The 67,827-nt window shown below is 39.7% G+C and overlaps 3 protein-coding genes across 4 annotated transcripts; 2 read left to right on the top strand and 1 right to left on the bottom strand.

Annotated features, from left to right (window-relative positions):
• Positions 1–7,489: 7,489 nt before the first annotated feature.
• ZNF414 (zinc finger protein 414) lies at positions 7,490–19,947 on the top strand. Its single transcript, XM_053462305.1, has 7 exons — positions 7,490–7,623; positions 10,620–10,746; positions 14,379–14,486; positions 14,752–14,857; positions 15,840–16,345; positions 18,572–18,727; positions 19,652–19,947. Exons 1-7 carry the CDS (start codon positions 7,621–7,623, stop codon positions 19,726–19,728), a joined length of 1,083 nt encoding a protein of 360 aa, XP_053318280.1. The 5' UTR covers positions 7,490–7,620; the 3' UTR covers positions 19,729–19,947.
• Positions 19,948–30,059: 10,112 nt separating this feature from the next.
• On the bottom strand, positions 30,060–37,609 carry LOC128490455 (acidic leucine-rich nuclear phosphoprotein 32 family member B-like). The gene is made up of 7 exons (XM_053462336.1): positions 37,455–37,609; positions 34,174–34,323; positions 33,892–34,014; positions 33,311–33,488; positions 32,595–32,677; positions 31,838–31,886; positions 30,060–30,744 (listed from the first exon to the last, which is right to left on the bottom strand). Exons 1-7 carry the CDS (start codon positions 37,506–37,508, stop codon positions 30,653–30,655), a joined length of 729 nt encoding a protein of 242 aa, XP_053318311.1. The 5' UTR covers positions 37,509–37,609; the 3' UTR covers positions 30,060–30,652.
• Positions 37,610–46,654: 9,045 nt separating this feature from the next.
• On the top strand, positions 46,655–59,183 carry ACER1 (alkaline ceramidase 1). Of its 2 annotated transcripts, XM_053462325.1 has the most exons (8): positions 46,686–46,793; positions 47,779–47,875; positions 50,552–50,656; positions 53,629–53,743; positions 54,061–54,199; positions 55,637–55,774; positions 56,439–56,576; positions 58,905–59,183. In XM_053462325.1, the coding sequence occupies exons 4-8, from the start codon at positions 53,665–53,667 to the stop codon at positions 59,080–59,082; spliced, it is 672 nt and encodes a 223-aa protein (XP_053318300.1). In that variant the 5' UTR covers positions 46,686–46,793; positions 47,779–47,875; positions 50,552–50,656; positions 53,629–53,664; the 3' UTR covers positions 59,083–59,183. The 2 variants fall into 2 exon arrangements, with proteins under 2 accessions (XP_053318292.1, XP_053318300.1); XM_053462317.1 differs by lacking the exon at positions 50,552–50,656 and having other exon boundaries at positions 46,655–46,793.
• Positions 59,184–67,827: the final 8,644 nt, after the last annotated feature.

The following is a 67,827-nucleotide window of genomic DNA, read 5'->3' as shown; positions in this document are numbered from 1 at the left end:
CCGCTTTGCAAATATCCTCCGGTGAAGCGGAAGCCTTCTCAGCCCACGAGGCAGACACAGCCCTGGTGGAGTGAGCCATGACAGGATAAAATAGAGGTAGGTAGATCAGATACTTGGTAGCCCATACGAATAGTTTCTGTGATCCATCATGACAGGGTAGCCTTGGGGGCAGCCTTCTGAAAACTTCACCATTTCTTGAGAGGAAATTTCGGAATCTTGATCTTCCGGTAAACATTCTTCCAAGGCCTGTATCCAACAACTTTGAGCTCTAGAGACTGCTCCACTAGCCACAGCCGTTCTGCAGTGCGCACCTGACGCCTGAAATATACGCCTGCAGGAAGTCTCAGCCCTCCTATCCATTGAGTCTTTAAGGCCGGAGACGCCTCCAATGGGAATTGTCGTTTTTCTCGACAGCTGAGCTATGTGGACGTCAACCTTGGGGGCTCATCCCAACGCTCTTCACTTTGGGGCCGGAACAGATGTTTAAAATGTCTGAAGAGAAAAGAACCTACTCCCCCAGGTATTTCCATTCTCTTTCCATAAAATGCTTCAGCTTGGGAAGAACAGGAAATCCCTTGATTTTATCAACCTCTTCATCCGATAAAATTTGAGTCACCTCTTAGTGAATTTGCAAAGCTCCTGGGGAGGAAAAACCGCTTCATCCTCAGAACTGAACGATGTTGTAGAAGATTGCGAGATTCCACCTGATGATAGATCTGATCTGGAAGATGACCGGGATCTCTTGCGTTTGTTGGAAGATTTCCCTGAAGCCCCGGACTGGGCTTGAGCCACAGAGACCTGAAAGGTCTGTGCTAGGTTTTCCTGGAACCATCCCAGAAAGGATTGCAAGTCTTTTTGTTTGTCTTTAGAGAGTTGCTCTGCCGAGCAGGCATTACACATCTTTTTCCTGCATCCATCAGGAAGAGGGGAAGCACACTAAGAGCAAGCCACATGCTTTGATTTAAAAGTGGCCTTCTAGGAATGGAAGCAGGTTTCTTGTCTTTATCCACCGGAGAAACTGGAGTAGACATCTGGTAAAAGACACAATACTGATAAGTGTTTTTTTTTATAATCTGGAGGAAGAGAAAAATGAAGGACAAGATAAAAAAATCTTTCCTCCAAATCCTCTTAACTGTGTGTGGGGGGGGCTGGTAACATGGTGTCCCGTGCTGAAAAATGCCCATGCAGACAGACAGGACTTATCAAAACCTTTAAAGGTTTGAATTTGGCGCCTTCCAGAAGATCCGATTCGCGCATGCTCAGTAGCACGATCGGATCTTCGGTGGAACGCAATGCCACCTGGGCGTGCGTTCCATCTACTGCGTATGCTCCCAAACGGTCCGGAAATAAAGGAACCGCCGACAAACCCCTCCGTAACGACCACCGTTACGGAGGGGACCTCACTCTGCTTTCCACCCGGGAGCAATCGGAGGCTTAACACCCCCAGGCAACAACCCGTGTGCCTTACCAGACTTTGGATCTTTGCCAGCAGAAGCGCACATCCGTCCCTGTACGGGACAAGAAGAAAACTGGAGCGTTTCTGGGTAAGCGGGGTTTTATGGGTAAGGAGGAGGAGTTCGCTCCTATTTAACCCTTTAAATCCCTTAGCGTCTTCCTGTCCACAAAGAAGGAACACTACCCACTCGTACTGCCACTGTATGGCAGGAAAAGATTAGCCTGGCAGATGTATTGAGCACAGATTGAAGAGGGGATAGTCGGGAGAGAGGGAGGCCGGTAAATAGGTTGTTGCAGTAGTCTAGACGGGAGATTACGAGGGAGTGGATTAGTTGTTTTGTGGTGCTGGCAGTCAGGAAAGAACAAATTTTGGAAATGTTTCCCAGTTGGAAGTGGCAAGATTTAGAGAGTGATTTGATGTGAGGGATAAAAGATAGGTTAGAGTCTAGGGTCACTCCGAGGCAGCGGAGAGATAGTGGCACCGTCAACAGTGATAGAAAGGTCAGAGAGGGGAATAGCGTTAGAAGCAGGGATTAGAAGTAGCTCAGTCTTAGACATATTTATCTTGAGGTGGTGAGAGGCCATCCAGGAAGAATTGCCAGATAGGCAGAAGGATCTGTTGGAAAGGTATGAGTTAATCCATGAGAGAGCACTGTCATGGACACCAATAGAGCTGAGAGTCTGTAGGAGGAGGGGGTAGCCGACTGTGTCGAAGGCAGCAGAGAGGTCAAGTAAGATTAAGATAGAGTAGTGGCCAGATTGCAGGGGGTCCAGCAGGGATTTTGAGGACAGAAAGTGGGTTAAACAGTCGTAGATTAGTTTTTCTATAAATCCAATAGCCCCGCACTCAGCCTCTATTAGTACAAGATAATCCACATGCCTGGTTGCTGTTCAGTCAATATACAAATATTCCAAGAAATTAAAATATACTCACAGTGCTCCCAAGTAAAGAAAAACAAACTTCTTCATTACTTGGGAGTCCTGTGAGTGTGTTTAATTAATATAATTAATACATCTACAGGGTAGATTTACACATTTACTTTCACCTTGTTGAACAGGTCTGCTTATTGTACATTGTGTGTGTTGTTTGCCAAATGCGCTTTGGCACACTATATTTCTAGGCCATTTGGCTTGGCCTACCCCTAAAAGTTGTTGAATTTTCCTTATTAATGATTTTTAGAAAACCCTAATCATCTCTTAGATGTAAGTGTTGTGGTGTTTTGGAAAGAAACTTCTAAAACAGAAACTACCAAACAGACAACTCAAAAACTCTGTATTTGCATTAAATCTTGTATTTTTGACAAATATTGTATTCAATTGCTTACTCAATAATTGCAATCAGACAGCAGGGGGAGCAATAGGAGAGCCCAGCACTTTCTAGAAGACCCTACTGATGCTCCCCTGTCCTCAAGTGAACTTGCAGTGGGTATCAGCAGTGACACCTACTGGAAGGGAATGTCCAATCACAAGATCAAGTACTCCTTGAATAAAAGTGTACCGGTACTCCACGATCAATTGCAATGCTGGCTTTTGCCGACAGGGGAGAGTCCAGGCTGTCAATAGACAGCCTGATCTCCCGTGCCGCAGGGAGATGTTGGGCGTACATAAGATGTACAGTTATGTCATAAGGGGACTGAATTGGTCAATCTAGTGGAAAAGAGTAGCATTCTAGTTGTTTAAAGGGACAACTCAGCTATCATATGCACTTCAAGCAACCAGTCAGTGACAAGGATCATCAGACCACGGAGGAAGAGGGCAGCTGCAGGGCTGCAGCTTCTTGCTCAGGTAAGTGTAATGTAATGTACTGTAATTCACAGTACTTCAATATGCATTCTTCTCTGTCGGCTTGTCAGAGACATTAAACTATGCTACGTCATTGTATTCTTTGTAATGTTTAACCTGGGCTTTTTTGCTCTATAGGACTGGTGCAATTTTCCTGTTTTTGCTATATCTTTCTTCAATAGTTATTTCTCACTTAGTATATTCATACAAAGTATAAACCATATTTATTTAAGATTATTTTTTTATTATTATTTATTTAGCTAGCATAAATATTTTAAAAAATATATTCCTATTTAATTTTATTTTTTTTGCTTACCAATACACATAAAAACATTACAGCCCTTAGGATTAAGTTGAAATAAAAAAAATACTATATATATATATAAGTGCAGGGAATGTGCTAAATGCTGACTGCTTTTGTCATAGAGCGGTTACCTACAGCAGTGATCGTGCAATAAACATGACATGGGGCTAGTTTTTAACCCATGACGTACCAGGTACATCATTGGTCCTCTAGGGACCTCTTTTAATGATTTACCTGGTACATCACAGGTCGCTAAGTGGTTAATCACATAAGAAATGATTTGTTGTAGTGTTTATTGTTTAATCACATAAAAACAAGCATGTTGCACTCAGTGGCGACTCTAGAAACAATATATAGGGGGGCACACAAGATACCACAGTCAAACTGGGGGGGCATTAATAATTTCCACCATTAAATCATACCACTGAAAACACACACACACATATATATATATATATATATATATATATATATATATATAGTCAAAAGTAATGTGCTATGGAATGATACTTTTGTTATTGGACAATACAATACTTGATCATTCAACATGGGAAGCCTGAAGCCACAATTTAGTACGACTAATCATTGAAATCCTTTAAACAACACAATACCTTAACTTTTGCACTAAATGATTTCAGGGCCTAATATTAGATCCTGCTGCTGATATATATATATTAGCCCCTGCTGCCCATATATATTAATATTAGCACCAGTTGCCGATATATATAAATATTAGACCCTGCTGCCGATAGCAGGTATAGATCAACACATTAACACACAAACCCAGCTTTGCATGTATAGATCAATTGAAATTCACTTGTAATCTCAGCACTGAAGGTATATATCAAATAAACAGAATCAGACATACAAATCCTGTATTTGCAGGTATACAATAATAATATATGAAACGTAGCATCGCAGGTATAGATCAAATAAATACATGGAAACAGCATTGCAGGTATTAATCAACTGAACAAGACATACAAACCCTGTATTTGCAGGTATACATAAATAATGTATGGAAACATAGCATAGCAGATATGGATCTACAGAATAACACAGAAACCCAGCTTTGCAGGTACAGATCAATTGGAATTCACATAAAAACACGGCATTAAAGGTATATTTAAAACCCCCTAAATTACAGGGATAGATCACAGGTTGCACACCCCAAAGCCAGCCCTGGCATCCACACTGCCCACATAGAACCTGGCCAGCACCCAGATAACACATACGATTTGCCATCTTTGTCCATATACACCCAGCCTGTGCCATCTCGGTCCCCAAGGCTCAAACATCCTGCTAGTGCCATATGTGCCCTTCCACAATTATACATCTATGATACACACAATCACATTAACTCATGCTCTCCCTCATTCAGACAAATCATCCACATATTAACTCATGCTCTCCCTCATTTAGACAATTCATCCACATATTAACTCCTGCTCTCCCTCATTCAGATAATTCATCAATTTTAAGAAACTGCCCCCCTTGGAGCTTCAAATGAGAGGCTACATGTATTTCTAGGACAAAAGTTGAGTGCACAAATAATGATGGAATATGTCGCTTTTGGCTAGAAATGTTCATTTGTGTCTTGCGCACACCAGGTTTGTACTAGAAACACATACAGCCCCTCATTTGATGCGCCAAGGGGTGTAGTTCTTGCAAATGTGTACTTTTTGTGCCATAATTTAACTTCCTACATGAGCAGTAATGCCACGTCAAGGCTTCAACCCTAATTACTGATCATTCACACGCCTTTCATATCTCCATTCACTCGCAGAAGCACACACCATACTTTCCATAGATTCACTCGCAGAAGCACACACACCATTCTTTCCCCTTACAATCCCAAAGAAATGATGGTAAAGGGAGAAAAAAAAATCACTTTTACAGCAAAAATAAGTTTTGCAGTAAAAATGCAAGGGATGAGATGGTTACTCACGTACCGCACAGGCTAAATGGCTGATTTTAATAATATTTGCAGTTCATCAGGATTTCAAAAATTGCCTCCCTCTACCGTTGGCTAAATTTAACCCCATGATCAAAGGGATCATGGGATTAAAAATTAGTATCGGCCATTTTTAAAAAGGGAATGTGACTTTTTATAGCTATATGATCGCTGTGGTAACATTGGCTATCACAGTGATCATTTAGCTAGAATACTTATACTTTTTTTTTTTTTAAAGTTTAACTACTTTATGTTTAAATCATTTTTTTATTTTTTTTTAAACTTAATATTGTTTATTATTATTATTGTTTTACAATCTATATACCGTTGGAAAGGTGAGGCGATTACCTTTCCAACGGTATATGTTGGGGGTCTGTAGCTGCTTAGATGCCTGAGATACAGGCATCTAAGCAGCATGCCCCCATACCGCTTTAACTGACAATTGTCAGTTATTAATAAAGTTGCGCGGTGACGTCATCGCGCCATTGCGCGTGCCGTCACCGGCCGGATCGGGTGGGCCCAGTGATGCCCTTCAGCGTGAGGGGCAGATCGCCAGGGTAGGTGGTGATGGAGGTCCACCGACCTCCATCAAGGTAAGATAGTGCTAGCGACGGCATGGTCCCGTCATTAGCACCCGACTGGGACTGCTAGCGACGGCACCATGCCGTCATTAGCAGTCAAGGGGACTGTCCTGGGTGGCTCTAAATTCGGCGGGGGGGCAACAGGGGGGGCAAGGAATATCCTAGGGGGGGCAATTGCCCCCCCTTGCCCCCCTGTAGCGACGCCACTGGTTGCACTTTTTCAGTTTCCATAGCAACTACCCATTATTTGCTTTTATGTCACATGGCAATTAAGTGTTCCCAGCAAATTATGAACGAGGTAAAATTTTATACATTTGCTAGACATTTTATAGTTGCAGGATAAGGAGACAACAGTGACATTACATTGTTTTAATTCTTCCCCTTCTTACAGAGTTGCTGTAGCCTAGATGGCCTTTTGGAGTTTGTTACTTGCATTAGGTTGTAAACTTTTAGGGCAACTTAGGTCTCTTCTTCAGGCAAGTAGTCTTGAAAGCTTACAATCTAATGCAATTAATTTCGGCAAATAATGAGATCTTTACCAAAATTGTTACCTTTTTCTTTTTATGGCAAACACGGTACATTTGAACACCTTTTGGGCCTATAATTCAAACCTTGAAGACCTCCCAAAACTTGAATTGTTCCAAAAAAGGACACTCTATCCTAGAGGTGTGGGTAAGACTTTACCAAAAATGTTTGTGATTTTGACCTTTAGGTTTTTTTTTTTTTACTAAGGCAGCTGGAAAAATTTATTTTGTTTACACAATTAAATTTATAACACATTTCTTGGTGATTCTGTAGAAGGGCTGTAGAACACCACAACACAATCATACTCACCAAACATTTTAATAGAAAAGAGGGACTGTTCCTCCTAACAAGACACCTCTGCTCCACACACCTGTGTTTATAACCCCTGGTTTTGTATTGATGTATTTCCCATATCTCACAGGAAAATAACGATTTATAAGTTAAATTGTTGCAAATATTTAGTATTTTTCATAAATGACTATACTCTTTAGTCCTTTTTTAGCACCTACATAGCAAGCGGTGCACAATCTGTGTCTCTAAACCCTTTTTTGGCGGTTGGTGACTGCACACAGCGTCTGTGTTTATCAGGCATCGTGAATGGAATCTCCCGCGTCTATTTTCATCAAACATTCCACAGCTGACCGATAACGAACACTGTGGGGCCCTGACTAATACAATCTATCGCTTACGCCATCACTTTTCATATTATACTCCGACTACTCCTATATTTTTTAAAGACTTACAAGACTTCCTACTGAATCTTGCTTTGCTTTCTATACACAGCAACTGAATGCCTTTAGTTGCTGTGATAACGCACTGAATATTATCCTTTTGTGTAGCAATTACCCCCTCCCCGCTCTCCCGAACGCAACACTTCCTCTCCCCCCCTCCTCTACACTATGAAGTCTCGCGTTGTCTTAACACCCAAAATGGCTACAAAGTAATAATAATAATAAAAAAACTGTAGGGTTCGACTTCCTGTGGCTGACATTCAATCCTGCGCATCGTGAGCCATTTAAATGGTAGGTAGGAATTGTTTTGAGGATCGCACCTCGGAGTAACACTGCCAGGCCCTTTATTCGCGCGTTATTTTTTTTTTACGTAATTTTCATATAATAATCTTTTTATATAATTATTAATTTAAATATCATAGGTTTACTGTGCTCAATAACCAATGATGATCCTTGTGTAGTCAAGGAAGCATGTTCTGTGTATAGACCTGTTCTGTTTTGCTGTAAATGTATGTTTGCCATCTAGAGAAGATCAGCTATTCTAACAGTACATGGAATATTTAACCATTTCATAACTGCCCCTTATTGTGGAGGACCAGGTTGATGTGCTGGGTATTCACTGGTGGAGGAGTTCTTTATTCATAATGTCTTAAAAACAGTACCTACTGATTGGTGGCCTGACATAAGGATATAATATTTAATTCTTTTTTGAGTACGCAATTGTTTGCTATTTGCTTTACTTTGTAGCGAATTTAGAAGACACATTCTATGTTATTTTATATCATTTAATTTATAAACCCATTTTCTGCTGTTTATATAGATGTTATTAAGAATTCTAGTGATGAGAACGTTGGCACCAAGCGATCTTTAATTATCCTGCTTTAGTAAGAACACTTCTGCTCTGCCCCTCTTTCTTTCCAGTGTTCAGTTTTTCCAGGTGATCAGTATTGTATAGAAATGTATCTAAGTAGAAAATGGCTTTGCGCAATATACAAACAACATACAAATAATACTGAAAAGGAAAAGCCCAGGAGCACCACCTGTGTAATTCAAATATATAAATAAAATATTTATATATATCAATACAATGATATACTTAATGATATGACCGTGTAATGGTATCCAAATAATGTATAATTCTTCCAGATAAATGTATTTTTCTTAATAAAGTGCAGTCTGTGTATATGTACAAAAAAAAAGAAAACACAAAAACAATATGTATATATATATATATATATATTTAATATAATACATATTAATTATCAAATACTATATTTATTTTAACAGAAATAAATTAAATAAAAATATTAATATTTAATCTGAAATATGTATTTATTGTGCACAAACAAAAGTCCTATAAAAAAAATACATACAGTTATAGAAAGGAGACTATAACCTATAAAATAATTTAAAAAATTAATTGGTTAATTATAAAATAATTCAACAGACCAAAATCAATATTAAACTCTTGAGACTTAATCTCTCTAAATTAAAGACCCAACTCATTCCAATTAGTCCCACTTGTCAACACCTCACCAGGATTAAACTACTTTATCTATAGCTAAAAAAATATAAAAGTTTTAGATTGCAATCATGAACTTCAGCGAAATGTGCTGAAACACCATGTTATTAGAAGTCATTCTTAATATTTTTAATGTGTTCCCCCAAACGTATGTATAATTTCCTGGATGTTCGCCCAGCATACTGGTATCCACTGAGACGCAGAAGGATGTAAATAAGGTATCTTTAATTTTATGTATAACATTCTCATAATATTGAAATTTACAGGGGCGGCAAGGTAGAAATTTGCTGCATCTGTAAAATACTTTTTCCATGTCGAAAATGTTTCTATTTTTGTTCTTTTCATAGCTTTTTGTTAAAGTTGATTTTAAACTAAGTGCACCTCTGAACATTCTCAAAGGTTTGCCCGACAGAATCTTTTTCATATCATCATTCTGTTGAAGGAGGTCCCAATTACCATTTAATATCTTTAATAGCAGAAAATTGCCTCCCCTATTCAAATATAGTTTTTGTTGTAACCTTTTTTTTCTATATACCTTTCTGTACATTTTTTGTGCAGTGCATATACCTCATTTATTTGTTTTTGTACATTTTACATTTAATTATGACAAAAGACTACCTTTCAGAAGGAATCACGTTTTTTTTTTTTTTATTAATGAACGAATTGATTTTTTGTATGTATAATTTGTCAGTATTTTTATCTATATATGGTTTGTTTCAGCATTTATTTTGAAATATCCATGATGTTAATTTAGTTAAGGTGTTTAAGTTACTTGATATGCTAATGGTGTTAATTGACTTAATGGAGGTGGTTAATATAAATACGGTACCTTTGATTAGAAACTTCAACATATGCACTTTTGAAAGTGGAGTGAAACACGTTGTGCATTTTGTTTTATTGACCTCTCACAAATTGCCCTGGCCTATGACTGGTGGTGGAGGGGAAATGTTTCAGTTTACCAGCTATAAGCTGAGGCCAGTATATGGCACTCACAAGTGTTTTTTTCAGTTTCGGAATGAGTTAAGCACCATTGGGTCACTGAATGTCACAGTGGAACTGAGTCACTGAAGACTCTAACAGTTTTGGAGGGGGGAGTGGATTGTGCCTTTTGGCCACCACTTCCCCTTGAAGACTTCAGTGTATTTCCTCTCGAGGAGAATCTAGAAGATCCTCCCCTCCCTACGCTTAGATCTGGGAGGGAAGGAAAAGGTTGCGTATCCACTTGTTGGAGTGCGACTTCAGAAGACAAAGATTGGAGACTTGGTATCCACAGAGAAACATGTTACGCTGATAAGCTGACCGCCAAAGAGAGATTTATACAGCACTATATTGTACTGTTTATATCTCGATTTCTCCATCACGCTATATGTGCTTCACACATTTATTCTAGCAATCCTTTTATCTTTTTGTTACAATAAATGTTTTTTTTATTTTTTTTATTTACGTTCACAAATCCTCCTTCTTGAGTACTTGGCTGTACTTGAGTACTTGTGAGGCTTCACATTTAAGAAGTGTGTGTGTGTGTGACTCTGTAAGTACTATATATTAGTGTGTAAAAGTATGTAAGTACTGTACAGTGTGTAGACTGTATATTATTTATAAGAAATATATAAGAAGATACCTTTTTAAAGAGAAATGCAACTTTAAAGAACAAACCTACAATGAGAATTTACTGTAACAAAGTGCCGTTTGTATTTTTAGGGAATGTTGTGCTATCACTCTCTTTCTCAATTTTTTTTATTTCTTGTTTTACTTTTATCAACAGGATGAACCAAAGACAGATGCAGAACCAAAGGCAGAGGCAAAACCAGAGGATGGTGTCCCGAGAGCTGTAAAATCTGCTAGAGCGGTCAAAACAGAAAGGGGGAGAAAACGAAACCTCCACCCATCAAGTATGTATACTGTGTATATGTATGTATATATAGTCCGCTTCCACAATTTGCTTTTATGTAGGGCTGCAGCAACTAATCAATAAAATCGATAATGAAAATCGTTGCCAATTAATTTCATTATCGATTAGTTGAATCGATTTTTATCGATTATAAAATGAGGGTTTTTTCAGAGCAAACGCTCTGAAAAATACCCCTCATTATATAATCAGTTTCAGTGACTCACAGCAGTTCCTACTTACCAGTCCCTCCCTGTAATCACTGTGACAACTGGCCCCGCCCCTTCCTTCTCCCATAACCACATGGCTGTGACACTCATCTAACTGTAAGTATAAAATTTATATTTGGGCTGCTGAAAGTTAGGGGAGGTGGGGGTTAATTTAGGGGCAGTTATGGTTAATGGGGTGTTTAGGGTTAATTTAGGGGCAGTTATGATTAATGGGGTGTTTAGGGTTAATTTAGGGGCAGTTATGATTAATGGGGTGTTTAGGGTTAATTTAGGGGCAGCTATGGTTAATGGGGTGTTTAGGGCTAATTTAGGGGCAGTTGTGGTTAATGGGGTGTTTAGGGTTAATTTAGGGGCAGTTGTGGTTAATGGGATGTTTAGGGTTAATTTGGGGCAGTTGTGGTTAATGGTGTGTTTAGGGTTAATTTAGGGGCAGTTGTGGTTGATGGGGTCTTTAGGGTTAATTTAGAGGATGCTGTGGTTAATGGGGTGTTTAGGGTTAGTTTACGGGCAGTTATGGTTAATGGGGTGTTTAGGATTAATATAGGGGCAGTTGTGGTTGGTGGGGTGTTTAGGGTTAATTTAGGGTAGTTGTGGTTGATGGGGTATTTAGGGTTAATTTAGGGGTAGTTATGGTTAATGGGGTGTTTAGGGTTAATTTAATGATGAGGACTGAGGGTTAATTTAATAAAGTTAACTTAAGGTGCAGTTAGAGGTAAAGGGGGCAAATTGAGGGGAATCTTAATCCTGAGGGCAGTGAAGATTAATCCAGTACTTATTTATAAAAGTATGGTGTCAGTGTGATGCGAACGGGTCTGTGACTCTATGAGGGGACTATGAGATATCTGGGGAGGACGGAGTGACATATCTGGGGGTATAAGGCCAGGAGGCCAGGGCCGGCCCAAGATTTACTGCCGCCTGGGGCGAAGTTTAAAATGCCGCCGACGCCCCCCCCGCCGGGGGGGCAGCATTTTAAACTTCGCCGACGCCATTATCTACCCAACCTCCCTCCCCCCCCGTTTAAAAGTACTTACGTTTAAACAGTCCTGCGGCGAGTCTCCCTGTTCTGCCACGGTCCCGGCTTGTAATGCCGAGCGCCGGAAATTGACGCCACTTCCGGCGCTCAGCATTACAAGCCGGCACCAAGACCGAACAGGGAGACTCGCCGCGGAGGAGAGAGAGAGGGGCGCCGAGCGGGTAAGCGAAAACCACTCGGCGCCCCTCTCTCTCCTCCGCTTAAAAAAAAAAGCGCTTGGGGCGGCAAAGTGCCGCCCCTTCAAAAGTGCCGCCTGGGGCAATTGCCCCAGTCGGCTCCATTGTAGGGCCGGCCCTGTATAAGGCATACGTGGGGAGGGCAGTGTGGCATGTCTGGGGAGGACAGAGTGGTGTATCAGGGTGTATAAGGCATATCTGGGGCCACAGTGGCATATCTGGGGGTAGAGTGGAGTGGCATATCTGGGGGTAGAGTGGAGTGGCATATGTGGGGAGGGCAGCGTGACATGTCTGGGAGGCAGTGTGGCATGTCTGGGGTCAAATGTGCATAAATTGGGGGGGCTGGTTGGGAAATAAAGACAAGAAATGCATTTTATCAAAGTTTTTTTTATTCTGCTGTTTGTATTTAACATCATTTGTTTATTAAATTATTTTAAATAAATGAAAAATTTACATTCATTTTTTTTTATCCGATTAATCGAAAAAATTATCCACCAACTAATCGATTATGAAAATAATCGTTAGTTGCAGCCCTACTTTTATGTCTGCATTTCGTTATAAAACATACAGCATTTCTCAAACAAAAATACATAATTTCTCTATTTAGTATGACCACCATTTTTAACCCTGGCATTGTTTGTGCAGAATTTTTCTGTTCACATTATTCCCGCACTCCTTTAGAGCACTCTAGAGGTGTCACAGTGCATGTTGCTTTTTCCTCTTTTCAATTGTGCCCAAAGATATTCAATTGTGGTGGGAAAGCCCTGCAAATTAACACCGTTTGCTCTTCGTTGTCCTGCATGAAGATTAATCAATTGAAAAGTGGAACTTTTTCAAGTCACCAACTTCAGCATAGGCAAAGGCATACCCACACCTGCATCAAATTTAATTGTACCCACTGTGGTGTTAGCCCAGAGACGTATCTTGGCTGGCCACTGCCCTGGGCCTGACCTATCCAGCCCTTGCCACTTACCTCCATAGCGCCAGGATATGAAGTCAAGAATTGCCACCCTATGCCTAGTTGGCCTAGGTGAGAATGCATCCCTGTGTTAGCCTCTTATAGTCATCTCGTCAAATAAGCTATGATTACTGACTAAAATCTGACATTTTTGGTTGCAAACATGATATTTTCCAGTCTTCCACTGTGAAATTACTGTATTGTTTTACCCATGCTAAATGTTTACAATTGATTTGGAGACCGTTACTTTCCAAGAAAGGCCGCACTTTCATCTTATGTGCTTTTGCCTACTGGAGTAGGATATACCTGATTCTGTTTGGCTTGAATTGCAGATGTAAATGCTGATTTGTTCCAAAATAAGATTGCCTTGATATACTGGCCTTCTGATGGTATGGTCCCTTTAGGTCTCCCTGGTCTTGCTTTTGGTGGAAATTACTGGCTTCCAAAAAATCTCTTCACTGTACATTGTACTGCTCCATTGTATTCAACTTCGCTACAATTTGGCACCGGGAAAGTTTTTAGGCACTCTGAAGAACAATTTCTCTTCTTACTGCTTCACTCTGTGCCTTTGGCATGATTACAAATTATATTGAACTGATATCCTTATTCAAAGGCCCTAACAAAAAACACCTTACATGCTTACTGTCAAGACCATATTAATAGAAATAATATTGGGTACTAATCATTAAATGACTACTTACATGAATTCTGGGATGTTACCCTTTGAATTAAATATATGTATTTGCTCGATTATAAGACGAGGTTTTTTTCAGAGCAAATGCTCTGAAAAATACCCCTCGTCTTATAATCGGGGTCGTCTTATAATCAGACCTCAAATAGGTCTGACTATGAGACGACTAAGATCCAGATCCCCCGCAGCTGCAGGGGACCTGGATCCTCCTGTCTGTCCCCCAAGTCCCACTTACCGGTGCTTCTGAGTCCGCCGTGCAGCAATTCGCGTAGACAACTTACGCTGCAGCCGGAAGGAGGTGTGGCTAGCAGCGGGCTTTGTCTGCGTCCATTGCACAGACCTTCCCCGGCTGTCAGAGATCAGAGTTCCCTGCACCGGTGAATTTGTTTGCATTTTAATAACATATACAATCCTTTTACATTTGTAAGCTTCTACCCATTGATGCCAGCCATTCTACTTGCAAATGCCCTTGCAGGGTGGACAACGGAGCATAGCAAATTGTTGCTTTAAACTCTTTAAATTCTTTTTTTTGCTTTTCCCTGCCACAGAGCGAGGTCACCGGTGTTCTACGTACGGCTGTAACCGATCATTTCTGAAAATGCAAGAGTTAATTAATCATGTAACTGTGCACGTCAAGCCCACAGAATTCTTGAAAGGTATGTAGTTATTGGACATAACGTGATGTCTTCCACCATTTTCTGTGTCCAAGTTCTTCATCCCTCCCCATACTTTTGTTCACTTTTCAAACTGTTTCTTTTTTCTGTTAGTGTGCTCTTCGGTTTTTGACCTTTTTTTCAAAAGACCTTCACCCACATAATTTTATTGTTTTGATTATTTAAATCTATCCTACTCATATACCTTCATAAAACAAGCTTTATTGTTACAGTTACTTTTAGATAATCTCTATTTTGGATTTTCTAGATAAAAAATTTCTTTGTTCAATGACTGGCTGTGAAGAGGCATTGAACAGCATGCAGGAGCTAATGAATCATCTCAAAACCCATTACAAGCCTAACCGCTATTTCAAGTAAGTGTCATTTGTCATACAGTTCTGTATTGGTCTGTTTTATATGTTTTGGGGTTTTTTTTGCGTTATTTTGTGATTAAAATAAGCAATGCCTCTGACTAACTGCATCTAGGCGACTTGAGCCTTATACCTGACTCAGAGCAATAGGGAAAAAGTGCATGCTTGAGCTGAAGTTGGACAGTGTGTATGGAGTGCCCGTTCACTCTTTCTTAACTCTCGTGTCATTAAGTGGATGTATAAAGAAAGTGTTTTTATTCTGCTATACTACAAAAAAAATCTAAAGCCATCATGCCCGGTAAATACAGCACTGTAGAATCCAAAACTACTGTATGAATAAACAGTGTTAGTGTTGGTTCAATTATATCTTTGATGTGCAATTAGAAGGGATTATTGGGCTGTCTAATTTTTCTATTAACAGGGAATTGATTTAAATTTTATTGGGTTGTTATCTCTTCAGGAGACTGGATGGCTTGATTGTACAGATGAATGCAGATACCTTTTTTGTAGGTTTAACCCAGTAAAGCACAAGTCTATTCCAAACATGCAAAAAGGTCAACATTTTTGGATATCTCTGTTAAGCCCAGGCATCTGAAGTAAAAAAAAAAAAAAAAAAAAATCTTGTTATGAGGCAAGGAACTCAAGGCCTGCTTACGGCCTTCGAAGACTGGGGTTGTGCATCCCAGGTTTAACTTAGTGCTTGAACCTTGAAATGCAGTGAATGCTTGCTAAACATAAAATAAGCCAGCTCACTGACTTGCAAACTTATGCAGGATCAACTTTCACATTCATATTAATGTATTAACTATGTCTTCAAATGTGAGGACTTCAAATGTGATTATGTAGGGCTAACTCTGTCATTACTGCAATGTTGCTAGGTTAAACTTCCATAATACATAGTTACATTGATGATGTGAAATGTTTTGTCAAGTATACAAATTGATTTAATGAAAAGCCCTCCATATAACATGGTTTCATTGTACAGGTGTGAGAACTGTATGCAGCACTTTCGAACCCACAGATCTCTCTTCAAGCATCTACATGTGTGCTCTGACAATGGGTCAAATCCTGCACCGCTAAGTATGCCTCCACCACCTCCTTCATTTGATTCCAAGATCGCATCTCCTGTGAAACCAGTGAAGCGGCGCCAGAGTGTTATACAGTGTGCCACAAAGAAGCCTCATTTTCCTACTGCGCCCATGACAGAAGGCGCTTCCACATCTTCATCCTCCTCAATTCCAGATGACCTTCGTCCCTCCATGAGCTCCTTGGCCTCTCCAACTTCTAATCTTTTTTCTGCTCTTGACACTTCCCTATTTGCTGGTCGGCTTCCAGGTCCATCATCTTCTTCTGCTGCTGCTGGATCCTATCTTCCTTTCCTCAATCCTCCAGCCTACAACATACCTCAGACCTCTGTCCCACAGAGGCTCAGACCCTTCTTGGGGAACCAAAGCCTTCCAGCCTCCAACGCAGTGTGGAAAAAGAATCAAGGTCAGGCAGAGAGTTGAGCCTTTAATATACCTTTTAAAATTCAGCTAATCTGCATACTTCAAGCTCATAGAGCAAATTAATTCAGTAAGCAGCATTTTTACCAGTGCAGCTTATTGATCAGCTGAAGTGTTGTTTTTTTTTATAATGACAGCCATCTGTTCACCTCTATGCGCTGTTCTAGAATATTCCAACTTGTTAACTCTGCCTTAGGTTTAAAGGTGCAATCGGTGTTCAAGGAGGCAGGAGGCAATAACCTAAACTGCTGAAAGCAAAAATTGGCTTGAAAAGACCCCTTTGAAATGTGAACAGGGGTGGATGTATATTACATAATTAAGGAAATTGGTGGCACAAACGAAATTTTCTTTATACAATGTTAAGGAATTGTTCAATCGTAAATGTTGTCACTGCCATGTACTTGATCAATTGAAACCTGGTATCTTTTGATCAAATTCTAGTCTTTCTTAAAATAAAACTGCACTGCATTTTCCTATCCACCCCACTTATGTTTGAATTTTAGTTCTTTGAAACTAGTATTCCACATCTCTGCATTTATTCAGTGGTTAAATTGTCTTAAAAATAATGGTATTACAGACTAAAATGGACTGTAACAGAAAATCCTTAATTAAAAGAACATTATGAAAACATGCTGATATCTGTGATTTTCCACTTATATACACAAAGAAAACTCATACAATGGATCAAATTGCAAAAGAGCAAGAAAAATAAAATTATGTAGGAAATATTTTTGCATTTTTTTTGTATTATTTATTCTTTTATATAGCGCCATCAAATTCCGTAACACTGTACAATGGGTGGACAGGACACAGCAAGTAGCATGTAACATAACAATTTGTCTTACAGAGACAACAGGTGAGGAGAATTTACTGTCTCTAGGAGAAGCATTTTTGACATAAATCAGAGCCCAGTCTTGTCAAAAAGATCTTTTCTGTACACATACCTAAGCTGCTCAAAATTCTGACCACATTACATGTTTAAAGGGATAATATGTCTGTGGCCACTGGTATTTAAACAAAAAAAAATCTATTTCTGGTGAGCGGTTGTGCAACCCCTATGACCCTTTCTTGTTGTTTTTGTAATTAATCGACAAGTAGAGATCCTCAGCTTGTCTGCCCCAGCTTAATATAGTCTTCTACTTAGAATGGAATAGACCATTCTGAAGAACTCAATGTCTGCTTCTTTCACCTTTTCCCTACTCTTAAAGCTGTGTATCTAGTTTCAGTTATGTTTTCTCCTGTTGACTTTCACATAGTGTAAATGTTACATAGACCTGTCACCCTAGATCAGTCATATAGATGACAATAGATGAGAGATATTGGTCGTAGGATATGAGATAAACCCAGATTTAATCAGGTGCTGTGTTCTACATACGATTAGAGTTCATAGAACATAAAACTAGCATGTTTGCTTACAGGGCTATAAGGGGAGATACAGGGGAGAATTACATGATTAGAATATGAATAGCAGTAGGGTATATGACTAAACATGAACACTTCTTTATGGCTTGCTTTGGCTACTGCTTGACGTTTCCTTTATCCTAGACAGTAGTTGTTACATTTTAACAAAAACCTGTTAGGGGATCTTTTCGTTCATAGAGGTTTACGGACAATATGGCGGGTATCCTCCAAGGTTTTCGAGGAGAAGATTTTATGTTATGTCAATGGTATTTTTTGAACAGTAGAGATTCGCACTGCCAAATGAACTGGTTTTGGCATATTTAATAGAAAATTGGATGACTAGTTAATGGCATTTAGGGTTGTAACAATTTACCTTTAGATTTGGGTAATGTTGATCCAGGCACAAGTTTGATTGCCTTTGGACAAAAAAATAAAAGCATTTATTTATTTACTGTATTTATAGGGGCACTGGCCTAGGACTAACCCAAGGAAGTGCATCAAGTCGCTCCCAGACTTGCCATGCTGAGGGAGACCTCCTCTGTTTCTTCTTGCACAGCACTGGATACAATATCATATTCTAGTGCTCCACCTGCTATGGAAAAGATCCTATGGATGTTTGTTTCATATGGGGGATCTCTGATCTTCACCTATTGATATATCTAGATTTAGGCAACCCAGAGGATTATTGTTCCCCACCCATTTGCCACGCTAGGCCAGAATACACAACTGTGGGGCCATGCATAATGACATTTCTTAATCCAAGGCTTCCAGATTCCCCTCTTTATTCCTTTTCTACGATTCTCTGTTTCAGGACACGCCACAAACAGCCGTATATTGTGGGAGCACACACGAGACAGTTATAACTGCATGCAATGTACCTTTTCCACTGCTTCTCGGGACAAGATGACCAAACACATCGAGGGAGTGCACAAGAATCCTCCTGCAAACAAACTTCAGAGTGAGATGAGTAGGTACCACTGGATGGTATGACAATAACATTTGACATTGTGGTTGAAATAAGGTGTACCTTTTCAATTTGAATGTCTAGCTCTGGTTAGTTTCTTCTGGGAGAAGGGCTGAGCTGAAACGTTATAATGTATAATTCAAATGAATGAGTAGACTGAAGAAACCTCACTTTAACTATGCATTATACAGGTCGACCAAGCTCTTCCTGCAGCATAAGCTCACTAGGGTTGCACCTTCCTAATATATATATAATCAACATTTTCCTTAGAAATGTTTGTATATATTTGCCTCAGCCCCATGGCTACAAATAGGGCAACATTTCAAATTATCAGTTTGCAGGAGAGTTGAATATGTCCTCTCTCCAGTTTCTTTATGGATTATGAAAGATCAACCCTGGTGACCTTCTCTTGTTTGAAGGCCTGAGTTGGCCCTGTGTGAGGAATACATAAGCAGATAACTCAGACCAACATTAACACCCAGCCAGCTCTTTATTCCCTTAATGACAAAGCCCGTACATGTACGGGCTGAAAATGCATTGTTTTCAATGGGTTTAGGGACTGCCCATTGTCCTTAAGGGGTTATAGGAGTATAGGAGGCTCAACTGGTGTGGTCATTCATAATGTATTCCGAGATTGGTAAATTGGAATGTTTATCCAACATCACCGATTACCTGAAGATACCAGTTTTTTTTTTTCAAATTAGGTTGTCATATTTGTGGAGTATTTTTTCCCAATTTATTTTGTTATCTGACTTTAAATATATTTTAGGGACTTTTGGTGTGGTAGATTACTTTTTGTGTATTCAATCAAGATTCTTTATATCTTCCCTTTTTAATTTGTATGACCAAAATAATGTAAAAAGCAGCAAAACAAAAAGTCATTTTATTATATACCTTATACCGTGTCTTTCTCGCTTGTCTCTGCAGATTGTGATCCTGATATGCTCCCATTCTCAACCAAAGACCATTTAAAAATGGAATCTAGCCTTATTCCACAACAGTGAAATACAGAATTTATTCCTTGTGGTCAGCCTTCCTTAGCCGCACGCCACAATCTCGTCATTGGTGAAGCTCAAAATCTGTGTAGCAAGCATGATTTTTTTTTTTGTTTGCTAATGACTATTTACATAATCTCTGTTGTTAAACAAAGCCAGCTCTTGGATTTTGAATGCAGATCTCAAAGAGATGAATCTTTATTGAACAATTAATCCACTCCAGAAGCATTTGTGGACATCCTGAGGTCTTTTTTTTGGTGTTTTTGTGAAGCTCAAAATCACATACTAGGCCATCTACAACTTTATCCTCACTTATTTCCGTTAAAGTATTTCTCTCAGCTGTTTTGCATACCCGCTTATTTTCAATCATTTTACTTCAGATTAGAAGGCCGCCATAGGCCCCTGTGGAAATCATATTTTCAAGAGAACCTTAGGAAAAAGAATTGAATCAGATCGGACTAATGTGTATATCAAAATACATTCACTCATCACAAGTTTTTTTCAAGTATGAAGTAAATCTGCCAAAAAAAACCTACATATCATTTGGTAGTGCCCTAAACTACAATTTTCAGTGCCACCATTTCCAACCCCACTTAAAAAATGTTGATGTACAGAAAACATATATCTCCCAGTGTCAATTATGTTTTTTTTCTCCAGAATACACACATCCAGGAAACAGCTCATAAAATATTTAATGTTGATAATAAAATAATGCACCTGGGGGCACTGATCTATTGTTGACAACAGAATAGCGGTACCTGATCATAATTAGTTCTGAGGATTTATTGCAATAAAGGGTCAGAAAAACCAAGAAGAGCGCTGGGCTGTATACAGTGAAGTATTCTACCCTAGGCCCCTGCTGCCAAGTTGTGGAGTAGATCACCCTCTTTAGAGATCAGGCTCCCAAAGTATCGAGCCGCTCAATGGGGTGGTTTCAGGGGAAGATCTTTGATCTCTTCAACTGACCCAATTACACTATCGAGGCCGTGCCGACTGAGCAAAGTACATATAGTTTCAGTTAGGTAGCAATGTGTGCCTTTAAGACATAGAGCACAGGAATATGTCACCCATTCTCCCCAAGATACACTCATAGTGACAAATTCTCAAATGTATTTTAAAAACATCAAGGGACCCACAGTATACATTTGAAAAAAGGGAAAACATTAGAGTAGCTGCCAGACTACTAGGATGCTAGGATGTACTTCCACAGTCAAATTTTACTTTTTTTTATGTAAACATTTTTTTTACACCATTTGTTATGTACCTTCAACTGACTGAACTTTGTAAGAGTTGTAATCTCTCAGAAGATAAAATAACTATTTTTTTATTTTAATAGATTAGGGTGCTGCCAGGTACAATAACTGCTCAGTAGCTATTTATTTCTGTTTGGTTATCATTATGTGTAATCAGGTCTCCTTCACAAAGAAAACCATGTAATAAAGTGGCTCATGGGAATCTACCCTTATTTTTGTTTTACCCCGACATAAAACTAGTGCAGTGATGCCAAACTCTCTTTTTTTCTGTATTCTAGACTGTAAACTTGTTTGAGCAGGACCTCCTAACCTCTTATTTCTGTAAATTATTATTTTATGTGACGCACTATTTATTGAGTCCTGTTTAAACATTGTGCAGCACTGCAGAAAAGAAATTAAATAAATGGAAGTAATCAGAGGTTTGCAGTTTTGGTACTGATTCTTTATGATATACAGTGAAGTGGTTAAAACTGATTTGCAAACTACTGATTTAGTGAACACACCTCCTCTTTCCTTTTTATAACATTGCAGGTGGTTTGTTCGCTAAACCATGAGTTGCAGGTAAACTAAGATGAGAAAAAAACATTTTCACCTTACTGTGGTTATGGTCCTCCATGCTTCATGCATAGTGAAGCGAATAAATTCCCCTAACTTAAATATGCATTAAGCCGGATCAACTCTCCTCTCTCTTGCAGGAGTTTCATCCTGCCTTGTTTCACCTGCAACTTAAACATTAGTAAGGACTACAGCCTGAGTCGGCTGTACTAGCGCACCTAAAAGCGAGAAAATAACTTTGGCTTGTAACTCCTAAGCAAGGCTATAAATCACAAATTGATCAGCGCACACACGCAGCTTCATGTTGCCATATACCACATAATGTATACATTTGCTGTGTAGAATTATGTAAACAAGAGTTTTAGGATAAAAAAAAACTCAGCATCTTATAACCTGCTGTGAGATCCTCCTATCCCTCTTTTCCAATATCGCACAGTGTTATACAGACCTAAAAGTAATATGTATATAAATAGCAAACATGTTTGTAAATGTAATTGTTTAAATAAAATATATTCTTCTTCTTCTAAATGCCTTACCTGTTTACATTAATAACTACCTACAGCTTCCCAGCAGAAGTGGGAAAGGGTGATACACTTTAAGACAAGACAAAGGACTGATTAAGAGCGGCGTATTTACATCAGGAAAAATAAGCACAATAGATGGGTCAAATGGTTATCATCTTCCATCAGTCTTCTTTAACTCCTTTTAAATTCTTAATTGTATTTACCTTGGCGTTTAACATGAATAATCTGCTACCCCACATGTTGCACGTTATGATGCTATTGTGTCACTACAGAGGCCCCAAATGGTGTCAGGTGTCCCAAAATCCAGCCTTATCTATGAACATACGCAGCTTTACACAAAGGGGTGTCTAATGTCATCAGAAGGTGTCACCTCTTTGTTTGGTCTGCAGTCTGGCAGGGAGAAGGTGACACTGGGGCACTGTGAAGACATAAGTTATTTATCCTTTTATGTTGTTTTCCCTTTGTGGTGGTATCTGTTATAAAGCAAGGGAAATCGGCACAGGAAACCAAAATGCACATCCTGACAACTTTTGATCTTGTTTTACATAAATTAACATAACCCATTAAATTTTAAGACAAATATCTCCAAATTAATTACACTGAGTGACAAACAAAAGCACAGCTAATAGGTAGTTTTAATAAGTGAATTTAGTTATGCGTAATCTGAGATGGACAGTTAATTCCAAGCACAAGTGGCATAAACATGGCAGTAGCTTGGATTTATTGTATATTATATTTATTGTATATGCCCTCTGTATCACTGGAAGAACTTATGATTGACACCAACGCAATACCCTTTAAAATTATTTTAAAAATGCCATCATCTTAGTTTCTAACCCTACATAATGTGCAGGTAAATAAATGAAGAAAACTCACAATATTAAGTATGCATTATGCAGCACTTCTTAAAGGAGAAGCCAATTGGGGTGAGCCCCACTTTAAGGCGTAGTTAATTATGCAAGCACCAAAGGCTACCAAATGAGCTGTGGGCAAAATTGGAGAGTGATAAAACCTATTATATTAGTCATTTGATATGTACTATGTTACAGGGAAGTGCTTTAGACGGCCTCCTGGATGCCTGTAAATCCATCCCAGCCTTGATTGATACAAGTGTGTTGTAACCCATTCCAGAAGATACTTTTAGGACATTTTTTTATTTTAAAATGGTGGTTATGGGAGCAACTGGTAGGTAAACAGTAGGGGGCACTAACCATATTATCTATACAGAACACCATTCTTCAGAGAGACTATGTACTTAAGGAATCCAAACTGATATTTGCCCCATTCTGATTTTTAAGGACAGAAGTCCTTCACCCAGGGAAGAATTGTTTTCAACATCAGTTCAGATCATGTTTTATCTCAATCACAGATCAGCGTTATGCAAGAGGGGGGGGGAATGTATTGACATTAACACATATTGCTCTACAGGTTTCTCTGGTGGTCTGAGATGGTCTTCAACGTTACAAAAGTGTAGTTGGCCTTTGGAGGTACTTCCTTATGAGATTTTTTCAGGCTATCCATACAAAGGTATATTTATAACAGAATATATTTAACAGTGCTAGCAAGTTTCTGATTTTTTTTTAATTCTTTTTGACAACGGATATGTAAGGTCGCCTAAGCAATAGGCTGACTTTTTTTAAGCCAAAAGGCAAATGCAGCCAATTCAAATGATGACCAAATGAAACACCTGCCACGTTTCCTATACCAATTTCTCATATTTGTTATCAGCCTGTAATTCAGCCACAAAAAAAACAGTATTCCAGTCAATACTGGTTAGCGGAAGTTCATAGGTCATGGAATGATACATATGAAACCTGACCTCCCATGCACAAGGACAGATATAGCACATCACAGGGATGACCCTTGTTTTAAGAGACAGGCATAACTTCTTATGGCTATTCTGGGATGAATGAGGAGCTTAACCTTCTCTGGAAAAAATGCTTTTTTTTACATCTTGTACTACAGCAAATTCCTAAAAGTCTGGGAATAAAAGTGTGTATCTGTGCAGACCACGGATTTAGAGGTCAAGGGAGAAATAGGTCATAGGGGTTTATTCACTAAAGGGGTAGCTGGCAGTAGAGGATAACATCTGCAAGTAGACTCCATGTGCAAGGAGACTGAATACATCTTGCTGATTTAACTATACATTATACAAGGCCCTGCAGCAGAATCTCACTAGGGTTTACCCTTAATAATGTATAGAAAATGTGTTGAAATAGAACCCTCCTTTCAGCTCCACCTGATACCTTATAGTCTAAATCAGCGGTTCTCAACCTGTGGGTCGCGACCCCCTTGGGGGTCGAACGACCCTTTCACAGGGGTTGACAGATGGTCAACCATCGGGGAAACACATTTCACAGTATATATAATTACATAATTTTATGGTTGGGGGTCGCCACAACATGAGGAACTGTATTAAAGGGTCGCGGCATTAGGAAGGTTGAGAACCAATGGTCTAAAGGAACTTTCACTTCACTAAGTGGGTGGTAGATAAGTGGAACATTCTTCCAGTAGAAGCAGTAGAGGTTAATATAGCAAGTGAATTCAAACATGCATGTTATAGGGTAAGACTATCCTGAATATGATAAGAACAAGGACCAAGGTTAACGGCAGATAAAAAAACGAAGACTAAATTTCTTACCGTAAAGCAGCATACAGATGGATTTCTTCCCAAAACTTTTGATTAAGTTAACTTGGGAAATAAGTTTGATTATAGCCCCCCCCACCCCACCCTCCAAGGGTATCAATCCTTACCATACCCACAAATCACCAAAAAGTAACAAGCCAAACACAAATTAATGCAAAAGTAGACCATTAGTTCAAGGAGGGAATTAATTGCTGCCTCTTGGCTTTGGGGAAATGAAATTTATGGTAAGAAATGTTGTTCCCCCCCCCCCTTCCTCCAAGCGGCAGAATACAAACGGTATGTTGCAAGTAAGATTACTAGGGTGAGTTAGAATTCTTCACCAATGCCTCTAAAACCTTAAAACCCAAAAGCAGCCCAAGACAGAGACGTTCCCCACATGGACAGGCTGATGTAAGCGTGATGACTGTATGTCTGGGGATGTTAGTATGGTGACTGTGTGTGTGTCTAGGGATGTTAGTTTGAGGGTTTCTGTGTGGGTATATTAGTTTGAATCTCTGCTTGTGTGTGAGGGTATGTTTGTGCAAGTGTCTGTGTGTCCAGTTGCATTAGTGTCAGTGTGTTAATGTGCCTGGTTGTGATTGTGTCAGTGTCTGAGCGGGTATGTTTGCGTGCGTGATAGTGCCAAGTGTCCGGCTGTGTTTTATTTTTGTTGTGGTTGTTTGTGTTAGTGTGATCGTATGAGTTTCTGTGTGCTTTAATGTGGGTGTCACATAATGGATGTGGATGTTGTATTCATGGCCATGTGGTTTTTCGGGGGGTGGGGGGCAGCATTTTATTCTTGGACCCAAAACACAACACTGTCTTAGGCCAACTTGGCCCAGGAAGCAGCTATGGTTATTAGGGCATGGGCAGTAACTAAAAATGCATTAAAGAGACAAGCTATCCTATCCAGATTCATGTAGAATTCGAAGACATAGAAGCCTTTAGTCCTTGCAAAAGGATAAAAAGGTTTGGACAGAAGTTGGGACGAAAAATTGCCAGATGACTTGAGAGACAAGGCAACCTTGGGCCGAAAATCTAGTAACGGTGTCCTGATAAAATAATAAATATGGAGGTTTGACAGCCTAATGCCCGTTTTTCTGAGGTGATGGCTACTAAAAAGGGCACCTTTTGAGTAAGCTTCTGAAGAAAACACCACATAATTTCTCTAACACTAGGTTAAGGTCCCAAGAAGGTAGTAGAATATGAAAAACTGGAGATATTACAAATAGCCTCCATGAAATGTTTCACTCAAGGTTTGTGAGCCAGAAGGACTGCAATGTTGTTTGAGCTAACTTGACCTTTGTTAAGGGCTCGAAATATAGAAGAGCCATCCGAATATAGCGCCAGGAAGTTTAACAAACGTTTTTGATCATCTACACCCCGTATTCCTCTTGTCACGTGATATGGCATGTGGGCACTCCAAACTGTTTTTGAAGCATCTGTAGTAGTAGAGCACCAGAGGTTGAAAAGGGTATGCAGTTCCGTTCTCAAACGAGCTTGTTCCAGCCACCAAGTCAGGTAACCCTTTAGGGGTCTGGGAATCTGAATAAGTCTCTCCCGTTAATGAGGCTTTGTGTCCCAAGATTTTAGAATCCACTTTTGTAATGCCTCATGTCCTTTTTCTCGGGAATAGTGCAACCTAGAACCCCCTGGTTTCCCTGATGGAACATCTGGAACAATGAATGAGTTTTTGCCTGCTTTGTCGACATTACACCTTTTGCCCCTTAGATGAAGGGAAAAAAAAACATTACGTAGAGCATCCTTATACCCAAAAATCATAGCCTTCTTGATAGCGTTAATGCCAATTTCTCCAGATTTACAATCCAACTGTGTAATGACCTCCAACGTTGAAATAACTTGACAAATGGCAACTGAAAACGGTTGCTGAAGCAGCTTTTACAAACCAGTCATTTAGGTACAGAACAATATGCTTAGGGAACTTAACAAACCTGCCAAAACCACAACTTCGGTGAAGACTCAGAGCCGACAAAAGCCCGAATTGAAGAGCTTGAAACTGTAAATTGAGAATAGAGCAACCTCTTCGTATGACAAAGTTTACTAACTGTCTGTGATAAGGGTGAATACAAACTTGAAAATCCAGGGACTCCGTGATTACCAATAACAGATCAAAACTGAATGGCTTGATTTGGTGTCATCAAAAACAGATTTAAAATGGCTTAAAAAAAAATTAAAAAAAATAAAAACTCTTATCTGGAAACTTCAATTTTACAGCTTCTTAAAAAAAGTACGCAGGAAAAATGTGTTTTAAAAAAATTATATATACAGATGAGTTATTCAAACCTATGTCTCCTCATACTCCATTAATTTGGCAGTACCCTTCACAGAAGAGGAAAACAGCTAAATCCTCAATTATTACTCCTTCCGAGAACGACCTATAACAGCTAATTTTAATACGAGCGTAATCAAGACCCAGACGCCAGAAAAATCTTCACGTTTTACCAGTAACCTGCTCACTAGAGAGGGCTGAACTGAGCAGCGGATATCTATAATTAACGCAAACGGCAAAATTTTAGTTTTGTTGCAATCCAGAGCCGCTACAATACAAGCAAAAGAAGAATGTTTTCTTGCATAGGCTGTTCAAAGAGCACCAATAAAATGTTTCATTTTAGCCAAAACCTTTCCTTTTGATCCAGGTAAAGGATCAGGATCATTAGTTATACTATTCCAGTGCCATGCAGGAGAAACTCCAGATACCTTCATAACAAGGAGGCAGAGCCAAGGGACCCCTGAGTCAACCACTCCTGGCAAGTGCAAAAAAATAAAATGCACACACAAAAAAAAAAGTTTCTGTGCAGGACAGGACAATACTGGAGACTCACAGGTATGGTGAGGATTCGTTTCAGGAAGAAAAATGGATTTCTTTTGACCCGACCTTAAAACCCGTTTCTATATAAACCCATTTTATGGCCATTCTAGCCAACAAACGTACATAAACATACACGAGTTGTAGGTGAGTTTTTATAAATGAAATTCATCTGGTACACTGCATACTAGTTAATAGCGTGCTTTTTTTTTTTTTTTTTTTAAATGCCAACGATGCTCTGCTTTATTTCCTCAGTAGACATTCATTAGTCTGTGCTTAATACAGAGACATGCTACTGTTTAGTGCAAGGCATTAGTCAAGGAGTTTGTGCAGGGTAGGTTCTTTTTACACATCGTTAATTTTGGTGATAGCTCCTTTAACTTTACACTTGTAGTGTTATTCATAGTGGTAAGATTCATCAGTTGCCTTTTTACCATGCAAATAAACGTAAAAAAAAAAAATTGTTGGTAAGTTAAAAAGGCATCAGAGAAGACATTGGTTTCCACTCAAGGTGATGAAGTCTAATCTTACCGATTCAGCATCGATAACACTTAAATCCAACTTAATTCTTTTGCTAGATATACCATGGGATGTATGATGTTTTTAGCTCTAACGATGTTCTATGAGACTGTGGACAATGGTAAACTAAAAAACATGAGATAGACAGATGAAACAACCCAAGACTTCATAACACACAGCAAGCACACTTCAATGCCGTAGTTGATATATTTCATTTTTAACCAGGCTGAACACTCTTGTAAAGGGATTCTGCAAGATCTGTAAAAAGACATGATGCAGCAGATTGTGATCCTGACCATTCTACTGCCTTTCCAGATTACAGACCTATCCCAATTAAAAAAAAGATATGGTCTTTAAAACGATCATTACATAACCCTGTACAGAAGTTCCATCCAATACAGCCCATGCAGGAGGGGAATACAGCAATGTGCTCATTCCTTATTACCCCATTGTAAATATAATCTCTCACACACACACGACTTGTGCCATGTATTAGGTAGAAAACCTGTCTGTTAAGAGATTAACATCTGACAGATACATTCTTCAATGTTATTTCAGAATACCAATACTTGTTATGATATCCAGAGAAAACCGGATAAGAGTTATACTAATTATATATGTTAGAGCTGCAGCAAAAGGATTCCTGCCTAGCCTGCCTAGTTAAAAGATGGAGAGAAATATCTTGTGGCTTTTATACCATGCTGGAAGCCAGAAATTTATGTTTTCCATTGTTTTAAAAAGGTATTTCAATGTCCTAACCCAATTTGCTTTGCAAAAATATGTATAGCCCCCTCATTGTAAAGCTTGATTGCTTACATGCAACTGATTAAACATAAAAAAAAAAACATATGGATAAAGGATAGTAAGGCCCAGACAGTTACAACAACTTGCAAGGACCAATAAGAAACAAGCACTTTAAAAAAAATCCCAAAATACTTTATTAAAAAACGCTTAGTCCAACTGCTGCGACAAGTTTGGAAAAAAATTGGGGGAGAAAAGTTATTTTAATTTATAACAAAATGGTTTAGATTCGCTTGCTCATGCACGGGGGGGGGGGGGAATGTAACACTCCAAATTTAGAAACTAACCTAACCACCTTCAATACACAAAAATAAATTTAAATGATGCATATATTTGGGAAGGACATGCATAGTCTTACTTGTGCCCGATCCATGGCTGGAATACCAGCTAATTTTAAATGTACCAATAGAGCACAGAAGGTAATCATTCTCTCCCTCTCCAACCGGAAGACATTTCATTCTTGGATCTGCCAACAGGCTATACTTAAACCTACAATACATTCCTGCAGTATCAAAAATGTCCCACTCACTGTTCATAACTATTTTAAACTTCTTGCCAGCTATGCAATGGATAAATTAATAGAGGATCTGGAGACAGTCATACATAAAAAGAACAGTTCACGTCACCACTTTATGCTATATTCAACAAGATGGTGTTTGCAGGTTTCATTCCCAAAATTCAATATGAATTGCCAAAACCAGTGAGCTGCTTAAAACAAAAAAAATGTTGGGCCCTGCATAATGTATTGTTAAAAGTAGTAACATTTCTTGAACATCTCACTGAATTTGACTATGCACCACGGGAAGCTTGTAAGAGTGGGCCCTTCAGCATTTCATTGGTAAACAAACTAAAGCCCTACTGAAAAGTGACACTTCCGTGGACAAACCCAGCTGCTTGAGGGGCACTTGTTTACAACAGCTGAAAATCAAATGGACCACGAATAGAAACAGCCAGCGGCACCGGTGTACAATAGAAACAGCACACGTGATTTAAATATCCCTGCTACATTCTGGTATTAAAAAGGGCCTCTTTACCAGAAGGAGCCCCTGTACACTAGGCAGAAAAACCCTTATCTCATGATAAGCCACGATTCAGGCAGACAGACTAGAAATCGTAGGTACAGGCTGGTTATGAGAGATAATCAGAAAATAAATTTGGTCTCCCTCCTAAGCAAGTTATTTGGCATTCATGATACAGCAGTGTAATAGAACAGGTTAGGAATGAGACAAACAGGCTTGTTGAATACATAAATTCTGTAGACAACTTGTCATTACTGTTATTGCCAAAATACACAAGGTTTTGTTAATTGACATCTTAATTACATCAGTCCAAGGGGTGTACACAGCAGGAGAATATTAAGGCATGACCAAAAATAATGCGGGATGCATAAGCATAAAAAGGGATATGGTCTTTGGATTAACCTCAATTTATAAACATCCACACAACATTCACAGATCAGAGAACCATTGAATTTTCACAGAAAACTCAATAGTTGGGGGAGGGGGAGTTAGAGGAAAAAAAAATTAAAAAAAAAAAATTATGACCTGTTATCTGACTCACCGAATAACCAATGGAATCCCTCATTTTAAATAAAGCGGGGAGGAAAAAAAAAATAAACCAAAAAACACACACATTCAGACCAGTACAGAAAATAGTATCGCTCAATCCTAGACATCTAAACAAACAGAATTCTGTATAAACGAACAGGGGATCTGACAGCAGTTATGAAGTGGCCAAATAGCTGGCACTACCACAAACTGATCGCCAGCCCAAAAAGTCCATTAAAAAAAAAAAAAAAAAAAATATTTGTTCCAGTAGCATATTTGTCTCATTCATCATCCTCATCATCTTCTTCCTCAAAATCATCTTCTTCGCCCTCATCTTCCAGATCTCGTTTTCTCTTTTCTCCCTGGGGCACATCTATACACACACAGACAAAAATATAAATTGTATGTGAGACAAGTAACACACAAGACATAGAATATATACATACTTTACACCCCCAAAAAAGAATATGTAATGGTTTGAGATATCCAATTTAATGGAAAGGGATTATTTAATCCTAGGGAGATCAAGATCTGGGTCAAAACTAGCATTCTGGTATCTCCCTTCTCAACACATCCTTAAAGGCTGCTTCAGTCAATTACCATCCACTGAAGAGGGGACATTAAAGGACAAACTAGCTTAATGGGAAGGAATACTCCAGACAATGTATGGCAGGTCCCATGGTGTACATATAAGGTGTGATACGCCGATAAGCCATAACATTATGAACACCTGCCTAATATTGTGTAGGTCCCCCTTTTGCCGCCAAAACAGCCCTGACCCATAGAGGCATGGACTTCACTAGACATTAACAGATTCTTTAAGTTGGGAGGAAGGGCCTCCATGGATGCATCCTGGTGCCATGTGTTCTCCAAGTAAAACACGCACGCACCCAGCCATCTACGTGACGCATCAGACGCAGCCCCAAACGCAACAAACTCCGATGAAGTGTGTTCTGACACCTTTCTATCAGAACCAGCAATAGCTTTCTCAGCAGTTTGAGCTGAAGTACCTTGTCTGTTTGATTTGACCACACAGGCCAGCCTTTGCCCCTTATGTGCATCAATGAGCTTTGGCGGCCAATAACCCTGTATCTTGTTCATGACTTTTCCTTCCTTGGGACCACTTTTAATAGTAATGCAGGGAACACCCCACAAGAGCTGCAGTTTTGGAGATGCTCTGACCCAGCCATCGCAATCTGGCCTTTGTTAAAGTTTCTAAGATCCTTACGCTTGCCCATTTTTTCTACTTCTAACACATTAACCGAGGGCGAAATGTTCACTTCCTGCCTATGCCACGCACTGACAGGTGCCATGATAACAAGATTAGCAGTGTTAATCATTTCACCTGTCAGTAGTCATGATGTTATGGCTGATCGGTGTATAGCTTTGTGTCCTGAAGAGTGAAGTGTAGCACTTGGAAATTTTGTTAAAGCCACCTCAAGCAAAATATTAACCAAGTTGCATACCTTCATCATCATCCTCTTCCTCTTCTCCTTCCTCCTCTTCAATGTCCTCCTGAAATAAAGCAAAGTTAGTCCATGATTACCAGACAAGTGCCGTACACATCAGCACACATTCAAAATGTTTAAAGATTTGTCACATCTTTTAACAGAAGATTTTGTAAGCCTGAGATCACAACTTTAAATTACACTCATCTATTCAGTTGGTTAAAAACTAAAACACTCTAATGAGTAAAAAGAAGTCTGCATATTCCATCTTGTTTGCTTAAAGAGATGTTCCTGAAGTGCAGAAGCGTTTTAACAAATTCTGACACTAAGTGCCATAAAACTTTTTTTTTTCTTCTAAATAAATAGAAGTATATTGCATGCAGATTGGAAAGAGAAAGCAGTTACACGAAGTAAAGGGTGTCTCACACTATAAAGTACAAGCATCACAATAAAAAAAAAAAAAAAAAAAAAATTAACCTTGTAACAATTTTTTTTTTTTTTTTTTTTTAATAGACCCCCGTCTCCTTATGCATTTCCCCTCTCTCACTCCCCGCTCCCCAGCTACTTGGCTTGTAGAAGTCAAACAACTCCTTCTGGCTATGCTTATGTGGCATTTTTTCCACCCTTACAGGTAAATGCATTTTAAGTACTTTACTATGCATTCTTTGTTAGTGGGACTGCATGGGCCACTAGATCCCCCCCTTAAAAGAAAAGGTGCAGGACATTTTCATGTAAAGCAACCGAATGCCGAAAAAAAACCATGTTGAACATTCACCTCATCATCTACACCATCTTCATCTTCATCCTCATCAAGCTCTTCCTCATCTTCCTCTCCTTCATCTTCATCGTCATCTCCTTCTGTAAGAGAAACATCAGGGCTAAGGTATGGCACTATGTTCAGGACCAGCAACGTAAAATGTATTACACTACATATGATAAATTAAATAATCCAGTATTCAATCCCCATACAGAGTATCATGCGTTGAAGATTAGGATTATATAAAAATATAGGTGTCCCAAGAATGGAAGGCACGCTCTAAACCATAAATTTACTCGCTGATCCTCAATTAGACATCCATGAAGACAATAGGAGCACTCTCAGGACTTTACATTAAAGTACAAAACGTTTATTCGTTTAGGTTATATCGACGTTTCGGTCTCCTACCCTGAGCCTTCATCAGGACACATACCATGGTATATTCATGTCCTGATAGCTCCGTGTAGGACACACACGTATCACCAGCAAAATCAGTTACCCCTTTTACACCATATTTGCCATTTAATTTGGCTGTATGATGTGTGATTATGTATTTGCAGACATTGCTAGAGCCAGAGACAAGGAGGGAGACTGATTGTATGTTTGGAGAGAAGCACCCCCCCCCCCAATTATGAAACCAGGAGATAGGAACACCCCACACACTAACTGGTATCTTAAACACCAAGTGTAAAATGACACCTATTAAGTTAGAATTGTGAGACCCAAGAACTCACCTTCTCCATTCTCATCTAGATCTTCAGGATCTGAATCTGGCGCCTCTTGCTCATCAGCATCAAAGCCATCCAGGTATGTGAGCTGAGGCAAAAGTTCAAAGACGCTCTCTCTATAATTGTTCAACATAGTCACTTCACAGTTGAACAGATCCAAGCTCATAAGGTGAGGTAGCTTCTTCTGCAGGTGGTAAAACAAACATTTTAAGATGAAGGCATGTCCATGTTGTTATCACACAAATTTAGATTTGCGTAAAGTGTTACACGAACCCACTTGATGTGCTAACCCATCATTGTTAATGCTAACCTTGTGATAAGGAACCCACTATGTGAGATGCTGTTCGGTATGACACACTAATCTTGTATAAAAGCCAAACCCCACCTTTTACCAAGGTTATCCAGTGCTTAGTATCGCACACTTGTTACTAGCTTTATTGTAAGGTGCACTTGATACCTTTGGTGAATAATAACTAGAAGGCTTTAGCAATCCCTGCAAAGTTATCCATTAGGCTCTTCAGTGAGATTACAAGGTGTGTATTTTCAAATTTCACGCATTCTTACAAGCCTAGAGAAAAAATACTTACAAGTGGTTCTAGAGTGTTGATGTCTTTAATCTTGTTTCCACTGAGATTTAAATTTGTCAGATTTGGGGTCCGTTCTGCAAGTACCTCTAATCCTCCTGAGATCCTGTTATCACTGAGCTCCAACTGTGAAAGAAAAGGGCGTTGGTTTGCACTTTAATACTCAAAACTATATGAGTTTGCATAAGATACTTGGCCAACACACTATATCAGAATTAAATTGGACATATTTGGGAAGTAGTAGTTTTCCTAAATAGCTTCATATGGTGTCATTGTAATACATACCTTTCTCAACTTGCCAAGCTTCGGAAGGTTAGCAAGAGATAGTAGGTTGATATTGATCATACTGAGGAATTCCAGGTTTTCAAACTCTGAGGTCAGGCCAGTAATTTTACCATCATCTGAACGGCAGTTATCCAAAACCATCTCTTTCACCTGCAAAATCAAGTGTCATTTGGTTACTGGTACATTACTTTTTATCATTATGTGCAGTAAAATAAAAAGTATTGACTCTTAGCAAGAAAGTGTTGCTTAATACCAAATATATGTTGCTATTACTTAAAAGTTATCTCACCAATTTAATTCTGTGTTACAGAGCCAGCTCTGCCATTCCTGCTCACTGGTATTTTGGCGCTTCATAATTGTTGAATAAACAACTTTTGTAATCCGTGACATACAGAAAATATTCAAATATAAATAAAAATAATATCAACTCCATTTGCAAATACTTATACTAGAAAATGATCCATCATCAAAAAAAAAAAAAAAAAATATTCTCAAATCACTACAATCCTTTGGCCACTGGCTGCCAAACTAGACTTAAGTGCCAGTTCATTAAAGATTTTCAACCTGGCTTTTTTCCCCCCTCTCATTACCAAAGTTAATCCAAAGAAAAGAAAAATGACCAGTACCCATAAAAGCTACCTGCACTCACTGTAAGGTGAATACATTAACATAGAAACGACTGTTTACATCTGTACAAGAGGTCCAGACTAAATCACTAGTTTGGCAAGGAAGAACACCAATCCCAATTGAAACCCGGAAACAGTCCCTTTAAAAGTTCAGGTGCTATCTGCTAAATAACAAAACCCCCATGAAGATGTTTAACAGTTTTCATGAACAGTTGTGTATATAGTGGAGAGCTGTCCCTTTACACAGACTTTACTAGAACCAGGGCAAGCACATAATGCAAAGTTATCTAGCAGGGCGTGCAAATGGGTGTAACAATGTAGTCAGGCCAGTTTAATTGGATTCTTTCCCCTTGCTGGGACGGGATTAGAGCATAAACATAAGTGTATTCTCTTTGTACAGAGGCAAAATACTTGAACCCATCCTGGATCAACTCTTAAATCTTTGGAATCGCATGGAGACAGAGCTCTTCCATGTAACAGCTGTAATACTAACTGGGGTACAGAGATGGGTGATTTACCACCTACAGCTTAAATAATTGTTTTTTCATTCACTCCAGAAGTCTGTCCTGTTGGTATGAGGAGCAACCCCCCTCCCTACATAGCAAAAGGCCTGCGAATGGCAACCACACCTACATGCTTCCAGTCAAATGTCCTGCCTGATCTTAGACAGAAAAAAAAAGGCTCAGTATTATGCAAACCACGCCCCTAAGCCATCACACACAGGCGTTACCCCACCAGTGCTCAAGGAGTTAAGGGAAGAATTCAAACACACCAGGGCCCTACTTCCTGCTCTGCGTGTCAGGCCTAGAATGAGGCCTGCGCACACACACACAGCCTGGTTCATCAGCCACAGCAAGCCTTATTGTGAATGCAGGGAGCGTCCAGCAACAAATTCCACAACACTGGCACTAGTTAACTTAAGCATGCTTCCATTTTGGCAGCTTCTCCTCGTGAACTTTGGCTATTGAATACAAAACGATTGCCTTCACACCACTACATAAGACATTACCAGTACGAACAGCGCTAAAATAAACAGCTAGTTAAAAGAAGAAAAAAAAAACAACCAGACATGAGCAGCCATGTTAGGGTTAAACACCTGTACCAATACCACCAGACTGCCTGGAAAGTGGCATGACACCACAGGGGGCCACCCATCTTAAAATATATATATTTTTTTAGAGATAGAGATATATATATATATATATATATATACATACACACACACACACACACACTATGCCACTCCTTACATTTGATATCCAAACATAAAATTTTAAGGCCCCCCCTTGCTTTAAAGGCTCAGACCTTAATCAACCCTTAGCCTTCGTCTTAGAATCAGGAAAGCCATATGTCTATCACAAGCATGTTTAAATCCAAGCTGTTCCACTTATCTCCCACTCTCTCAGTAATGTAAAACTTCCTTACGTTACATTAGTTAACCTCGACCCGTCCGGTTATAGCCTATGAAATAAAGAGGCCTCTTATATATTACTTCATGCTATGTTAAGAGACACTGACACCATCACATGGGGAAGCTCGAAGCAGATACTCAGATAGGCCAAGCAGTTGAGGTGGTCCACCTTTTAAGAAACATGTGGCACTTTCTGCAACTTTGTTGAAATATCCGGTAACTGTGAGGAAAATCGCATTAGGCAAGTCATGTCGCCTTCTTCTCTATGTAACAATGTTAAGCAGGGAGGCAATTTGTATTTTAACCCCTTTTAGGAAGGTGACGCAGAGCAGCAGTTTAAGACCCACTTCCCACCAAATACCACCACTTGCCTTCAGCCCCACCCCCCGAATGTATAGTTTTACACAAGGAAATCCCCAAAATTAGTTAATTGACTTTCGTATTAAAATAGAAGACAACGGGAAAGCGGGGTTGTGAAGCAAGCAGTAAGCCTCACTATTAACCCTACCGGTACTGGGGCGACCGCAATCCCATGGCTTTAAAAGGGACGCATGGAGGGTTTAGCTAGTCAAATGGGTCACGCCATGATCACACTTAAAAACCAGAGTACTACCCGCTAGAAAATGCTTCATTATCTGCCTTCCCCACCATTGAGGACTTGTGCAAGATAACAAAAATAAGTTAAGGCGGGAAGAAGAAAAAGCTGTAACACTACTGCGAGATTTATAGTTACGCAAAACTAAAACACGAGTGATTTAGAGCCTTTCTAACCCCCCCCTTTAGGTCAACGTGGGCTTTCAAGCCACGAGTGTTCAGTTTAAACATACAGTCTGAGTTCAGACGCGTTAAAATATATATAAAAATTACACGAAGATAAAAAGTTTTCAGCCTATAATTAACAGAAACAGAGTAAATAATAATGGGGGTGTTTAAAAAAAAGCATAGTGGGCAACGTAGTTTAAAGGGACTGTAGCGGAGTTAGAAGACAGCCACGTGCTTTGGAAACTATAATGGCTACACACCTTCCGACATCCCTAAATGCGAGATGGGCAACTACTTCATCTTGTACGAACTAAAAGGAGCTTTAAGCCCAAGCACGAGTTCTCTGCCTGTCGGAATCCATGAAACCTCCGAATTCGCGACACGGCCGGAGAATTCCATCTTTATAGATCATCTTGAGCATAATCTAAAAATAATTTAAAAAAATGCAGAACGGGCTTAACGATCGCAATAATTGTACTTACTTCAGACGCTTTCCTGTTCCGGAGCTCCAGGGTGAGCCTCTTTGCTATTTCCATGATGGGGGGGGAAGTTTTAGGGAGATAAATAAGAAGTACAATGTATAAAATGAAGAAATAATTGAGGGGGATTTGCTTTCGTTCCTCTTTATATAGGGAACGGCGCCAAAGACACAAAGGAGGGGTTTGGTTATGGGGTGGGGGCAAAGACACAGCGATCGTCTTACTGACCCCTAAAGGCGAAACGCGAGAACTGCAGCCTATTTTACTGTTACCGTTTCCGTGCTCAATGAATGAATGTACATTTCTGCAAATATCGTGACAACGATTACTTATTAATAACTAGCCTCTGATGGCTCTGTACCCAAATCGTGCAACATAAATATTATTCTATTTCAGCATGTCACGTAAGGAGAAATCATTTTACTGCAGAAATAAATGAGATCCAAGCTAAATTATTATTGTACAGCTCGTTTGAGCAGGGCCCTCCTCACCTGTTGTCTGTTAGTCAATTTGTTATGTTACATACTACTTGTTATGTACTGTCTACCCATTGTACAGCTCTATGGAATTTGATGGCGCTATATAAAACAATTATTATTTTTGTTGTAGCCAGAAGTACTTGTGGCTTGGTAAAAAAAAAAAAAAAAAAAAAAAGTGGTATGGCCACAGTGGAAACAATGTTCCCTCATCTTATTCTTCTGGGACTGCACTCCCCACAAGGGGGGCAGGATCTTCTAGGGTCCCCTAAAGAGGTAGCTCACTGAAGTCTTCATGGAGTCACTAAAGTGAGTGAACCGTATACCATAAAATCAAACGCCTGCATAGTAAATTGTGTGACAGTGTATTATCCAGCCCAAGGCTGGTGTTATTATGAAGAAAAAACAATTTCACCCCTCCACCCACCAGCCATACACCAGTGCATTTAAAGTGGGGGGTAAAAGGGGAATAAATGTGCAAGTAGAAGGATCCAAGATGTATTTGGTGCTCTTGTATACCCAGGCAAGGGCGGTGAAGAAGGACAGCAGGACAATGCCCTGGCAGACCAAACCAGGGGCTCCAAAGTGTTCCTCCGGCTTCATAAAAGCTTCTCATCCTTAAGGCCAGAAGACAAACTCTCTCTTCATTGATCTTAGCCAAAAAGCTATAGACAGTATATATATATATATATATATATATATATATATATATATATATATATATATATATACATACACATATATATACACACACACACACACTTTTGTAATACATTGTAAGCTCGCAACAGCAGGGCCTTCTCCTTCTGTACCAATGTCTTAACATGCGCCAAAGTTATTGTCATTTCACATTTTCTTTGTCAAATATTTTCACTATCCTATATTGTAATTGTGAACAGCTGTATGGAATCTGCTGGCGCTACATAAAAATTAAACGCACCGTAAGGTAAAACTGTACAGTTTTGGGTTTTTTTTTAGCACACAGATACCATGCTTTAACATGTAAATGAGATAAACACATGCATCCAACACACTCCACCCCATTATCTCATTAACATAATCAAGATACAACACGGAGCATGTTTGTCTTTTCACGCTAGGGTTTGCATTACAATACTGAAAAGGTGCATGCACATATTTAAACCCTTAAAGGTCAGATTAAAAAAAAAACAAACAAAAAAAAACTCCCTCTTCCACTTGCAGACGTTTATTCACTAAACCAAGAGCTCCACTGAAGAAAAAAAAAATGTAACTTGCAGACGTCCCTATGCAATATAAGGGGCTGAGCCTTGCTGATGCCTTTGTTCACAGAGAAACTATCCTGTCGTCATTGGGATTTATTTAATAATAATAATAAATAATAATAAAAAAGTTGTCAGAAGTCTCTCTCTCTACTATTAATTATGAAGGGCTAACGCTAGCAGGTTTCAACAGTGTGAAGGGCAGAGCTGGCCCCTTATAAAACATACACATTAAAGGGGTGGGAGAGACTTAAGTTAATTTTCACAGGCTTAACTATACATTATGCAGAGCCAGCCAAGATCTCCCTACTGCAGAAGCTCAATGGGGATGGCCCTTCGTAATGTGTAGTGAATTCCAAAAGATGAAACAAACTCTGCTTTTAGTGGATAGACTATTAGGTGAAACACAATTAACAGTTTAGTGCGCAACAGCGTAAATCATACATCCCAACTTGTTTTTTTTTTTCCATTCAATACTCGGTCGGCCACTCACTATTTCATTATTCAAGTCATCTCCGTACAGAAAGCTGTTAGTATGGTAATTACGGTATGTATGATACACACACATAAAGGGGGTTGATCTCCCAATAAAACCGAGACAAGAGTAACAGAAGGGACAAATTCATACGCTAATCAATAAAAGGCGACAGACATTAACCCTGAATATTCTGGCTACTCACATATAATATCTGCTTTTATGCTAATAAATGATGTACATTATCTCATACCGAAATAACGTTATAACTAATGTCCTATTTTGATATATACACAAGGCATGCTTATGACCATCCTGTTTAATGATGCTCATGCAATCTGCTACTGTCCTAATCTCTTGCATTTCAGATGATCAGCAGAAAAGCTGATCATTTCTCTCTCCCTCTGCCATCCTTGTTAATAGTGGACCGTCTGTAGTGGAAGGATTAGAAGAGGCTGTACAGCCATGCCAGCTTTTCTTTCCACCCCCCTATGTCAAAATATACATTAAATGAGAGACAAGTGGCAGTTTGTAGAATATATACATATTTTGCATGGTATTTTCTTTTGTAGTTACTTTGCACACCAGCTACATATAGTAAGTTTGCAAAGCAGACCAATATCTGTAGTGTTCTATCTTTCCAAGAGACTCCTAAATGCATTGAATAAGATGATGGCTTTCTTGGGATCTATTTTATGACAGCGTATATAACTTTCTCTAATGGTTTTATAAAATATACTGCAATAAAACATTCTGCCATAAGGAATATAGCAATGGAGGACTGGGAAGCACCAGCAGTCTTGAAAGTACCACTGCCTCATTTAAACAATATACCAAATTCAATTTGCATACTTACCACCGTCTGCACTCTGGAACCCTGCTGTGCCTGTGACTCCGCCAAACATCATTATGGGAAATCACACGACGCATGATCTCCTCCAGTTTCACATCTTGCACACTGTCTGCTTCTTGAGTAGTTCACGCTAATCAGGACATTTGTCTAAAAAGCTGAAAACTGGGGTTCCTGTTAGGACTGTCCCCTTACATTTTGCAGGACCAACTTGGCCTGCCTTGTATAAAAAAACAAGTGGGTCTGGTCCTTTATAGTTCTTTAGTTAATATAAGAGTTAAAATGTTTCAAACTAATAGTCTCTGCATGTCCAGTGTTTTAGACCCTGGACAGTGGGCTATTTCATCTCTGCATTGCTGGTGTGTAATAGGCCCTGATATTTCCAAAACATTAAAGGGGCTGCATCAAAATTGATTTGGAACAAAGTTTGAAATATGATCTTATTGTCATAGTGAACAATGAAAAGGTCCAATAAGCACATTAAAAAAAAAGTTTCAGCTCAAGCTCTGCATATTTTTATTATTCTTTGTTCCTAGGGAAGCAGAGAAAAAATGATTACATTTTCTTAAAGCATTGGGATTTATATAGTTATACATAATTATAAGAATACTTTATATGAAAGCTCTTTGATACAAGTGCCACATGCCTCTTCATTAAAAAAGTATAAAAAGTTGTTTGTTTCATATTAACATATTGATATAGTTGATGGTATAGAGGTAGTGTAGGTGCCGTATATAGGGAGAATGCTAATTTTTTGCAACCAAAACTGTGTTTTAAAAATAAACAAACCCCTTTGACTAAATCTCTACTGTTTTTGCATAAAAATAAGCTTTTCTTATTGCAGGGGCTGTGAGACAAAATTGCTAGTGGCCCTTCCAACTTTACAAACAACGCCACAAGGTAAGGGGATGAAGACAAGAAAAAAAAAATATATATATTATATTATATTATATATATATACCCCTTATTGGCCCGAATATAGGCCGCACTCCCCCCCCCTCACTTTAGGTCTTTAAAGTGGGGGTGCGGCCTACATTCGGGGTTTAGCAGAGGGATGCATGCAGTTCCGGGCGGGTGTTTTTTTTATTTTTCATTCATCCCTGCGTGTAGCACTTCCGCCGAGGCTTCTACGATGGAGCACCGGCATGACTGTGTTTTAAAAATAAACAAACCCCTTTGACTAGATCTCTACTGTTTTTGCATAAAAATAAGCTTTTCTTATTGCAGGGGCTGTGAGACAAAATTGCTAGTGGCCCTTCCAACTTTACAAACAACGCCACAAGGTAAGGGGATGAAGACAAGAAAAAAAAAATATATATATTATATTATATTATATATATATATACCCCTTATTGGCCCGAATATAGGCCGCACTCCCCCCCCCTCACTTTAGGTCTTTAAAGTGGGGGTGCGGCCTACATTCGGGGTTTAGCAGAGGGATGCATGCAGTTCCGGGCGGGTGTTTTTTTTATTTTTCATTCATCCCTGCGTGTAGCACTTCCGCCGAGGCTTCTACGATGGAGCACCGGCATGACTGTGTTTTAAAAATAAACAAACCCCTTTGACTAGATCTCTACTGTTTTTGCATAAAAATAAGCTTTTCTTATTGCAGGGGCTGTGAGACAAAATTGTTAGTGGCCCTTCCAACTTTACAAACAACGCCACATGGTAAGGGGATGAAGACAAGAAAAAAAAAATATATATATATATATATATATACCCCCTATTGGCCCGAATATAGGCCGCACTCCCCCCTCACTTTAGGTCTTTAAAGTGGGGGTGCGGCCTACATTCGGGGTTTAGCAGAGGGATGCATGCAGTTCCGGGCGGGTGTTTTTTTTTATTTTTCATTCATCCCTGCTGTGGGTAAGCAGCCAGATGCCCCGCAGCGCTGCAGGGGACCTGAATCCTCCTCTCTGACCTCCATTACAAAGGTGCCGTATGGCAAAGAGAATCGACTAGACACGGTAGTTTTGTCATCCCTTGTCACATATCATTGAGGAAACACTGCCCCTATTTGTATTAAATTCCAACACAAACATACAAAAATTAAGAACAATTGGCGGTTTTGATATATTATATAATTAGAATATAAGATGGGATGGGGACAACATACCTGGTTTAGGATAAGCAAAAACCTAATCCACCCATAAAAAAACTAGTATTTGTGCAAATGATACCGGCAAACCTTTGCAATAATACAGAGCAGTACCGTAAACCCACCAGCAGATGTCAGTACTTAAAAGTTCAAATCAGGCTCATGCAGGGCTTGGACTGGGACCAAAAACAATTTGCCCTACATGTCATCCACCACATTGCTGTGCACTGACAGCAGCAGTAGCCATCATACCCAAGGGAATGAATGTACACTAAACACTGATTGTTTCTGCTGCAAAAATCTTAAAAACTGGTCAAAGAGTCCCAACAGAAATGGTCCAGTCAGAAAGTATAATCCATTGGTGGCTATAGCGATAAAACCACTTTTCAGATTTTGCACCAGAATCACCCCAAATAACTAGTCAATATATGTATGTGTGATCACCTGGCGTGCCTGGCATCCATATCTGACTACCTGATTTTGATTCTAACAACCAACAAACATTGACAACTGACCTATGACGGCCCATCATTACCCAAACATGTTCCCTGCCTTGAAATATCATATGGAGCAACCGAGTACTAAATGAAATCCCATATAGACCTAAGCTGGCGATCATATCAGTTTAGATTTTGACAGACAGAACAGGAAATAAACATACTTGACACCATGACTACAAACATGTGTGCTACACTATATACTTTATTAACTATAAACCTATCCCAACGAAGGAGTATTTTTAGAATTCCGCTTACCACTGAGCAGCTCTACTTGCATAGCATACAACCTGATCATTGTGGCTGTCCACTCGCGCATGGTGCAATTCACAATGATGTAATATCTAAGGGACAGCCATCAATAACCTATTTTTTCTCTTGCAGTATACAATTTTTTTTTTTTTTTTACAATTTATTTCATTATTATTCACGTTTGAAAACTATTTCGACTTAAAAGGTATTATAGGTATTATAATTTGATCGTTACATAACAAACCTATGTTCTCATGCTATATTATGTAATGGTTGTATTCCCCCCCCCTCCCCCTCCCCCTTATCATCCCTCACACAACGTGATGGGCACACATGTACGCAATAACACAAATTGATACAGCAGATTGTCACCTGCCGCCTGCCACACGACTCCAAATATTCCACCATCTAAAACTGTATAAATATATATATATAAATCCCATAAACACGTGTGCCAAAATAGGCCCAGAAATACATTACTGTACTCACTATACACGCCTGCACTCCTGGACACTTCCATGTACAATAACTTTTTTTTTTTCTTCAAATAACTTTATCCATGCCACCTGACATATGCAAAGCATACGAACTGCTTAAAGAGAAAGTATGCTATCAAACAATAGAGGGTTTATGATCTTTTGTGTTATATATTTTATAATCGTTTTATAACGTGGGCTGTATCTATATGAAGTATTTCTGCATTTTAGCACTACTTTTAAAGGAGCAGATAGGCTACCGAGTCCTTCAATGACTTAGTGACCTTTTCAGGACTACCTTTTATGTATTTAAGTAAGGTGTCTTGAAGAACAATATGATGGTTGACTTATATAGTTTAGTTTATAAACATGTTTTATCTTGTTTACATACATTCATACACGTTATTGTGATTTTAAGGCCTGACAAGCACACTATTAGGGTGGTATAATTAGAAAATAAAATGAATACCGAGGTAGTAGGATAGCCGTATAGAAAAAAAAAACACGGAGGGCATATAGGAGGATTGATATAATTAGCTATTTCAAGATGGAGGCCTGTGCTCTGAGGTGATACTTGAAAATGTATTATGTTGGTCCTGCAAGGCATTAAGTCCCCTCGTTTCATTAGGTGTTTGGTCTTCACAAACAGGTATACCACTTTGCTCTTGTTTTCCGTTGCAGGCATGTCCAGAGCACAAGATAGAGCCGAGCCAACTAAAATGGACCTTTATGTTATTTGGCCCTCATAGATGTCATGAAGTACCACGTGGGCAAGTCCAGCCTAGCAAATTGGGCTCAGAAGACTCAATACAGCCACCAGAGAAAGCAAGCCACACAGCCCTTGATGCCGGTGCACGTGAATCATAGGTCCCTGAGAAATTATCTAAGGAAAGACATAGAGACCAAACTTTTATCACATCATGTGAAATCACATGATTCTAAGCTGGATATCCTCCACCTTTGGAATATCTTTTAATTGAAAATATAATACAAATGATGCTTCTTTTTTTCTTTAGTTTCAGGGATTTATTTCCTAATTGTTTATCCTGCCACCAGTGTTAGTATTGATAGGTGTGGTGGTAGTTGTGTTAGTACTAAGCCCCGCTTAGCAGGGTAGACTACGATGGACTTTGGATCTAACATATCAGTTGCAATTAAAAAGCAAACATTAAGGCCTGAAACACCCATTACTCTGTGCTAAACATTACCCCGGAGCAAGCATGATGTAATCTGGGGAATGGGCAGGCTCAAAGTTCAGCAGATCATATTTTAAAGATTTTTAAATCGCTGTTTATATTTAGACATAACCTTATACGTTCTGAAAATGTGTTGTAAGTGTAAGATATATATGTTTCCTGGTCAATAAGAACACATTAGCTGACAGGCAAATTGTGGTTAGAGTTCCTATCTATTTTATTGTGCTAAGTACCGGTAAAATAAAATTTTGCGCCCTGAAAACCCCAGCTCAACTGCCCAGGGAAGCTTGTGCCATGCTGCCAGCTGACATGTCCACCTCTGGAAAAAGAGCTTTTTCATGTAATTCTTCAGTTCAAGTTCAATCATTTTAAAAAAAATGTATGTATTTTATAGGATCCAAGGATTACCTGGATATAAATTGCATATTTGTAAAATTCCCAGGTGTGGACATGATGTACCCAGAAATGTGAGCAAACCAAAGTTTCTTGACACACATATATGAACAGTAAACTCCACACTATGAATTTGTCATAAAATTACATCAACACCAACCTTATGCCTAAAATGTATTTTGACACAGTTTCTAAAACCAATTTCTTTACAGTAAGACAGTTCATGCTAATACCTTTGCTCAATATTGAATATCTGCTGTTTGGCACCATGCTAGTTGGCATTTTGGCTGGGCTTGCCCTCCAAGCTGAAAGTTGCCAGACCCTCCTTATGTGCATGACATCAAGACCAGCTCTCAACAGGCCTCCAAACAACCTGTGAGACTGGCACGTATAAATGGAAGTGTCCTAGATGGCTGCCTACACTTACATGTTGGGGTCTGGCTTAGGAAAGGAGAACTTATCTAACACATCCCTTCTCAATGGACAAACCCAATATAAGCTCCAAAATATGTAATGAAGTTGCTAAACTGCATTAACACAGTTAAATTAGTAAACTGGAAAGTGATACAGGACAGAGTCTGTATATCCTATCTCATGAGATAATGAACAGAAAGTGAAGGAGCTAAATATATGTTAATTCAGTTCACAACTGCATGCCTTTTGGGTACCAACCCAACAGCATCTTAGCAACAGTAAGATAAAAAAACTGAGCCCATAGCCTTATGTTACTTAGATACCCCAATCTACATTGTGGCAAACTCATGTGATGCAAATTAGAAAATTATTTTCTATTTTATGACATCATATAAACACCATCCCCTTTGAGGTTGGCAGGGGTTGATATGCCGTGTGTCTTAATCCTTGTTTCCCAAGGAAAGATAACACAAGATAAGATTTTGTTTCATTTTCTATCACACATTCACTCAGTTGCATTCGTTTATCACATACACCAATCTCCCACTTTGAAACACACACCAGTGTATATAAGCCATGCGTACATCTTGTCTGTATGTCACACAGTTTATCTGTCATCTGTACCCAGTGTCACACAACCAACTGTAAGTCAGATCGACATTTAAACTACTGATCCTGCATTGCTGTGTCTAACACACTCAGATTCACCTGTTACATACACAGGTCACCCTGTGGACACACAAACCCAACCCTGTTTTTTCACACACCCAGCTTCTGAGCCTCCCACACAACAAGTTCCCTTTGTCACACAAAGACATAACCATCTCCATCTGTATCTATGCCACAATCAACTACCTCTGGCAGGGTGATACACAGCTTAACCTTAGAAACGCAAACAGTCTGTGGCTTATTAAACCAACCTATGCTTGCACTAAGACACATCGCGGTTGGAATTACCACCTAGTCACATCAAGGTAAGTACGGCCAATAAAATTATTTTATTTATTGTCAACTTTATTAACTGGAAGTAGGTTATTTGCTTTCAAATGTTTCTTAAATTCTTGAATACAATTGATATTTTCCCATTTTGTGGCTGTTTTTAATGCATTACTGTTCCTTGCAGTTGGATAGATTATGTGATGCATTGTAGAATCCAAGTGAAACATTCACACTCAGCTCTTAACCATAGTATGCTAGCATTCCCACTAATGAATAAAATAATGGAGAAATTAAAAAAAATACTATATTTACACTAATAACTACAATATCAACTCATACAAACATAATTGATGCAGAATTACTATACAGTGCTGGACATGTTTTGAAAAGTAAAAAAGCTGATAGGTGGATACATTTGCCTCCTTGTATAAATGGTGGTTGAAAGGTTAGTAAGGCAGGTTTTTCAACTTTGCGAAAGGCTGAACATCTTTTTAGATAGAGGTAATAAAATGCTCTTGCTGGTTTATCCAGTTTCGTAGAATTATTCATACACTACGCATAATGTATACCTCCTGTGCATTCACTAATTTATGTTTCCCTTCCTTCATTCATTCATTGCAAAGAACAACCATCTATTTACTTACACATTCATATGCATGTGCATTTCTTACTGTATAAAATGAAGCTGTTCTGTGTTTTCTATTAACACCAGCGTATGTATTTTTCTTGGGTTTCTACTTTACAATTCATGGTTATTATATAAATTTACCTTTTTAGTTCACAGTCTGTTTATGTAAATCTTATAACCCCATTTATTCCTACCCTTTCTCTCTGTATGTCCCCACCTGCTGTCTGTCTGTTGGCTCAGATTTTATTTTTTCCCTTTAACCTCTATTAACACATTCCAGAGTTTTTCTCTCTCATCCGTCACACCTCAAGCCACCTTGCTCTAGCATTCTCCTTACTTTTCTCCTGTTTACCAATTGTTGCACATTAATTGCATCCCCATTTCTCTTACAGCATGCCTCCTAGTATATTTGCAAGACAGAGTGCCGAGGTTGATTGGTGTGAGTCAAACTACTTGCACTCTGAGAATGTAGCAGAGTATTACAACACGGTGAGTTTAGTAACCTGTATATAATACATGTAAAACAGGTCAAAGGTAAAATATGAATTGTGTTCCCAATAAGCCCTGTAAAAGCTCTACTCATTACTTACCAATTCTGATATAGAGGATATATAATATCTGATGGAACCACAGACATTGAAATGTGTATGGATCTAATTTAGATGCTAGTTTGTATAAATACCATGTCAAAGCCACCATGCTGCTTTCAAGTCCTTTACTCAACAAAGCGCAGCTGTCACTTTATACATAACTTTGTATCCAAAATCTGCTTGTATGTTTTTACTTACACTTTAACATCCGATGCAGCAGTTTTAGATCTTTGCAATAAGATTGTGTAGGAATTTCAGTTATTCATCCGATTGCGTGTGTTCCTTCATTGGATTGCACACGACTGAACCATAATGTGACATTTCAAGTTACAGTCAGTTTTATGTGCAGGAATCAGTGCGTTGGGTCAGCATAATTCTTACACCAACTGGGCCACCATCTATGGACCTTGATAGGGTCCTTGATATTTGGCTGTATTTGCATCTTATGCCTCTACATTGAATAACAATGTTGCCCAATGGCAAATATTGTTGAAGAGTTTCTTGCCTAGATGACTAGTTTTTAGGGACCCCCACCACATGCTGTGGATAGCTAACATAAGAAAGATCCTCATTAGTACTTCTTTAGGCAGTTGCCTAATTTGCCACATGGGAATGTGAACTCTGAAGATCCGAATATACTTTGATTATAATTCAAGGTAATGACTGCAATATGGAGGAACAGGGTGAGCTGGGAATAAAGGTAAGGGTTGTTGGCATTTTTAATTCAGGGGGCCCTGGGGGAAAGGTGGTGCAATTTTAGTAAACATGATAAGCACTGAGGGTAGGAGGAATGAGGGGACCCTGGGGTGGTTAAATAAGGGGCTATGGTTGGGGTACAAAAGCCAAGTGGTAATGGGTCAGAAATGTCTGATGGTGGCACTGTATGTAAAGAATGGTCCTCCACAGAGCATAGTAAAGATGATGAAATTAAATATTTCATTTCACATTGACCTCCCACAAACCATTGTTTGTTGAATAAACCCTGGGCAGTTAAATAGCAGATATGATTCAGTGCATACAAATGTCCTGAAATGCATGCATGGACATTATACCATGAATGGCTGAAATCATCATATTGCAAGGCGATAAAGTTTCAATGGGCAAAGAAGTAGGGGGCAAGAATGCAATACTGAACCTTTAAAAGACAGTTAAGGAGAACACATTAGGCATCACAGAACTGGAAATGATTCAATGAAAGTCAACTAATTTGATGGAGTGAACATCAGGCTTTTCAAACTGGATTTGTTTACTAGAAAGGAGGTACCCACAAAGAAATATTATTACCTTATATTTTACAGTTGCCACCTTTTGGGGGGGGGATAGTAAAACTTAGATAAGCTATCCTTTAAAAAAATCTGTGTGGTTGAAAAGTAGTATGTATGTGTAGTTGAGTGTGATCTGTGTGGCTGAGAATGGTGTGTAATATGTGTGACTGACAATGGTGTCTGTAAAAATGTTGTGTGTGATGATATACACACCTGTACACACATGCACATGGTACATACATGGTACACATAGACTAGGATTGTCATATTGGACCTGCAATGGGGGATGTACTAACTTGATTAAGTAATTGATTTTCTTCTACGAGTTTATATATCTCACTGCATGACAGCACTTTATAGATGTTGGTGAGCAATATGTAAAAATCTGTTCCTGAAAACCTGGCCAATGACAACTCTAGTGACTGACGCTGCTAAGAAACCCTGTTCCTTTGCGGTGCATGGTGACCAGCATCTCTAGTCTGGTTAGTCACAGAGCTCTCAGGATTAGTCTGGATAGTGGAGCTGTCCCCATGAAAACTAAGTGGGACAGACACTAATAGGTACTTAACTGCGATAAGTGGTAATACTATTGTACATGTAAATTCAAATATACTATTTCATATATAGTTTTAAACAATAACGGTGTATACAGTATTATGTATGGGTACGTGAAACATTAAAAAAAAAAAGTTTTAGGGTTCCAAGTACCATTGATCATAAAGAGGTTAAGCTTTCCCTGAGGACCAAGGCTATTTTACGCTACAGGACCAGAGGATTTTTTTTATTTTTGCTATGTCTTTCTTCAACCCTCATTTCCCACTTGCTCATTTAGTGTACCCACACAAATTATATACACTCTCCCCTTAGTGTCAGGTTAAAAAAAATAAAATGAAAAACATGAACACAAGACAAAGACATCGCTTACAAGCATTGCCTTTGTCATTTAACTGTATCCGTGTGTGTGTGTGTGTGATTGGCTGAAGAAGCAATCACATACGTGAAAGTGCAGAAATCTGTGGTAGACTGACTGCTCAGGTCTGACATGTGAGCATTTTTAACCAGGTACGTCATTGGTTCTGTAGGGATGTTTTTCAAGATGTACTTGGTACGTCATTGGTCCCAAATGTGTTAAAGAATAATTTTAGGGAAAATGTTTGGGTATTAACCAGTGCTAAGAATGATGTATCTAATGCTACAAGTATGCTGCCAAATATGTGGAGCAACACCTTTAATATAAAGTATCACCTGTTGTGTACCATCTCAACTACATGCCCAGCTACTCATCCCAACTCATCTCAACCACTTCACAGGTAAGCTAAATCGAGTTGAAAAAAAAAAAGGCCAGAACAGCAGCTCAGATGTTCATTGTTGAACTGACACAGTGATCCAGTCCTTAAATTTCACTTCATTAATAAGTAAGTAAATAATTACTTTTTTTAAAAAAAAAATGTGCATTTTGTCCCTAGGACTACCTTTTTACTAGTGAGGGCAGGTGTGTGTGCTCCCTCCTCTTCCCCCATTTTTTGAATAGGCTTAGCAGGCAGAGGGTTGTGCAGGTCCAATTACACTCCACCCCTCCCATTTCCTGTACTGTTGGATGAAGAGATTCAGTGTACCTGTAAATTAACTATACATTATGCAACATATATCATTATAGACTAAGCATATACCACGAGTATCTTAAGGGTGTTATGGTTTACAGAAGTTAGAGGCTTCATTGTAGCCCTGCATACTATTGTCTCTTCCCAGCTGTCCATTTTAGGCCTTTCTTGTGTAGGATAACTTGTGATCCTTGTGTCCAGGCCATATTTAATTCAGGGCAAAAGAGGCTGCTGCCTAAGGCCAAATACTCCACAGGTCCTTATGACTGACAAAGGCGCAGGGAGGGTATGGAAAAGAGGATTGTTAAGGAGGAACTCGGACAAGGTCATGGTATTATAGAAGGATTAGTGCCATTATTGAGGGAGACAGAGGGGGCTTGTTGTGTGGCCTACAAGAAGAGGTTTGCTCTGGGCCCATTTAACTTTAAAGAAGACCCTTATTCTCTTTCATTGTGATCTCTTGGCCTTGCTGTTTAGAGACTACCACTGGGCTGTTGTCTGCAGTAAAGATGTCTCCTTATTTCACTGTGACCAGTAAACCTAAATATTGCTTTCCGAAACCAGAATAAGCCAGGATATCCAGCAGTTGTCCATAGACTAAGCAGGGTCTGAACTATGAAAATGTCCTGTATCTTTAAATTATATAGTAAGCTACAGCCTTTCACTTAGTAAATGTACAAAAAAAAAACCTGTATACCCATCTAATAATGATCAACATGGAACTGATTACTGATCCTATCGACCAAACCTATGATAAGGAAAATAACATTTTTGGGGTATATTTTGCTCAACACATATTCATGTTTCACTTTGCTGAAAAGCACAGGTTCTGACTGTTGTAGTATCGACTTCTGGCCTAGGCTAATGACACCACACACAATTGAATATTGATAAGAAAAGGCCACAGACAATTTTATTTATTAGTCATTGTCACGACAAAACCTGAAACAATAAACATTGCGTTAACAGGGACAATGACTCAAAACACAAACATATAAATCTATACAATAAACACACAAAGCTTGCCAAGTAATCCAAGTACCAGAGCCAAATGCCACTGAAGGAAGGGACATAACCGCCTGCCCCACCCAAACCTGAGGTTCCCAGCACTGAAGCCAAGAACCTCCCTCCAGTTGTTACCGACAATTCTCTTACCACCACATTAACCCCTGGATACCTGGCAAGCTGCCACCCCACAGACTGTGACAAATACCACAAACCCAAAGCTAGAATACCAACATAAGGGTAGGGAGGGTGGTCCAAGCAACCAGCTATGCTAACCACAAAATGGTTCCCAAGCCCGGGAAAACAGCCACTTAAATAATCTATCCCCAACTCCACCCCCTAAATACCCGCCAAAAGCCTACCCCTCCTCTGAACAACAGCCAGGGCCCACTATAGTCCATTCTGCCCCCCGGTGGGCATCATTCCCTGCTGTAGGTGGAGAAACTGAGAAGATGCTTTATAAGTATAGTATTTTCATTTATTTCTGTACTGTTACGGCAAACATCAGAAATTGACTGCTTCAGCAATGTGTGGCCATTTCAAGAACCACCCAGCCATTGCAAGTAAAAGCAGATAAAGTATTGATTAATTTAAAAAAATGAAATATATTTCCATCTGTGTTTTTAAAAATTACTTATTGTGTTACATATGAACAATTCATTCTTAAGTCTGCATCTGTAACATTTTGAAAATGTAATACAATGATTTGTAAAAATAAAATAGGCACGTGTACAGAATTTTGAAGAACCATTACACTCTATTGACAAATATTAACAGCGATTGAGGTGAGGGGGCCTCGTAAAATGTTCTCAGGTTAAGTGAACAAAGAGCACAGGGTCTCCATGCCTGTTTGTTCTACTATAGACAGAGTTCAAATGTCAGCTGTCAGGCAGCTCAATAGTGTTTATGCTACTATTCTGAATAAGAGCTTCAATCTAACAATACCTAGTGTTCTCTATGGAGACTCCTGTGTAGTAACTTCCATAGTTAGTGGTGTACTTGAGATTAGTCATTCGAGACAAAAAAGTTACAGATATGTCATGTGTAGTGACACAACTGAGTGTACTGTCAATTAAAGTGCTACTAAACTTAAAGTATGCGGTAATGGAACAAGTGTGACCATCTTATGGTATTTGTAATGATTAACAGAGGGTGTGGCATTCGGTTAGAGGTATCAACATGAGGTACATGATAGCTTCTTCTGCATTCTGTTGTTATATGAGGTAGGGACAGGAACATTACCAAGGCCTTAACAGCAAGAAAAGTCAACACTCATATCTGGAAAGAATGCACTGAGCAAGCAAAGAATGATCCTTTCTTTCTGTCTTTCTTTCTCTCTCTCTTTTTTCTCTTTTTTTTTTTTACAATAAAGCAATTCAGTAGGGCTCCTCAAATAAAAATTACAGTTGTAATAGCAAATCCGAATCACTAATATTATGATTCATTTTACTGGCTGGCCAAGGAAGATGAAAAAACAATCGTAGCTCGCACTGGGCCTCTTTGTCATGCTAGGGTTGCAAACTGGCTACTTGGCTACTTTTGGGACAGACCCCACCCACTTCATGGTTGATTCCTCTTGCTATATGTCAAGGTAGATTGATGTAGACACAGTGCCATGTGTGTTCCTTATAGTATCATCAGTATCTTCATTTCTATGTATGACTCCCAATATTTCAAATTGAATGTGAGGAGCTATTTTGGAGCTTAACCAACAATTTCCAGGTGACTTTGAGTTGTAGCTATTTACTCTATACATAACAATTTCTTTCACCCCTCAACAGGTCAGTAATGTCGTCTTTTTTCTGGTTGGTCCCCTGATGATGTACCTCTTGCATCCATATGCCTGTAAACGATCCCTAGCTGTTCACCTCGTTTGGATTATGTTCATCATTGTTGGTACGAACATTGGTTTCTTAGAGATTGTTTCGGGTGGGAGATTCTTATGGAGCCCTAATTAACATTCCTTTTGGTTTCCATTTATATATATAATTTCATTTGAATGTACTTTTCCCCTCCAGTTTGAGCACCATTTATAATCTATCTTTCTCTATTAAGTAAAGCCTTTGTTAGGGCTGAATCATTTCTATTTCTATTAAGTTTTACTGCTATGACCCAATGTTTTATGTAGATCTAAACTGTGTTCAATATTGTCTGTTGAACTACTACCTTCTATAGTGACATGTGGATTCAATAAAAACACTGCTTCCCCTTAGGGCTGTTTTCTACATACTACCACATGACCTTGAGTTACTTGGGGCAGTTGCTGGATGAGATCTCTATTCTGTGGGTTATTGCTATGGGTTATTCCATTTGGTTTCCCAAGCCCTACTTCCCGGATTTCATCAAAAACAGGTATGATCACCACCATTCTCCTGCCATTTAGCTATACCATATAAGTTGAATTGGGTAAATCATTGTTTTGCAGAACTAATCAGTTCATCTGGTGAATAGGTCACTGTATACGGTATTTCTATGTTTTTATAATCAACCAATTGTTTTGGGGCTTTATAAATCAGGGGTGAATAACCATGTATATTTGTCTATATCATTTTTCCATGATGATGTTGGGACAAAAATTATTTTATAGTTAAACCTGTAAAGACAATACTAATCATACCTCACACCACAATGTTGTGCACTTATCACTTGAATCACAGGTTCTTTACTCACCTCACTATAAAAAATACCTTTTTTTTAAGATGGAACCATTGTTCTTCCCATCTTAAATGGTGGCCTCTTCTAATTTATCCAGCCTGTCTTCCCATCCCCCTGAACTAGCTTTGTACTGACCTTTCATATATTTGAACATAGTTATGAGATCTCCTCTAAGGTACGCTATGTAGACAAAAGTATTGGAACACAAAGTATTTCTCTAGGGACATTCAGACTTATTCAGCCATTCATTATTTTGGTGCCAATCTGTGCCAAACATTGCAATTAAATTTATTTTCAGTATTTCAGTAGATTTATTTATGGTATATGTAAGTACAGAAACAACTCTTGATTTGTATTTAGCAATATCCCAAATGCATGGGTATGTCATGTTTTTCAGACGTTGCAGGATCAAATAGATCACTTTCCAGGTTCCATGTCTCATATGAGACACAGTATAGGATCCCATATTTCAATTGAACCTATATATTTTCAAAGGTTTGACAGGACATGGCAGCTAATTCCACACCAGCCGCTTTCAAAGTTGGTGTAAAAATTAAAAGAAAACATTTTCCTCATCCACTGGAGTTTCACCATCTTTTTCTGATTGTATATGGGAAAAAACAGAAATGGTTACTTACAGTAGTTGTATTCAGCAACACCTCCCAAGTACAGCAATATGGCATATGTGTGGGTACATCATAATTTTCAGATGTTGCTGGAACATGCGCATTTCAGTTTTCAAACTTGGATTTTGAAAGATTGCTTTTCTGGGCCCATATTTTGAGGTTTTTGTTCACAGTTTTGCACATATCAGGATGAATGCTACATGCAATCTTTCCTTTTTTTCTTGCACATATAGCATGTTTTTTTGCTAGAGTTCCTTGAGTGGGTTTTCGGGCATTTAAAAAAAAATGTTTTTAGTGTCTTTTCTTCCCTGGATCATTGATTGGAGAACCCGGGACATAATATTACATCTTTGGTCTTTGAGAGGTTAATGCAATTAATGTATTACTTTCTGTTCAGTGTCCTAATAGTAAATGTGGCAGAGGCAGGATGATTAGAAACACACTTTGGTTTGTACAGTATGTATTCATTAATTGCACACATTTATAACACTACTCATTGTCTTCCCAGGCATCAGTTTGGAACCATCATTTTTATTGTTGCTGCAATCAGTACTCTATTGTCGTTTGTGAAGCCAGTGGTTAACGCCTATGCCTTGAACTGTATAACCTTCCACATACTATATGTAGTAGTGAAGGAAATAAGGAAGTAAGTGTTGGTGGATATATTCTACCTATTCCCAGTGCATATACAAGTCCTGCACCCCGAGAAAACGCACACTAGCATGCGTTAAACAGTCTCAAAGGCGTAGAGAAGGCTGTAGGGGACCCCGAGTTTACAGGGTCCTTCCAATGGCTTCTTACTAGACAAATGGACCATTTGACATTGGCACGAATGACACATATTTATACCAGCATGCACAATGTATCCATATAGGTGGTTTACCTTTGTGCTAGATTGGCACCTTTTTTTACTTGATCCATAATCTAACCACACGTATGCAAGGAACAATTTCACATGTGTTATGTGATATAATTTGGGACACAGCCATTTAAATCCAAGATTTAATACACACATGGAGACAGGTGTCTTAAACAGCTTGAAGGAAGGCAGCATTCTTTGTGGCCTCTGATCACTACAAGTACTCTTCAGAACTTGTTACACATATCTCATGCCCCAAAACATAAAGGTATTGAAATATGCTGGGGGAGATATACGGTACATACGTCATAGCCTGTGTCCTCCCTCATGCTCATCACTTATTATACTGGTATTAAAGGGGCACATAAATCTTTTTACATATGTAATATAAAATAGGTATACTAATATGTTTAACTATGATGCTGATTAACTCTGCTTTGGTCTTGCCCAGGTGTACTGATCCAGCCATCCGACATTTAGCTTTCCTTTCCTTTAGCTTATGGCTGGTGGCCATTTCCTGCTGGCTCAGTGATCGTTTTTTCTGCGAATTCTGGAGAACTATTAACTTCTGTTACCTGCATAGCCTTTGGTAAGGACACCTAACCCAGAATGCCCGCTTCTTGTTGAGCAGGGCCAAGTTGATAAGTACCATGTTAGCGGAGAAAATGTACTGTGACCAGGCAATCTACTGAAAACAGGGTAGGGCAGAATCAAAGTAACATGCACTGTATAATAATAATGCACTTTGAATTTATTACATGATTTTTTAAACTTTACCCTCAACATCAACTAATCTCAAGTGTGAGTCGATTTATCAAAAAAAGAAAAAAACCCAAGGACTTAACAATGGTAGGACATGGATTTTAAAAACACAGTATGTAGCATCTATATGGCACTATAGAAAGAAGTTATATTTGGTCCAAGTTCTGTAGTGTACTCTGTTAGCAGGTGTGTTGAATTGCACAGGCTCAACAAATGCTTCACATTAACACACATGATATAATTCTAAAAACGCTTTGTTGTTTAAAACCGTGCATGGAATGGGATAAGCCAGTACGTGTATGTATATTCAATTTTTATAATGGTAGGTTTGCTGACCTTAGTGGCATGAGCTAAGTTTGGGGTAAGCCCAGCCTGCAGCAGAAGGAAAGACCTTATGGGTCATCCTATGGATCCTGAGGACCAAGGCCCTGCCTAAATGTCTTAGGATTTAGGTAGGCAAGGGACTCAAGCCCAGCTTAAGCCAGTGCCAGCTTGCCCAGCAATACAAATGTATCATCACCACAGATGTTAGGAGGAAAAGCCAGGAACATTTTATTTGTTTTTCAGAATAACATGTTGACATTAGAGCTGAAACAACGAATCGATAAAATCGATAATAATCGATAACGGAAATCATCGATAACGATTTCCGTTATCGATTAATCGAGTGATCAATTCGTTGTTGGAGCACTCGGCTCCTTTTACTTACCTCCGCGAGCGTTCCCCGCTTCTGCTACACGCTCTGCAGTCTCCGCCTTCTAGCTACGTGACGGATGTGACGCGTTCCGGAGGTAAGTATTCTTCATGTCTATGTGCACGGATCGCACAGAGCGGTTCGCTCTGTGCGAATGGAGCCACTCGCACAGAGCGGTTCGCTCTGTGCGAGTGGCTCCATTCGCACAGAGCGGTTCGCTCTGTGCGAGTGGCTCCATTCGCACAGAGCGGTTCGCTCTGTGCGAGTGGCTCCATTCGCACAGAGCGGTTCGCTCTGTGCGAGTGGCTCCATTCGCACAGAGCGGTTCGCTCTGTGCGAGTGGCTCCATTCGCACAGAGCGGTTCGCTCTGTGCGAGTGGCTCCATTCGCACAGAGCGGTTCGCTCTGTGCGAGTGGCTCCATTCGCACAGAGCGGTTCGTGAGTGTGGGTGCAGGGCAGAGTGGGGGTGGGGGTGCAGGGCAGAGTGGGGGTGCAGGGCAGAGTGGGGGTGGGGGTGCAGGGCAGGAGACTGGGTGCAGGGCAGAGTGGGGGTGGGGATGCAGGGTGTGAGTGTGGGTGCAGAGCAGAGTGGGAGACTGGGTGCAGGGCAGAGTGGGGGTGGGGATGCAGGGCAGGGTGTGAGTGTGGGTGCAGGGCAGAGTGGGTGCAGGGCAGAGTGTGAGTGTGGGGGCAGGGCAGAATGTGGGGGCAGGGCTGGGTGCAGGGCAGAGTTAGAGACTGGGTGCAGGGGCACAGTGCAAAGTGCTGGGTGCAAAGTGCCAGTGCTGGGTGCAAAGTGCCAGGGCTGGGTGCAAAGTGCTGGGTGCAAAGTGCCAGGGCTGGGTGCAAAGTGCAAAGTGCTGGTGCAAAGTGCTGAATGCTGGGTGCAAAGTGCTGGATGCAAAGTGCCAGGGCTGGGGCAAAGTGCTGGGTGCAAAGTGCTGGGTGCAAAGTGCCAGGGCTGGGTGCAAAGTGCTGGGTGCAAAGTGCTGGGTGCAAAGTGCAAAGTGCTGGGGCAAAGTTTCTTGAACAGTAATAGTCCACCTCTTTTCAGAATGTTTGGGGTTATTTTGTTTCATAAATATTGTGTTTGGGTTCTTGTACTTTGAAAATATTGTTTTTTATTACATCATAACAAAATAAGAATGTTAATGTAAATTTTAAGTTGTTTTTTAACATCCAGTTCATTAAATTCTTTTAAATAAACGAAAAATTTGCATATTGTTTTTTTTATCCGATTAATCGATTAATCGAAAAAATAATCGGCCGATTAATCGATTATTAAAATAATCGTTAGTTGCAGCCCTAGTTGACATAGGACACAAAAATAAACAAATGCAAAAATACAATGATGCAGCTAAATTATGTACTGCAAGGTTTTTTCAGTTGCACCTTGCAGTGTTAGTATGATTATTGGAATAATTAAATAATTGTACATTACTCTCTTTGTCCACTCTTAGGCACATTCTTATCTGTATCACTGTGGTATACAGTAACACACTATTTGCCTACTTTGATGCCCTGTACGAGATTCCCGAGTGCCAGGCTCAGGTTCAGTATTGGCCTTTTAAGTCTTCACGCATTGGACTCCCATATCTGGAAATCACCAAATGTTTTGTTCCTAAAAAGCACTTCTAGCAGATAATGCGGCCTTTTAAACGATATGGATGGTTGGATTTTTAACTTCCTTTTTATGGCTGTAATATTTTTATACGGAAATAAATGTATTTATAAGTGTTTTCTTTGTCTTGTTTTTTTTTTGTACATGCATGTGGGATGAAAAATTATTAGCATGATTTTCCATCACATTTGTTTTCAAAGAACTGTCTTCCCTGCCGAAGCTGAAGTCTGCATGTATTGTGCTGTTTTTATTGCCATGGTGTCCCCAGCAATCTTCTGGGAAAGGGGAGAAATGGCTGCAGGTAAAAGTGAGTGCCTAAAACTCAGATGGCAATTACATTGTCAAGGCATCCCAAGTGTGAGTAACCTAATAGCCTTTTTCACTCCTTTTTTATCCAGTGATTCTCTACATTTTTACCTTCTCTTCTTGGATTTATAGATTATAGGAGGACATAGATAAAACCAAATGTTTAATCAGAATGTTGCAGACATTACTGGCATGTTGTTATATGCCTGCCTACGCCAGCAGACGTGTCCTCCTTCCCTGTTGGTGTAGGAGGACCCTTTCTTTCTAAACTGGCACATTTCAAATAGATATGTTTTAACCCCTCCTTTTTAACACCCTTCTCTCATCACAATGTTATATTGACCAGCACCACCATCACCACCTACCACAGGCACTGATGTATAGGCCAGTGAAGGGCAATTGTAAAAAAACCAAAAACCCTTACCCTTTCCCCACATTTTCAACAATTTTCTTATTCTTTTGTTTAGCCATGATTCCTTGAGGTGTCTCATGGAACAATATATTATGTCTTACATATAAAATGATAAACAAAATTACATATTTTCATACTATTTCATACTTAAAACTACCAAAGTTATGAGGTTGGTAGGAATAAATCTTTTTTTTCTTTAGACATATTGGCCTTGGGCATGAGCAGAGTTCTAGATATTTTTTGTCACGCAGTCTCATTTGAATTCCACCACTTTCATAGACACATATACCTGTCTAAACCAATCACATAATACGTGATAATTTTGGAGGTGCTTTTAAGCGTTCAGTACCGGTTGTGCTGTTCTTAGCTTCCCTTCCTGTGACAAACCCTATCTGGTCTCTGAGCACTTAGTCTGAAAAAAGTGGCTGTAGTGTAAGTAACAGAACCTTAGCAAAAAGATTGAGGTCATGTCGAGAAGGGATGTCACATAGCTCGGGATCTTTACCTGGTTTGGAGATACTTGTTATGAGGGCCTCCAGAGTCTGGTAGCGGGCTAAGTTCATCTTATCCTCAGTGAACTCTCTTTCCAATCTGTCAGCGATGTTCCCTGAAATTTGATGTGTTAGATGGGCTTTCAAATAGTTAGTTATGTCTAGTGTTCTTTTGTCTGTTATTTATGAAGTGAGGTGGACTGTGAGTTTGTTGTGATCCTTAATTTTATGTACTTAGCTCTGTCTAGTTTTGTGTTTGAGGGCCCTCGCTAAGTACTTGTCTGTTTTATTGCCATAGTCATAAAACAGTTTTTGGGAAAGCTTTATGTAGTTTCTGATTCAATAGCAAAACCAAGTTGCCACCACGGGCCTCCAGCTTGGTGAGGTTATGTTTTGGTCTCAGTTTTAGAGTCTGGAGTATTAAACGTATAAGAGACTGGGAAGTGAGGGTCTGTTAGTTTTGGTTCTTTGCCTTCTTGAAAGTGAGTCTACTGTAGGTACGCTATAGAAACATTTTGAGCCTTCAACTTTCTTAGTAACTTAGATCTCTTTTCAGGCACATTAAGCCCTTTCATATTATAAAACATTGCTTTTGGCTCTAAAGGGGTAGACAAGTCATTTGTTTGAGATGTCATGGTACATTGTCTGTCAGATTCCTGAGCTGATAGGTAGTAGTGCAGAGAAAATTGCCTGTCCGATCTGTCAAGTCAAGGACCTGTCCCTTGTGGTGAAAAGAAGAGAAGGGAAAGGACCAGATGGTGAATAAAAATGGATAGCATAATAACAATAAGAGAGGTGTCATAGGCCTGTATCATATTGTTTTGTGATCAGGCAAAAAATACCGTATTTGCTCGATTATAAGACAAGGTTTTTTCCAGAGCAAATGCTCTGAAAAATACCCCTTGTCTCACATTCAAGGTCGTCTTACAAGGCTAAGATCCAGATCCTCCTCTCTGGTAACCTCCGCTGCTGCCGGCACTTCCTTGGGGGGCTTCTATGACAGAGCGGCGGCGTGACATGACCTTCCAGTGCTCCATCATAGAAAGCCCCAGCGGAAGTGCCAGCAGCAGCGGAGGTTGTCTGCGCGCATAGTGCAGACATTCACCGGCTACCAGAGAGGAGGATCAGCTCTGCAGAGGACGTGGCTCCTCCTCTCTGGCAGCCGTGAAAGTCTGTGGGATGTGCACAGACAACCTCTGCTGCTGTCTGCACTTACCCAGGGGCTTCTATGACTGAGCATCGGTGTGATATGACCTTTAAAAGGTTTAAAAGGCATATCTGGGGAGCAGAGTGGCAAGCCTGGGGGCAGATGTGCATAACTGGGGGGCATAAAATGTAAAAATAATATATAACATTAGTTTACTTTTCAGTATGCAATAAAATGAGCTGGGAAAGGCCTGAATATCTAAACTGTGAGTGTGTGGTTGTGTGTATAATGTGATGTCAGGATGCTCCTCTGCACAGAAGTGCATTGGAGCCATCTCTTCACATCCCCGTATGTGAGTGTTTAGCTATAACTATTCGCTCATTTAGTCACCTCATAGGTGAATGCATGATGGACAGCATCACGATAAAGGTGACCATATTGCACACGGGACACATATAGGATAATCAAGGCCCATGTTGGTATGCATGGAGGGAGGCCCACACCCCAGTCCCAGAGATAATGAAAGGACATAAGGGAAGTAAATGTTTATTGTGTCTAGGCCAAACCTTTCCTACATGTCCAGCATAGGAAGATGCTCTCCCGATAGTGAGGTCAATGAAATAGGAAGGAGGGCAGCGGCTGTCTTTCGTATCAGGTGGTATACATTCTAGTATTATTAATTATAAGCTGCCATTAGATGAGGTAGATTATTCTAATCTCAATACAGCACAGCAGCGGCTGATGTTGCCAGGGCCTCGGCAGAAAAACCCTATGCACCCCAATGCACTACGGAATAGTCACTGTATTTTCAAAATGTGTCTAGCTTTGTCTCCACAGTGCTAAAGATATCGAATTGTTAATTCATATAAACTTACTTGTCTATGAGAAGAATGACCGGGAGGTAATCTGCCTAGTAGCAGTTGACTCCGGCTGTATTGCTCTTGTTGGGTGTTTGTGCCTTTGAGCTTTCTGGCTCTACTTCTGTTGGGATGAGAGTTCATATATATGAAGACCGGATAGCGTCTCCCATTTTGGTATATCATCCTTAGGTATCCACTCTACTTCAAAAAACTGTTGTAGGTCTTCTGGGTTCTTTAAGGTAGCTTAACGATCCCCAGCCTGTGCTGTAAATTGGAAGAAGAACACCCAGCGGTACGGAATAGAAGCAGCTTGGAGTGAAGTTGCTGGTTATTCGTTTGGGTGGTTGGAAAGGAGGATAATAATAATAGGATGATGCTGGTCCTGCCAAGCTGAAAGATAGATCTCAGCTTCTATTAACTTTTTTTAACTGTAGATTTTATTTAGTATCTAAGAAAGGTATACAGATCATCCAACATCATATCACAGTGTGCAATAATAAATCAATATTCCTATTAAATGAACACAGATATTTTAAGTTGCTTATAAACAGTGGTATTTGCCTTCCATCGCCACCTTCTCATACAGTTTGACCTGGTCCGGGCCAATTATGTCCCACAAAGTTTAATATAACTGTCACAGAGCTTGATAGTCCGACCGACTACCTCCGCTACCTTGTGCTACCTTAGCCTGGGCAACACACTCTTTCCCCGGTTTCCCAGTCACTAGCCGAGACTCAGTGTAGGGTATAACCAAAACGAAGACTACTTTATTTTTCACACACATGGATGGATATAGTCAGCAAAGCACACATTAACACAAATCCTCAGACTAAATTACAGGTATACCTCACAGATTGCACACCCCAAAGCCGTCCCTGGCATCCACACATAGGACTTGCCATCGTTGTCCCCAAACATCCCATCATGAGTTAACTTTGTCCCCAAACAGCCTGCCCTGTGCCATCTTGGTCCCCTGCTTGTGTGATCTTTGCCTTTCTACAAATCTATTATACATCTATGATACATACAAAACCTTTTACAGTCACTCACTAATTCACACTTTCATTCACATAATTCATTCACACAATAATGTATTCTTTCACTCATTCTCACTATTCATCCACACATTAATTCCTTCTCTCACTCACTCAGTCTTTATTTATTTCAGTATTCTTATGACCCCTTTTCTCTCTAGCTACCTCTCCTCCCTTTTCTCACTATCTACACCCCCTTTTTCTACATACTATCTACATACACACAGTCTTTACAATTCTTTCTCCCCATGTCTTACCTTTCTCATCTTCTATCATCCTGCATCATACATTATTTTCTTTCTTAGAGGGGGATTGTGATCTCCCCAACCAGCCCTGCTCATCGGACACCTCATACCCAGACCAGCGCAATGCACACAGGGTGTCTGATGAGCAGGGATGGTTGGGCACAGCACAATCTTGCAGTTGCCTCTACACTCCCCTGAAGACCGCCCCAGGGGAGTTGGCCTCTCTGATCGCCCCTCCCCTATATAGACGCTGCTATTTTTTAGGTACTTCGTGGTGAATCACATTGCTGGCAGCAGTGTAATTCACCACGGGCCCCCTAGAACGCTGGGCCCCTGGGCAACTGCCCAGAGTGCCCATGCATTTAGATGGTTTCCTCGATGTTGGGCTGGTTAGGGAGATCCGTGATCTCCCCAACCAGTCCTGGAGGCTGCAGCTGCTGATCGGGTGGCTGTGCGTCCCCTCGCAGCCGTTCCTGAGGCGAGTGCCTCGTTGGCCTCACCCTAGCTACGGCCCTGCGTCTTATAACAGAGGTTGTTTTATAATCAGACCTCAAATAAAGTTCTGACTATGAGACTAAGATCCAGATCCCCTGCAGTGCTGCAGGGGATCTGGATCCTCCTGTCTGGTAACCTCAGCTGCTGTCACCGGGGCTTCTATAACTGAGTGGCGGCAGCAGCGGAGGTTGTCTACTCACATCGCACAGACTTTCCCCGGCTACCAGAGAGGAGAATTCCCCGCATTCTTACGCATGCACATATACTCTCACTGGCCACTTTGTTAGGTACACCTTGCTAGTAACAGGTTGGACCACATTTTGCCTTCAGAACTTCCTTAATTCTTCATGGCATACTTTCTACAAGGTGCTGGAAACATTCCACAGAGATTTTGGTCCATATGGACATGATGGCATCATGCAGTCGCTGCAGATTTGTTGGCTGCAAATCCATGATGCGAATCTCCTGTTCCACCATATCCCAAAGGTACTCTGTTGGATTGAGATCTGGTGACTGTGGAGGCCACTGGAATACAGTGAACTCATTGTCATGTTCAAGAATCCAGTTTGAGAAGATGTGAGCTTTGTGACATGGTGCATTATCCTGCATCAGAAGATGGCTACACTGTGGTCATAAAGGGATGGACATGGTCAGCAACAATACTTAGGTAGGCTGTCGTGTTTAAACGATGCTCAATTGGTACTAAGTGTCCCAAAGTTTGCCAAGAAAATGTCCCCCACACCATTACACCACTACCACCAGCCTGAACCATTGATACGAGGCAGGATGGATCTATGCTTTCATGTTGTTTACACCAAAGTCTGATCCTGCCATCTAAATGTCGCAGCTGGAATTGAGAGTCATCAGAACAGGCAATTTTCTTCCAGTCTTCCATTGTCCAATTTTGGTAAGCCTGTGCGAATTGTAGCCTCAGTTTCCTGTCCTTAGCCGACAGGAGTGGCACCTGGTGTGGTCTTCTGCTGCTGTAGCCCATCTGCTTCAAGGTTCAACATGTTGTAACGAGTGGTTACTTGAGTTACCGTTGCCAAAAATTCACGCTTGCACTTACACACAAACATAGTGGCTCACACTTGGCCTTGCAGCCACACACTTACTGGCCATTAAACACACTTGCCCTAACATACACACACTTTCAAAACGCAAACACAATCTCTCTCCACTTTCTCATTTCCCATCTCATATTTATTTACATCTCTTCTTATGCTTTATCTCTCCTATTCTTTATCTATCCCTATCTATCTTATTATTTCCCCATCTCTCTTCTTTCTCGTTAAATCTTACCTTTCTTACTGTCTCTCATTTCTCTTCATCTCTTCCTTTTCTCACTATCTCTTACACTGTTCTTTCACTCCTTTTTCCTTCTTCAATCCTGTGGCAGGAGCGTAAGGTCTGTTTCTTGAAACCTCTGCTTCAGTGCCCCCTTGCAGTGTGTGCTGTTTTAGTACTGAGCACCAGGTTGTGAAACCATATCCTGGCACTCTGATGAATTGCCAGCACACAGTTCCAGGGAGAACTAATGCAAAGGTCTAAATGTACAGACTTTGTGCCCCCTTAATTTTGGGCCAGTTAAAAGGTGATCCGTGATCTCCCCAACCGGCCTTGCTCCTTGAGACATTGGCCTCACAAAATAAAATTAATATTATGGCTCCTTTTATCAGGGATTGGTGACCAAATGGCTACATGGTAAGTGTCTAGATGCTCCTAGTGAAATACCTTGGGCTGTTTGCTCTCTAAAAACTTTTGTGGGGGATTTTGAGCTGGTGGGCTGCTAAACAGTCCCAATCAGACTTAGGGCTCACAAAATAAAAGTAGAAAATTTCAAGTTTAGAAAAGGGAATGGGCATGTTCCATTTTCTGCCATGTAACTTCAAAAGACCATAAAACCGTAAGACACTTACACGCTGGGTATTTCTAAAATCAAGACACTTACATTAATATATTTTGGTCAACTGAACTAATTTAGGGATATTATCAAGGTAATATATATATATATATATATATATATATATATATATATATATATATATTGTATCAAAAGAAAGCTCTATTTGTCCTTGCAAAATCAATATATAATTTGTGTGGGTATATAAAGAATTACAAAGGTGAATCCATGCTCACACATACTTATACATAGATATTCATACTTACATACATAACAAAAATACAACCCCCCTCCCCAGGGTCGGATTAACGTAGGGATGATGGAGCTGCCGGACTGACTGGGCCTATCTGTGGCCGAAGTAGCCACCAGGGCCGTCTTTAACGCAGGGCAAAAGGGGTAGCCGCCCCTTGAGCCTGCAGAAACTGCGGTCACGGGGATCGCAAATGCAAACGGGCCTGCCACTCTAGGGGGCCCGGGCGACCCCCACGATCACTTCCACAGGGGCCCGCTACTAACCTGTGCGTTGTTTGTTGTACCGCCGAGGTGATGCAGGAACTTAGCGGAGTCATGTACGTCACATGACCTTGCTGCGGGTCTGCTTCCCCTGGGCGGTAAAACAGAGGTTGTTCGTGCAGAATGCGAGCAACACAGATTTGATACTAAGGGGGGCTGGCTAGGTGGCATAAATACACAATGTGGGGCTGGCTGGGGGCAATACGCAAGGGTGTGGGGGCATTAATTCACAAGGGGGTGCTTGCTGGGGTATCACATTAATCAATACTAAAGGGGGGCTGTCTGGTGGGATAAATATACAATGTGGGGCTGGCTGGGGGCATAAATACACAATGGGGGCTTGCTGGAGTGCACAAATACACGTGGGGGCCGGTGGCATCGATACACAATACACAGCTCGGGCCATCACATAAATCAATACCAAAGGGAGCCTCAGAATACCAAATTTTAATATTTACCCTGTAACTGCCAAAATAAATGAAAATCCTAGGCACATGATGTGTATCCAAACTCGACAGATATACGGATATATTTTGAGTTTTTATGTCTCACTTGCACTAGTATTATAAGCAAAACTGTAAAACAGTTTTTCACTTTTGATATATTTTTAATTAATTGAATTTAGTTTGTAATATTTCTAATTAATTTATTATATAAATGAATATCGGTAAATATATATATATATATATATATATATATATATATATATATATATATAATTTGTGCGTACACCAAATGAGAAAGTGAGAGATTACAGTTGAACAGGGAAATGTTGAAAATGCTTGTTTCAAAGTGTAAAAATGCCTTCGTCCTAAAGGGTTAAACACAATTTCTGCTGTTTCTGTACATATTATTGTGACTTCAAGGACCCTGACCCTTCCAAACATTCTCAGCACCTAGAAATAAGGTACTTAAAGGGGTGAAAGAATTTGGGTGTCCATGAGGCATTGTGCTCACCGGTTCACTAGTACAACCTTCGTGACATTTTTAAACATAATCCCTAATGTGGCTTGTGCTGTATAATCGCAAATATCGTGTAGGAAACAAATGCTACAACAGGGACAAATCTTTGTACAAATTTTAATTGTAAACGATTTCGAATCGCTACAAAATTTGTTTTATTTAAAACAATAGTCCCTGGACAATATTAACGTGTGTGTGTGTCTTTAAGAGAGTGTAGGGTCGGGATTGTAGTAAGGGAATGTGGGGCACGAACAGCTACATCACCATGGAAACAACATGTCAGCCAGCTATTAGAGATTTATTATGTCGATCAGAGCAGCTCTACCTATCGGAAGCATTTGCCCACCCATTCTTTCTCCACAGTCCCTTCCTGATAGGAAGTACCGCCCCTTT

Source organism: Spea bombifrons, chromosome 1 (assembly GCF_027358695.1).
Source record: "Spea bombifrons isolate aSpeBom1 chromosome 1, aSpeBom1.2.pri, whole genome shotgun sequence".
NCBI classification, from domain to species: domain Eukaryota; kingdom Metazoa; phylum Chordata; class Amphibia; order Anura; family Pelobatidae; genus Spea; species Spea bombifrons.
The sequence above is the reverse complement of the archived record's forward strand: the minus strand, read 5'-3'. Positions and strand labels throughout refer to the sequence as shown.

Excerpts from the sequence above, each read along its gene's own strand:
- LOC128490455 (XM_053462336.1), bottom strand. The coding sequence starts at position 37,508 with ATGGAAATAGCAAAGAGGCTCACCCTGGAGCTCCGGAACAGGAAAGCG. Across the intron at positions 31,887-32,594 it reads AAGATGGTGTAGATGATGAG|GAGGACATTGAAGAGGAGGA; the intron begins GTGAATGTTCAA and ends GCTTTATTTCAG. Across the intron at positions 30,745-31,837 it reads GGAAGAGGATGATGATGAAG|ATGTGCCCCAGGGAGAAAAG; the intron begins GTATGCAACTTG and ends GTGTGTGTATAG.
- ZNF414 (XM_053462305.1), top strand. Across the intron at positions 14,487-14,751 it reads GCCCACAGAATTCTTGAAAG|ATAAAAAATTTCTTTGTTCA; the intron begins GTATGTAGTTAT and ends TGGATTTTCTAG. Across the intron at positions 14,858-15,839 it reads AAGCCTAACCGCTATTTCAA|GTGTGAGAACTGTATGCAGC; the intron begins GTAAGTGTCATT and ends TTCATTGTACAG.
- ACER1 (XM_053462317.1), top strand. The coding sequence starts at position 47,780 with ATGCCTCCTAGTATATTTGCAAGACAGAGTGCCGAGGTTGATTGGTGT. Across the intron at positions 47,876-53,628 it reads TAGCAGAGTATTACAACACG|GTCAGTAATGTCGTCTTTTT; the intron begins GTGAGTTTAGTA and ends ACCCCTCAACAG. Across the intron at positions 53,744-54,060 it reads GATTATGTTCATCATTGTTG|GGCTGTTTTCTACATACTAC; the intron begins GTACGAACATTG and ends GCTTCCCCTTAG.